The following is a 70977-nucleotide window of genomic DNA, read 5'->3' on the forward strand; positions in this document are numbered from 1 at the left end:
TGTCATGCCCAGAGCTCCTTTTCTTGGAAGGATGGTGCAGAATTGGCCTCTTTAACAGATGCTGCTGCTACCCAGAGGCTCATCAAGAACTTGCTCACATCAGCATCTCCTCAGGGTGTTTGGGAACCACAGCCTCTGAGGCTGATGACGGGGAAGAGGAAGCTTCAGAGCCGGCAACTTGCATTGGTTTTCTCTAGGCGCCGTGAAGAATGGTCGTGGACTTGGTGGATTAATACAGCTCTACACTTTTTTTTTTTGCTTTTTGGGTCACACCTGGCGATGCATAGGGGTCACTCCTGGCTCTGCACTCAGGAATTACCCCTGGCAGTGCTCAGGGGACCATATGGGATGCTGGGAATTGAACCCGGGTTGGCCGCGTGCAAGGCAAATGCCCTTCCCTCTGTGCTATTGCTCCAGCCCCCAGCTGACACTTTTGTTAAGGTTTGGAGCTCAGAAGTCTGAAATAATTCTCACTGAGCTGACATAAGGGTGAGGCTGAGCAGGCTGAGCACCCCGGAACGTCCAGGGGCAAGTCCTTGCCCCACCTCTGCTGGCTTCTGGGGTCGCTGGAACTGTCTGGCTTCCCGGTGGCATCCTTTCAGCCTCTGCCTCTGGTGCACACATTCCGTGTCAAAGTTTTTTCTATCCCTCTTAGGAAAGTTGATACTGCACTTCCCATTTACTTGATGGGGTGTTCTTCCAGTGAATTCCCCCCATAAGTGACCCCCTTATGACCCGGCATGCTTAGTTCTCACCCAAGTTGGCCTTCTTCTGTGCACACACACCAAGATTATGAAGTACTTTCCCCATATACTGTTACATCTGTGCAATCATCTTCTGATTATTGTATTTTAAGAATTTGTTACCTGCCAGATACTCTAAAGTATCCTAACTTGAATTCTTCCAGTTGGGTATTTTTATGACATATTTTATTGATAAGGAAATAGGGTCAGGGAAGTGAAAAGGCTTGGCATTCCCCACCCACTGGTGGGCAGTGGAAGTTAGATCTCTCAGTGGGGGGAGGGAGCTTCTTGTAAACGCAGTTGTCACAGGCTTGAATTCTATCCTTCAGCCAGATGCTGGGGGAAATATTGAGTGGTAGTTTTGCCCCCCCTTCTCTGTGTCTCTCTCTGTTCTCCCTGTCTCTGTCTCTCTCTCTTTCTCTCTCTGTGTTTACAACATCCACTTCTCAGAGGCCCTTGAAACCTTAAAAGCATCCCATTTGGCCAATTCCAGAGTCGAATAGTCTTTCAAGTACACTTATTTTTCCTAGCAAGCCCAGTTCTTCATTCCTTATAAAGACGTGTGTATCAAACTGGAAAATCAATTCCCAGCGCTGTTAAGCTGCACTTCTGCTGACAGCCGCAGGTGCATCTAACTAAAGGGTGCACGGGGCCTACCCTCATATTAGCCAAGCACAAATGTGAATGAATGTGCTGAGTGCCTTTCTTCACTTCTCTTGACTTCATTTCTGCCATGTTACCCCTGAGGCCTTTGGATCATTACTGGAAAGGTATGTTTTAACATGAAGGCATGGTTATTATGTCTAATTTGCTGTCTCTCTCACCTCTAGGTCTTCCAATAAATGTTAGATTTTAGATACATCCCTATTGAACTTATAACATACAGTTATTTTTTTCTTTATTATTGGGGGCATGGGAGGCTATACATGACTATTGACTTTTTTTCTTGGTGTGTTTGTGTTTTTCATAATTAGGAGAAGGTTATATAAAATAGACTTTATTTCAGACCAAGATTTTGAAAAATCATAGAAATATATATGTCCTGGATTTTATCTGAATATTTTTGTTAACCAGAGATACAATAAAATATATTTTTTAGCAAAAGCAGGTATTTATAAAACATTTGTAACACTGGTTTCTAAAATACTGAAACTACTCCTTTCCCAAGAATTATTTCCTTGGGGCTGGAGAGAGAGTACAGCAGATAGGGCGTTTGCCTTGCATGCAGCCGACCTGGGTTCGATTTCCAGCATCCCATATGGTTTCCCTCAGCACCTCCAGGAGTAATTCCTGAGTGCAGGACCAGGAGTAATCCCTGTGTGTCGACGGGTGTGACCCAAAAAGCAAAAAAAAAAAAAAATTATTTTCTGACCCCGAGGGTTAGTGAAGGGGCATAGAAGTGCTGCCTTGCAAGTTTATGGTCATGAGTTTGAACCCCAGCGTGCCACTTGCTTCAGGATGTTCCTGGCAATGCACAGCCAGGTGTGTGTGTGTGTGTGTGTGTGTGTGTGTGTGTGTGTGTACCACAGAGAGAGTGACACAAGCTAGCAGCTAACAGGAAAGCATGTGGCCAGACGTGCAGCCTCTGACACGCATGCGTGAGCGCTCAGCAACCCCCCAGCAAACACCACAGCTGTCGCTAATGCATCCATTGGGTGCCTGGCCCCTACCAACAGCACAACCAGTTGTGAGTCAGCTAAGTGCGTGACCCCCAGCACTTGGTTGGAGAAACTGGAAACACTTTTTTAAAATGAATGCTTTCCTGAGGGTCTTCTGGAGGGGAGATTGAGAAGCTCCGAGTCTAAGGGAGGGGAGGGGCACTGAGGTCATAGGTGCTGCGGGGTCCAGTTGGATCCCAAATAGAAGCTGATGTACTCTCGCAAGCAAACACTGCATCAGATCTAATCATAATAAATTAAGATACTGAAAACTTTAAAACATAAACAGATTTGATTGTTTTAAAGAAGATTCCTAGTAGGATGGGAGATTCCTAGTCTCAGATGCTTTTTAAGTTTAAGGTTTTCTACCTGTCTTTGAAAAGGCAGGCAGGAGAGGAGAGATGTAGCTCAGTGGTAGAGCTACATGCTTTAAAAAGCAGTGAACTACCACTTTACCTAAAAATACGTTAGGACTCCATTACTGGCACATAACTTCTAAAACACTTGGAATGTCCTAAGTGAACTGTTACAGTTAAGGATCTTTAAATTATTCATAGCATAATATATGCAAGGGGCTGGAGCGATAGCACAGCGGGTAGAGGATTTGCCTTGCACGCGGCCGACGTGGCTGACCAGAGTTTGATTCCTCCGCCTTCGATTCCTCAGCCCCTCTCGGAGAGCCCGGCAAGCTATCAAGAGTATCTCGCCCGCATGGCAAAGCCTGGCAAGCTACCTGTAACCTATTCAATATGCTAAACACAGTAACAGCCAGTCTTACAATGTTACTGGGCTCGCTTGAGCAAATCCATGAACAATGGGAGAACAGTGACAGTGACAGTGACAATATATGCAAGGTCCATTATTTTATCTTTGGCAATGCAAAAAGGAATAAACAATAAAGATATTTTTAAAAAGCATGTAGAGTCCTAAAATGAAAAAAAATAAAGAGGAACCCTAGATTTTTAGTTAAAAAATTGTTTTAATTGAGGGACCATGATTTACCAAGTTATTCATGATTGAGTTTCTGGCACACACTGCTCCACTGCAGGCCCGTAACTGGCGTCCCCTCCCTGCTGCCGGCAGCCCTGGCTTCCCTCCCAGCCCTGCCTGCCCATGTTCTTTGGCACTGTGGTTTCCAACACTGTTACTGCTTTGGTTTCATGCATCAGACTTTATGCCCTTCCAGCATCCGTTTCCCCCCAGAGCGGCCACTTCTCTCCACTCTGCTACTGCTGCTCCTTGTCCTTTGCTCGTGTCACACCAGGCTCTGCTTCCAGGTGCTGAAGGCTGTTTCTCATCTTCTTTGTTTCTATACTCTTTGGGAGTTCGTGGTTCCCTTTCTGTGTTTGCTTATATCCTGCATCTGAGAGAGCTCCTTCTGTGTCTGTCCCTCTCCCTCTGACGTGTTTCACTCCGCGTGATACTCTCCAGCTCAATCCACCCAGCAGCAAACTGCATGATTCCATCTTTTCTTACAGCCAAGTAGTGTTTCTTTGTATTGATGTTCCATAGTTTCTTTATCCACTCATCCATTCTCCGGCACCCGGGCTGTTTCCAGAGTTTGGCTATTGTGAATAGTGCTGCAGTGAACACAGTCTTTCTGCATCGTGTTTGTGAGCTCTTGGGGTAAATTCCAAGAAGTCAAAATTGCTGGATCACATGAAGGATTAATCCTTAGTGTTTTTTTTTTTTTTGTGGAATGTCCATATTGTTTCCTAGAAAGCTGCATCAGTCAGCATTCCCACCACCAATGTTTTGAGGTGATTTGTCTTTAAGGAAGATCATTTTGTGCCAACTTGTGTTCACTTCTCCAGGAATTTTTCTTCTAGACAAGATCAGCTCATAAACCAAATGATGCTTCTCAAGGACCAAGTACCAGTTCTCCAACTACTACAAGAAGTTAATCACATTTCCCCAGGGGTCCAAGATATAGATCACCATTTTAGTGGATGTTTGTGGAATTTATACCTAACGTTTAAGCCATTTACATTTTTCTTAGCTCAAATTTTTGGGTTTTCTGGCCTCAACTCATCTTTTTTTCTATATCCAGAGTGCAGAATTGCATGAGGGCTTGTTCCCTTGACTTCTTGTCCTCAGTGGAATCCATGATTTGCTCAGAGTGAACAGAAAAATGAGAAAAGGGAAAAGGCCCATGGGACCCAGTCTGGGGCAGTCAGGAACAAGTGTCCATAGATCCTTACATGGTGGGGTGACTAGTGACACTTGAGTCTGCTGGCAGTAAGGTAGGACCACGTGTACGAACTGTTGCCAAACAGGGACGCTTATGAAGGATTTGGTGACTAGGATCTCTATTGGGTGCTGGTGAATTTCCTTTTTTCCCACCCCTGTTACATATGAACCCACATTCTAGATTTCCAGAAGGAAAGCCGAGGCTCGACATAAGTTGTCTTTCCACAGGCTCACAGGCTGGGCGCAGTAAGCCACCTTTCAGCCATTCAATGTGGAAACTCTTCTAAAATCCAAATTTCTCACCACCAACCACAGAGCAGAGCCTGAAGAGGGTGGTTTGTATCCAGTGCTTCATTTCCCCTGTGGTCTTTTAGACATGTTCTGAAAACTATTTCTAGGCTTAAGATTAAAGGAAGGTTCTCGGTCTTTCTTTGGTAGTTTTTAGAGTAACCGCTCTACAAATGCCCCTTCTTTTCTAAACCAGAAAGAATAGGAAGAATTATAGGGGGGAAATCCATGAAGGTTTTTTTTTAAAATCCTCCAAATGGGACCAAGTAAGTAGAGGGTCACCCATGGGAGCAGCCCAGTGCAGGTAAATAGCCATGAAAGAGATTCTCCACCGCAGCCAGCATCTGCCTTAAGTATGTGTTGGAACAGGAAAATATACACGTGCAGTGAGTAGTTAGCGGGCCTGCTGGCGTGCTGACAGGCTTAAGTGTCGGGTTTGGGCCTCTCCACAGTCATCACACTAAACGGTGTTTACTCGCCAGGCCGGTTGTGCCTCTGGTGCAACCTTGGCGCTCTTTCCGCTGCTCACCTCAGTGCCTTTCATGTGTCTCCCTGCCTGCTGGCCCTGGCAGCCAGTGCAGACTGAGCCCCCATATTCAGGTCACCTGTGCCCTTCCTTGTCACTTCCACACCCGGGAAGCTTCTAAGAGGTTCAGTGACCAGGATTCGCTGAATCTCCTTTGTGCCACCTGTGTCACATGTAAGACCATGTGTTTCCAGGTGTGAACCGTTTTTTCTTGTCTCCAGTCAGGACTGGTGATGGGAGATAAGAGGCTGATGGGGAGATCCAGGAAGAGCCAGCGGGGCTGGGCTCCATGAGGAAAGGGGGCCCTGCCCAGTGCTTGCACCCAGGCCCTGCCCTTGGCAGAAACAGACATGAGGGCGTTTTCCTTGTGTCCACACAACATTCCAGACAGACGTTTTCAATCCCTCAAATTAGCATATAATTGATGTCTACTTTTCCCTGGAATAAATCAACTTTAAGATTTCTTTATTAGTAAGTTTCTTTTCGGGGGGATACACACCTGACTGTATACCGAGGCTACTCCTGGCACAGTACTGGGGGTCTCTGCTGTAGCTCTGGGCCATTGAGCCCCAGGATCTGCATGAGGACGTGCGCTCCAGCCCGTTGACTCACCTCCCCAGCCCCTGTCCCTCTTTCGTTTTAACACAATAATGTTTAACGTGCCTGATTTTCACCAGCATTGACGGGAATAAGAAAGGCCATGTGGTAATGTTTTGATTGTATTTTGAGTATGGTGGATTATCTTTGTAAAAAAAAATCAATGCAGTCAAGGGTAAATGGCACATCCTAATGAGAAAGATTCTAGGGACCCCAGGGCCCTGTGGGTAGGAGAGGGGCCCAAGGCGAGAGATGTAGGCAGATCTTGGGAGCTCTGACGTGCCAGGAACCTTGTTTTCCCCATTCCACTCTGGAGAGTGGGCAGTGAGCTGAGGCCCCGCTGGGTCTGGGCACGGAAACCCACGGCTACAGGCAAGGTTGCTGGTGACTCTCAGTTGGGGTTGGATCACAGCTTCTTGATCCACTGGGCATTGGGTTGTTTTCCTATCCTGACCATTCAACCAAACATTACATAAACAGAGGTCTTTTAAAATTGCATCTGTCTTTTAAAATTAATGTCTTCATGTTTTGGGGGATAGGTGAAAAATTTTTTCATGCCCACCCCCCAAAAGAAACCAACAAAACAAACCCAAACAAACAAAACAGAAAACCAAGCCCAAAACCCCAAAACAAAACTCTGGCTAAAATTACTGCATGGGTGAAAAAAAATTGCTTAGAACACATCAGGTATTTGCCTAATATCCAAGACAGACAAAACATTCAAAAATCTCAGCAACCACAAAAATGTAATAGCCCCGTCAAAAAATTGGGGAATGGAGCTGAACAGACATGTCCATGAAGAAGACGTCCCAATAATAGGCACACGAAAAAGCATTAGGCATCTCTTTTGCAAACCACAGCACCCAAAAGGAGAAAGAGAACATAAGGAAGTGCCCTGCCACAGAGGTAGGGTGGGATAGGGGGCATGGGGGGTGGGAGGGACACTGGGGTCTGTGGTGGTGGAGAATGGGCACTGGTGGAGGGATGGGTACTTGATCATTGTATAATTAAAACCGAAGCACAAAAATTTGTAAGTCTACAACTGTACCTCATGGTGTTTCAGTAATAAAAATTGAAAAAAAAAAGCATTAGGCATCGCTTATTATCAGGGAAACGCAGATCAGAATGACAGATGCCGTCTCACGCCAGGGAGGAGAGAAGAACGGCAACAAACGATGTTGGTGGGATGTAGTTGGTGGGGATGGTGTCTGGCTTAGTCACAATGAAGAAACCCAAGGTTAGAACGTCTGTCTGACCTGGACTTTCCGCTTCTTGGAACTCACACTCTTTGAAGGGCCCCCGTGTGGGTGTGACTCTGCAGCCTGCAGAAGTCTGGGCATTTGGCGTCTTTGGACTCAAATGTTTCAGTGGACCATCGCCACCTAGCGGCAAAGTGAAAAAGAGGACCCGGTAGGCAGGGAGGAGAAGAGCTCCAACTCCATCCTTAAAAGAAACACGGCATCAATGTTGTGGAGGCTTTTGCAGACCCGTGGAATATAAAGTAACATAATGGGAGACTAACAGCAAAGGATAATAGAGATAAGGACCAGGAGGATCGCTCCATGGCTTGGAAGCCGGCCTCCATGCTGGGGGAAAAGGCAGCTGGGATAGAGAAGGGACCACCAAGTAAATGATGCTTGAAGGGCTCGCTCAGAATGGGAGATGCATGCTGAAAGCAGACTATAAACCAGACACGATGGCCACTTAGTGCCCATATTGAAGACCAGAACATCCAAAAGGAGAGAGAGAGTAAAAGGGAATGTGCCAGCCACAGAGGTGGGGGGGTGGGTAGGGGCGTGGTGGGAGGGATACTGGGAACATTGGTGGTGGAGAATGGGCACTGGTGGAGGGATGAGTACTCAATGTATTTCAGTACATTTTATGACTGAAATGTAATCACGAAAGTTTGTAAGTCTGTAACAGTTTCTCACAGTGATTCATTAAAATAATTAATTAAAATGGTTGGTGTGGGGCAGTCTTTGCAGTGTGAGGTCCTTTTCTTTGGTTAATACCGTAAATGCACATTGCTCAGTCCCTAATAATCCAATGAATTTGTGGTGAGAGTCATACTAAAATTGTGTAATAAAATTATTTTATTACTATATATAGTAATAATTACTATATATTAATAGTAGTTATATATAGTAATAATTACTATATATAGTGTTATATATATATATATAAACACGGTCTATTCTCCATGGAGCAAGCCATCAGCATACATCAAGTAACACAGGGGAATGAGGCTCACCCCCTGGGAATGGCCATTCTTACAGCTGAGAGAGGCTCAGCTCCCCCCCCCCCCCCCTCCCCGCTTCACCTGGAGCTCTCTGATTATTCCCCAGGAATAAAAACAACCAAAAATACTGGCTTGCAAGTTGTCTAACCATAACAACATAAACAACAGCAACAGTGAAGATCTCAGGTTTGCATTTTGCTATTCACATCCGTGTCTATGTATCTCAAGAGAATTCTGCAAGGCAAGAAAGAAAATCCCGGTGCTGATGGATCCATTTTCTGGAGGAGAAGCTAAGATGCAAAATGAGTACAGGTGGGGCGAGCCTTGTTCCTCTCTGGCGTTACTTGGGGTGTGTGGTTGGGCATGTTTCTTTTGCCTATTCACCACATACGTTGAGAAAACAAACCACAGCAATCATGAACTTGGGTGAAACTTATTGCAGAAGGACCAGGAAGCAGGGCGAAAAAGCTTTCTGGGTAGTGCTGACGATATAAAGGCTGAGCAAGATCAGGTCCTTACGGGGAGATAAATCAACACACGAGGGACTGAGTGTTTGGTGTGGCAATGAGTATAGGACTTGGAACAAAATGTGTAGTCATTGCAAAGAGAAAATAGGAACATATGAGATGGGAATTGGACCTTGGTGTCAGCCAAGTGACCTAGGCCAAGACGAGTGTCCTCTCACACTCATACCTTCATTTGTAAGAAGCCGCCAAGGAGATTGGGGTGTGTTGACTTCTTCCTCCTCTCCCTCAGTGACTGGGTAATTGAATGAACCCGCCAGGCCCAGGCTGGTGCAGAGGCCTATGGCACCTGCAGGGGGCAGCACCCTCCATGCTGCGGTGGAACAAAGGGTACGAACACTCTTCATGGGGGCAGCCAGCTCTGCTCTGGCAGTTTTTTTTTTTTGTTGTTGTTGTTGTTTAACTTTAATCATTCTTTCAAATTTTTACAAATCTTCATTTCCTGCCTTGACTGGAATATAGGATTTGCAGAGGCTGCTCTCCAATGTAGCCCCGGTTTTTAAAACAGCACCTGGCACATAGTAACTCTCTCTCTCTCTCTCTCTCTCTCTCTCTCTCTCTCTCTCTCTATATATATATATATATATATATATATATGTCAAATTTTCTATCACTTAGTTTTTTCTGAGGGGCCAGGGGTTTTGGGGCCACCTCCAGGGGGGAGGTGCTCAGGAGCTATTCCTGACTGCTCAGGAGTGCCACCAGGCCATGCTTAGGGGATTCTATGTGGTGCCAGAGGGTTGAAACTGGGGTTGAAGGACACAAGGCAAGTACCTTAACCGCCCTACCCCCTACCCCCGTGCTTCTCCAGCCCCTAGTGCCTGTGACACCCAGTGGGCATTGGGTAGCTGCCCAATGGATGAATGAGACCGATAAATGCCAAGGCCAACAGACACCCAATTTGGAAACCAATAGATGTATCTTAGAAGAAATCTGACATGAAGCTCTTCCAATGATGTGTCACTTTCATGGGAAGAATCTTATGTTTTATAATGCAGTTTTTATATACGGTTCTTTTGATTCCTGGTATCAGACTTCCTGAGGCTTCTCAAGATTAAAATCAGGTCTAGATTGGTTTGACAACCTATGCAATTTGACTATTTAGCAAGAAGTAGAAAAGAAATGACAGAGTTTTGGTAGAAAGTTTTTTGTTCTGAAAGCATTCTTCTATAAGAAGCTCTCCAAAATTTTGTTGTTTATTTGGTTTAAATTTTCTTTCTTTCTTAGAAATAAGATTCTAAGTGATTCCTAACAAGAATAACTGGATTTTTATTTCCTATGGAAACCTCAGATAGTAGCATCTCAGTTAGTGAGTGAATTTATAAATAAAATGTATGGTATTTGTGATCATTTATGCTGAAGATATTTAAACTACTTTATTTTGAAATTCTGTATATCTGTAAAAAGATAAGGGAATAAAATTCAGCTTTAAAACACATGTTTAATAACTAGAGAACTGATCCATACAACTGAATTGTTGTTGGTGGGGGGGTTGTAAGAGAGGGGTATTGAGGTCCCTGGGGAAGAGAGGTGGGGACATTGGGAAGGGGATTGGTTTTGCAATTATGTGTGCGGAAAACCATCATTAATAGTACTGTAAATCACAGAGTCTCAATTTAAAAAGTTTAGGAAGATGAAAAAGGACACTACAGAACAAAACAAAAAATGAGTTATTTTAAAGGGCCACACCCTGTGGTGAAAAAATTATACATTTTCTTCTAGGACAAATGATTCACATGAGTGTCTTAGAAGACTCCACCCAGATGAACAATAGGACGGTGCTGAAGCCTGTCCCTTTGTGTCCCCAGGCAAGAGGAAGCGGAAACGTGATTTCTGGGTGTGAGTTCCTTTCCTCGGCACCACTGCTGTTCAGTTCTCCAAATGGAATAAAGTAGTCTTGTTCATGCTTGTTTTGGAAGCTGTGTCTTTCCATCAAGACCTGTTCAGAAGCCCTTAAAAGACAAGAAGGGACAAAGAAGACTGGGACCCAGTTGGCTGCCTCACTTCATTTGGTCCCACTGAGTATTGCGTACAACCAGGGAAGCATCAGCCATATTTTATTCTGATTTCCAGAAACTTAGCTTCTCTTCTAGTTTTTTAAATTGTTTATTTTTTAAATAGATTTTTAAAAATTGAGTCGCTGTGAGATAGACCCTTACAAAGCTGTGCATAATTAGGTTTCAGTCATACAGTGTTCCAACACCCATCCTCCCACCAGTGTGCATTTCCTAGTACCAGTGTCCCCAGTTTCCCTCCCATCACCCCCTGCGCAGCCTGCCTCTATGGCGAGCACTTCTCTCTCTCTCTCTCTCTCTCTCTCTCTCTCTCTCTCTCTCAAAGGTTATTATGTATACCGCTTCCTACTTTCAATACTCAGTTCTTGTCCAGTGTGATCATTCCCAGCTATGATTGTCATACAGGTCCCTTCACTATCTTACCTACCCTTCGTCCCCCACATGCTCGTGGTAGATTCCAACCATTGTTGTTTGTGCTTTTGGACACAAATGCACAACTTGCTATTTGTAGTAGTGCCGACTCATACTCTCTGCGAGCTTACTCTCACCTGGCCTTTGAGCTAGGATATGGAAATCAAATGCCTTCTTTCTGAAGCTGGGTGCAATGGACTTCACTGTGGGACATCAAACACATTGGGCAACTCCTTCAAGAAAATGGGGGGCCCTGGTAGTCTGTCTAAAGCAGACAGTGAAACAAAGATACAGCTTTACTGTTGTATAATTGCATAGGAAAATAAGTATTTTAACAGGAATTTAATAGAGCTTTTCCATCACAGGATGAGAGGGAGCTCAACAGGCCACAGGCTTGCTCTGCATGCAGGCCAGGATTTAGCTCTTGGCACTGCACAGTTCCCCAAGCGTTGCTGGGATTGACCCCTGAGCACAGAGCTGGAAGTGGCCCCCGGGCACTGCTAGGTTTGGCCAAAAGCAAACAAGTGAGCAAGTAACAACAAAAGAATCTTCCCATCACACAGGTGTGTTTGTGGTCAGCCCCTCCCTCCTTTTCTGGTGCTTGATAACTGGTGACAGACTTTGCTATCCGCGTTTTTGCCTTTTGTCATTTTCCGTGAGATCTGCAGTCTCCTGTCTGGCTTCCTGCTGTGTGTCATGGTGCTCTGGCCCTTTCTAGCTTTCCTGGGTGTGTTGTGATTTGTCTTTCACCTCGGCAGTTCAGAGATATTTGTTTCACCCCACCCCCGTCTTAGCTTTCATAAGTAAAGTTATTGTTAATGTCCACGTGCCATTATTTTATGAGAATATTTTCATTTTTCTTGGATGAAATTTAAAGAGTAGGGTCACTGAATTACACGTAAGTGGATATAAAGCTTTATAAGAAACAGCTAAATTGATTTCTAATGTGTCGTATTTTTTATTCTCACCAGGTCCCTCCTAGACTTCCAGTTACTACACTTTTTTAAAAAAATTTTTTTATTAGTGAAACACCATGAGGTACAGTCAAATTTTTGTGCTTGGGTTTCAATTATACAATGATCATGTACCCACCCCGCCACCAGTGTCCATTTTCCACTACCACAGATCCCAGTATCCCTCCAGTTACTACACTTGTCAGCAGCAGCAGTATAGTCTTTCAATTTTAATCTTTTTTTGTATTTATGTGATGTCTCATTGTGGTTTTAATTGAATTTTCCTAATTATTAAGATAATAACATCTTTATGTGCTTTTAGGAAAACATTCAAACTGCAAAAGTTGGGCGACTAATAAAACTGTGTTCTTATGTTTTGATTACAAAAGTCTTTATATATTTAAGATGAACTCTTTTTTTTTGTGTGTGGGGACCATGTCTGGCTGTGCTCAGGGATCACTTCTGCCATTACTTGGGGGACTTTATGGAGTTCTGGGGGTTAGACCCGTATTGCCTTTGTACTATCACTCCAGCCCCTGCAACTCCGTTTTTAGGTATATAGCTTTAAGTATTTTCTTGGGGCACTTGTGTTGCTTACAGCGCACCCAGACCCTTTCCTATGGGGTATGACTCCCTCAAGCCCCGTCAGAAACCATTCCTGAGCATAGAGTCAGGAGTAAGCCCTAAGCACAGCTGGACATGACCCAAAAACAAAACAACAAACAAAATATTTTCTTCCAGCATGTGGCTGCAATACCTTAAATGAATGGATACTTATGCGCCTGTGTAGCTACACAAAGATTTTGGGGGTTGCTCCCATCAGTGCTAGGGCTGAAGCAAGGCAAATGCTCTGCCTTCCCATCCTGGCCTTTGCCCTAAAGATTGTTGTTTTGGAGAGTAAAAGTTTTGAGCTTTGTTGGTAAAGTTGAGTCCATTTCTCTTTTATGGTTTAATGCTTTGTCTTATCTAAAAAAAAATCTTTGCATAATCTAAGGTCAAAATTCAAAATATTTAATTTTCCAAGCTTTGCTATACCCATGCTTAATGAGTTTTTATGAATCCTGTGGGGGAAAGTGTCAAGTCCCCCCCCCCCCCCAGCCCTGTCTTTATGGAGTTCTGATTGCATCAGCATGCTTTTTTCCCCCAAAGATTGATCTGTTTGTTACATATTAGGTATTGAACTGTACTCCTTAATATTTGCTTTGTTTCAAACAGTCACTCTCCTGTATTTCTTTTAGGAGTTGGGGATACCAACTGAAAGGAAAATGTGTAGTGGGGAGCCATCTGCAGACATTCCTGAGGCTTTCTCTGCTGTTTCCTACTAGTTGCCATTGGTCCCCTCTGTCACCTCGCCTGGATCAAGTTTTCTTGGCTTCCTCCCTGACTTGGTCCAGAGATTATGAATATTTTCCCAAACTTTTAGTTTTGAAAGTGTAAAAGTAAAACCTAATGGTAAGAACTTAAATCTCACCAAATCCATGGAGTAGTAGAGGACACAGAGCCTCCCTCCCACCCTGACCTCAGGCTGTGTGTGTGTGTGTGTGTGTGTGTGTGGTGGTGAGGGGGGTGCGGAGGTGAGCATCTCAGGCCCAGGGAGGAAATTTCTAGTTTCTTGGCCCTGTCAGGGGTATCCAACCCGACTTAACCTTCTTATGGCTCTTTCATTTCTGGGGAATCACTTCCAGGGCATCGGGTGTGCACCTGAGACACCTCCTACTCTCTTTGGGGCTGGGGTTACTGATGGGAATGCCGAGTGTGGACAGAAGTCAGACAGGGACACTCTTGCTCAGTTCCTTTCTGTTGGGCCCTATGCAGTGCAGTGTTGGTGCATTTTAGCTCTCTCCAGGAACTGTAGTTGACCATCTCATTCTAGAGTTTGCTGACCTATAGAGACATTCTCCCAAATAAGCTTCCTGGGTAAAAAAAGGTGACATTTTGTTCTGGCAACTGTGTGCTAGTTTTCAGTGAGTATAGACCATTTCGGAAGGAAAGCGTAAGGAATGTACTATACTGGCTGTTCTGATCGCAGACGTACAGATAAAGCAGAATGCTAAGGATTGCTTTAATAATCATCTCAGGTTTCTCAGTTAAGACATGTGGCTTACTCCTTCAAACCACAAAGTAGAAAACAGATTTAGAGTACAACAGTGGGAGTTTTGGTTATGCATAAAGAATTCCTGTGAAATCAACCTCCGACAGCTCAGGAAAGACTACTGAATCTTTGTCCAGGAGATAATTGAACTTGATGTAATCACAGTACAAAGTACAGTTCTATGTTGAAGCATATTCAAATTACAAGACTTCTTGGGTTTCATCTTTGATATATAAATTTATTGATTACTGGAGACTTTTCTCAGCACACACCCAATACTGAAAATAAGCAAGTTTAAATTCTTATTACAAAACACCTGTATTCCTCCTGAATGTACTTTTTCCTTGATATAAAAATCAGATGCATTTAATGGGTTTTTACATTGAAACCATGTATTAGTTTTCATTACTCGGGTAACATTCTTTGCTTTGGGATCATATTCAAATTGCTTTGATTTGCAGAAGAAATAAAAGAATCCTAAAGAGAGAGGAAATCATAATTAGTCATCTTTCACTACTGTACAATGAGTTCATACTTTAAACATCTATGAAGAGAATAAAATAACTGAACCCTGTATAGAGAAAACAAAAATATATGGTGCAGGCTTATCTTCTTTATTCACGATCACGACCATCATGTTGTTCGTCGATTGCCTCGAGCAGGCCCCAGTAATGTCTCCTTTGTCCTAGCCCTGAGATTTTTAAAGAAGTGCCATATTCAAGGCTCTTTCAGGGTTAGGAGAATGAGACCCATCATTGTTACTGGTATTTGGCATATTGGGTACGCCACGGGGAGTTTGCCAGACTCTGCCACGTGGGGAGGTTACATTCGATAGTATGTACAGTTTGTCCAAAGTAGGAATGAGATAATAAGATGTTACGCGGCCACAAATGCAGCTGCGTGCTTCCAGGAGCTGGGTTTTATAGTCAAGATAAAAAAAAGTCTTGTTATTAATCCAAGAAAGAGGCTAGTTTATGAAACATGAATTTCAAGGGACTTACTACCTGTTGATCCAGGCTGTGTTTTAGGCCAGAGGTTCTCAAACTGGGTCTTCAGAAGCGTCCTCTGGGGCTGTGACCTGGACCTATGCCCTCAATTTCCCGTGACTGTTCTGCCTTACATTATCTTAGGGTCTGGGGTTCCGTGTTAGATTTCAGGGAATAAAAGATGCAGCACTTGAAACCATTTTTAGATTCCTGACAACTGCATGGTCTAAGCTGCAGTCTTTGAAGACAGAGAAGCTGACAGGACACTAAGTTGACAGAGGTTATTTAAAAATATATAGATTTTCAAATCATGCTGACAACCCTCCTAACTCAGAAATGCTGTAGAATTTTAGATTTCACACACCAAGTCCCAGCGATGTGATCGCAGCTTGGACATCCCTGCTCTGTTCACGTGCTGTAAACTGCGCAGGGGGGACTTTTGGATAGTATTTTGAATCAGTGATAAATAAGACCGATTTTATTGCCTTTACCATATATTTAGAATAACAGAAAGCATAATTTTGGACATTTATTCAGCTTGTGAGAATCCAAAAGGACCGAAGTTTATGATTATGTTACTCAGCAATAGTAAAATTACATCAACATAAAATTAGATACGATTTATTTTATTTCATAGCAAATAAAATCCTCCAAGTAACATATTGGTTTTGGCATTACCATTGTGGTGAAAAGCAGCGTGAACCCGGAGACCAATTCCTGGGAAGTGTTTGATCACCCTCTGTGGGTAACCTCTGTCCATGGTTTGGGTTGCTTCGTCGTACCTGGATACGGGGGTTGGAAAGATCCTGGGGGTCTCTGGGGAAACCCAATTCTTCTACTGCCCAACTCAAAGTTAGGCATGGTGCAGAGAAAAGTAGATCTGGCAGAGGAGACCTAATTGGATCAATGATTTGAAGTACAGCAGCTATTTTGCTGTAGTGTATGGAAAGCAAGAAACCATGAGAGAAACCAGCCATGTAATTTGTCAGATTCTAAGGAACTGTTTAAGTCGGGGCTAAGCCAGGCATTTTTTGTTTTGTTTTGTTTTGTTTTAGGGCCACACATGACATTGCTTATGGGGGCACACCTGACACACTTAGGAATCACTTTGGCGGGCTTGGACTACTGTATGGGATGCCAGGGATTGAACCCGGGACTGCCACATGCAAGGCAAGTGCCCTTCCTGCTGTACTGTCTAAAAAAGCACTGAAGCTTGGTGCTTTTATAGATTTTTTTGCTATCAACAATTTGGTTGGTATTTTATTATTTTATCTTTATCTTTTAAGTTGGAAATAGATTTTGTATTCATTGGAATGTTCTTTGATTTAGTGAATGTCATCTACTCATGATTCCCTCAACAAGATTTGCTTTAAGATAAGTTACTTTAAGTTTTGTCTGTTAAAGTGATGCTAGGTGTTGATTTTTCACCACTGTAAAATAAAGGGGCTAACCTTACCTCCAGCACCATATGCCCACGAAGAAGTAGGTTTTTTTAGTGGTGTGATCACAGAGAGCTGCATCAACTTTCTTCACATATTTTGGAAAGCCGAGTGTATGGATAGATTTGGGATAATCCGGCAAAACAGCATAGCCTCTAATCATCCAGAAGGCAGCATCTAAGATGTGAAAAGGTGGTTATCTTCTACTCGAGGTCTGAGAGGAGAAACAGGTATTTTGAGAAGTATGAAATAATGAGATGCTGTGTTCTCAGGTTCAGGGTTTGGAGAGTTGGTAATCTGACGTCTATTTATTCTCAACGTGCTCTTTGGATGCTTAAATCTTTAACATAACAAAATAACATACACCTGTAATAGCATACTTCTCTGTATCAGTGCTATGGCATTGGTAGCTTTTCTTTTTCTTTCTTTTTTTGCTCTTTTGGGTCACACCTGGCAATGCTTAGGGGTTCCTCCTGGCTCTGCACTCAGGAGTTATTCCTGAAAGTGCTCGGGGGACATATGGAATGCCTGGGATTGAACCCAGTCAGCCATGTGCAAGGCAAATGCTCTATCCATTGTACTATCTGGTCCCCACTGGTAGCTTTTCTAGTTTTGATTCAAGTTTATTTATGACACATAAAACACAAGGAAGTAGGTGGTTAGGGTGCTGTCTAGTATGCTCTCAACCCAGGTTCAATTCCTGTTACCACACGATCCCTAGAGAATCCCCAGGTGTAACCCTGGAGGCATCCCAGCATCATAGTGGAGCCAGAGGCCCCCAGCACCCCCGCCATGGCCCAGTGGTCACCGACTCCACGGGACCTGAGTAGTGTAGGTTCTTGGACTTTTCCTTGCACGACAGGCCCAGTTAGCCAAGAATCACCACTGGGGAGGGGTCCCCTGCAACCCCCTGAGCAGCAATCGGGAGGCCCCACCCCCCTATTGAAGCACACAGGTAGCTAGATTAAGTTGAGTACACCCATGAAACTTAAATTTCCCATAAACAATTAATTTTTCAATATGTATATATGGAATATCATAAGGGGCATGCAAACACTAAAAATTATTTGCTTACATGAAATTCAAAGCATCCTGCTTTTAAAGTTAAGTTTTCATGGAGGTATCACGTCACAGCTAAGGGTCTGCTGAGAGCATTGTTTTTCAGTTGCTGGCTTCTCCTCTAGCCCTGGATTCTGCCACCTTATCCCATGGTACCCCCACCTTTCCCCTGGCCAAAACATCCTGTTTTTATTTGTCAAACCTAGAAGCCTGGTCAAAGAGGTATATACCTGAGATACAACATAACTTTATTTGGCAAGTAAAAAAGACTGTTTTCTTTTATTGCATAGTTTGGAAAAAAAGATATTGTGTAATTTGGAAGGTGTTTATCATCCTAGCCAGAAAAAGTTCCAAGTAGTTATTCTTGGAATAACTGGAGCCTAAGGCAGGAGCCTAAGGAGGGGCAGAGATGCTGCGTGTTTGGCCGGTGTACCAGGCTCTGTTTGTTGTGTGAATATATCCCTGATCAGTAAGGGGATCCTGAGGAAGAAGAAAATCATGATGGGCCAAGTTACCTTTAAAAACCAGAATCTTGTCTTTGGGGTTCTCATATGCAGCTTGAATGTCATTTGGTAGAGATGGCCAGAATGAAGAGATTGATTCAAATTCAACATCAGTGATATCGCGATATATCCTCCATAGGTGCCTGAATAGCAAACAAAGAAATCCACTTGACACATACTGCCTGTATATATTTCAATGAAAATATTGCAGATTTAGGTTTGCCCTCTTTTCCCTAATTGGTTTGTATATTTCCTCAAATAACTTAGTATTGGCACTAGTTTCCACAGCAAGTTTAATTGTTATGAATTTAGTTCTAACCTTGCACTACCAGAAGGCCAGGCCTGCCTTGGTGACTGGTCTCTGGTATTAGAGTAACCAAACTGCCACTAAAAATCTTTTAGTTCTGAGTGTTGGGTGCCTTTATATTTTCCCAAATCAATAACACATAATATTCTAAGGCAACATCAAGTATTCAAAGAACTTTGGCGCTTGGTATATGCTAGATTGAAGAAATGCTCTTATTGGTATATTAAAATATTTCTTTAGACTTTTCTGTCTGGCTGTAAAGTTCTCCATCTCTGCATGAGACTTGAAAAGTTCTCATATACCTCTTCCTTTCCCAGGCTGCCAGCCTTCCTCTGTGTCTGACAAATGGTCTCAGCATCTGCTATTTGGAGCTTGATAGTGACAGCAAATCATTACAGCATCATCAAATTGTGAATGGAAGGAGTCTGATTTTTGCCCTTATACTGTCAGATCATGTATGTCCCCAAATTTTGTTTTGAAAAATGTGATCTTGAGTTACACCCACCAACTGCCGTGTAACTCCAACAACGGCCAGGATCCAGAGATCATCACACTCAGCTCCTGGGAGAGAACAAGACAGAGTCTCCTACCCTATGCCTGACTGTCTCCACCAGGGCCCAACAGCTGAAGACCATCGAGGCCCAGCCAAGGCCATGCTGGGAGCACTCTCCACACACTTGGATGAGCCTCACGCATAAAAGAACTGACAGAGGAACCCAGGTGTGTGGGACCCGGGGCTGAGATCTCCAAGCCTGCACAGTTTGGGACTGGACCTGCCAGAGTTACTGGCAGTTACACCCACCAACTGCCGTGTAACTCCAACAACGGCCAGGATCCAGAGATCATCACACTCAGCTCCCGGCCGCGCGACATCTTATCATCTCATTCCTAATTTGGTCAAACTGGCAGGCTACCAAATGTAACATGCCCACACGGCAGAGTCTGGCAAACTCCCCGTGGTATACCCAATATGCCAAATACCAGTAACAATGATGGGTCTCATTCTCCTAACCCTGAAAAAGCCTTGAATATGGCACTTTAAAAAAAAAATCTCAGGGCTAGGACGAAGAAGACGTTACTGGCACCTGCTCGAGGCAATCGACGAACAACAGGGTGGTCGTGATCGTGATCGTGATCTTGAGATGCATAACTGAGATTTCCAGCGGTAATTTAATTCCAGTAAGTTCTACATAGTGAGATTAGATATTTCCTACTATAATTAATACTTCATTGATGCATTGTTAAGGGATGATCTGCTATTTATGTGTTTGTCACTGACTCTCCAGGGAGAAAGAAGCTGTAACCTTCATCATCTTCTGCTTTCCAGAGCATAAATTCTTAGAACATTGCCAATTTCCAGAGGCAAAAGTGATATGAGCTATTATACAGAATTCCTGCAACTAACCATTGTCTCATGAAATGGTGTAGATCAGCTCCAAAAAAATCAGTAAGAGGATTGGTGTATTATTTTAGCTAAGAAAGTCACAGAGTGGAATTCATGCTTTTTCCCCCCTCCCCAAAAAGAAAAGAAAAGAAAATCATAGAAAATAGACTACTTCATTTTCTGACACAATAGAAAAATTTAAAACAGTTTTAAAATGTTGAAAATTAATTAGAAAATCAAACAAGCAAATATATATGCAAATATATATTCAAATAGTAAAACAGTAGGTAGTTAAAACAGGAGGTAGTTAAAATAGTTCAACAGTAGGTAGCTATAAAATGAAAGCAGAAGATGGGCATCTTTCTCTCTTCCCCCATGGCTCCTTCACTTTCCTTGAATCTCTAGCAAAGATGAATCTTCATAGGAAGCTGAACTGGTTAGGGAGTGTGTTTACCTTCCTTTAAAGAACATGACTTCTCTGCGAAAAGTAGTGATAGCATCAAAAGTCAAGTCAGGGTCACAGGCCTGGGGAACAGTATGTCTCCTTGGCTTCGCAGGTACCTCAGGCGGGCCTTTGATGAGAACAGAAACACCACAGTGAGTGGGAAGGACATGTTGAAATGCACCGGCAGGAACATCTTACCCAACTGAATATTTGCTTCATAATTATTTCCCAAAGTGACCTTCTCAACTTCCTGGAAATCTTTCGTTTATTTATATGTTTAAATTTATGCAGTTGCATGTCTGGAGAGATAGTACCGAGGGCAGGGTGCTTGCCTTGCACACAGCCAACCTAGGTTTGATTCCTGGCCCTCTTATGGTCCCCCGAGCACCTCCAGGAGTGATCCCTGAGCACAGAACCTGGAGTAAGTCCTGAGCACTGCCAGATGTGACCCCCAAATAAAAACAAAAACAAAACAAAAAGGATTATGAAGTTGCTCACCATAGATAGATTGAATTCCTTTGATATCATCTTGAGAAAGTGGATTTTTGCTGGGATCCAGGGAGACATAATTGGGGAACATCAAGGCTGTTTGGTCATTAGAGTGAGAGAGCCCCAGAGAATGGCCAAATTCATGGGCAGCCACAAGAAATAGGTTGAATCCTTAGCAAAAAACAGAGATACTGTGAGTACATGAGACAAAAGAAAAATGTTTGCATCTGAGATAAGGGGTTAAGGAAAAAAATAGGAAACTTGCAGATAATTTTTATGACACATGTGCCATCATTTTATCTGAGCAATATGTGAACACTAATACTTCATATTTTCCCCAGAATAAGCAGATGAGAAAAATAGGCGTCTCAGAGATGAATGTTAGTAGTTTTTAAAAAGTCACCCGAATTTGGTGTGGCCAGCCTGCCCTCTCTGTGATTCAATCATAGCAAATGAGCAACTCTGAAGGCATTCGGGGAAGTGATCTGAATTATACAGCATAGTAGTTTGAATAGATATTGAGTGCTTTCATTAAAGTCACCTTGGAAAACATAAAACACAGAATGTTGTAGGGAAAATTGGAAAGTAAAAGCAACTAGTTGCAAAGTTGCCATTTCAGGGTTTCTTCAGAATATTAAATTTGGTTCCTAAAGAAAACGGGACTGGGGCTGGAGCGATAACACAGCGGGTAGGGCGTTTACCTTGCACGCTACCAACCCGGGTTCAATTCCCAGCATCCCATATGGTCCCCTGAGCATTGCCAGGAGTAATTCCTGAGTGCAGAATCAGGAGGAACCCCTGAGCATCGCCAGGTGTGACCCAATAAGCAAAAAAAAAAAAAAATGGGGCTTACCTGTTGTATCCTTGGTCCAGTTTTCATCCTCATCGAAGTGAGTGTCTCCGCCCAGACCCAGACCAGGAGGAAAGGCGTGACCAAGGACTCCCAGGGGTCCGTCGAAGAAGCGAGGACACTGGCTGTGGACTGAAACACAAATCCCGGGGGTGGGGCTGGGCACAGGAGGTGGCTGAACTTCCTCTAGGGGAAACCTTACCTCGTGTCCTGAAGGCGACCATGATATCTGCAGTCCCCCGGGAGATCCTCTTAAACCTTAGCGGAGAGACTTTGCTCCACACTTCGAGGCCTTTCTGGATCGCCTCATCCACATCGGTGTGCGCCATGTCCGGAGTATAGTTTACGATTCTTAAAAGTGGACAAAAATATGTCAGGTACTGGTTGTACATGCCTGTTCAGAGAATACATCAGAAAAGGGAGCTCATTTCTGTCCGATCAGTCATATGGCATATTAACTTTTGGGCAGTTTTTATTCTGCACTTTGATAAGAAGGAAGCTTCTCAGACAGCAGGAGGGCTCGCAGGCCCCAGCTCAGGGGGTGTCGTCTGGCGTGCTTCTCCCCCTGCCCATGAGCCCAGCCTTTCCTTGGATGGAGAGGAGAAAACTCGGACCCTCGCGATCCCTCTACCCTCCATTTCCCTGATAGGACTGGGTGGGCTCTCTTCACTCTTTCCCTTTTCCCTTGCATTCACGCCAGCTTTGCGTCTGCACCTCTTCTGTGCAGAAGGCAAAGCCCAGAGAATGCCAGCCAGAGCCAGCATATTGAGGGAGCTGTGTTACCTTGTCAGTGGTGCACAAACATTTGTCTCCACTTTTCTCTGTTTACCATGGAAGAACAGTGGCTCCTTGTGTCACAAGTTCTCAGGAAGAAAGAATACATGAGACCCATAAAGTGCCAGTCTCATGAAAAGTGCTTGGTGAAGCAAACTGGGATCTGTTTGTTCCTTGGATGTGACATTTGTGCTTGGATCGGGGAAATAGATTGGCAGAAGCATTACCTGTATGTGAGGTTATATTTTCTCCAACCAGGGAGAGTGTAGCCGTACTGGCCCACGTCAGGCACCCCGCATCTGGGGGTCTTCATGATCTCAAGAGTGCTTGGGTCCAGTTTTCCGGTCACTGTCAGGCCAAAGAATGCTTGCATTTCCCGAATTTTGCTATCTGTGATTTTACTGTTCTTGCTCTGAACAAGATGAATCCCTTCTGGGTCAAGACGGTAGAACTGATTCAGATATGCCTAACAAAGGGGGGAGGGGTGGATAGATGGAGATAGTACAGAGGTTAAGTGGCTTGTATGTGGCTGACCCTGATTCCATCCCTAGCACCAAATTATGTCCTCTGAGCATCTCCTATGATCCCCTGAGAGCCCCTAATAGTGGACCCTGAGCGCTGCTGGGTGCTCCTGTGCAGCATCTGATGTGTTCCTGCCCCGAGTCAAAAGGTACAGATGGGGGCTGAAGAGATAGGACAGTGGGTAGGGCATTTGCCTTGCATGTGACTGACCCAGATCCTCTTCACATGAGCTCTGAGCTCAGTAAGTCCTGAGCACTGCTGGGTGTGGCCCAAATTTACAAAAAAAAAAAAAAGCTATAGACTAAAGGAAAGCAAATCTCCATACCAGGAGAAGACAAAATTGTCTTAATTCTTTGGGTAGGGGTTAAAAAAAAGGAAATAAGTAATGAATGGAGAGAAGGGCACAAGAAGGAAAGAAGAAAGGAGCTAAGCAGAGAAGAATCACTCACTATTTTCAGTTTTCACTCATTATTTTCACACAAGGAGCTATCTGTGCCCAGAACTGGCCAATCCACACCACCCATAAAGCTCCAAACTCCATAGGAAAGAATCAAACTGCTTCTATGTGTTAAATTATCCCACAGTTTCCATATTGTGGTTGTTTCATTTTGGGGTGCCAGAGATCTCTATTCTTGTAGGGTAATCCTCTACCTGTCCACACCCTCTCTTCGTATGACCATTGCTAAAGGTTGTCTATTTTTCTGCTTTTCCCTCATTCTTCATCCCTCACAGTTCCTCAGAAAGTTCCTCAGCATGTTCTGCACACAGTTCACACAGGAAATGGGAGGCAGCCCCTTCTCTCAAGGAAATCAAGAATTCAGATATTTTCTGTCTTTTTAGGCCTTGGAGCAATTAACACAATTAACCATTTACTGATAATTGTTAATAATATTTATTGAGACTATACCTGAGCAAACCGTGCATTTTCCTCATCTTCCACCTTCTGGTCTGTAGGAAATGCTGAAGAAAATGTTGCAAAGAGCAAATGTAGGAGCAGGAAGCTCTCCATCCCTCTCTGCGGCTGAAGGAAGCCCGGCTCTCTTTCCAAAAAATTTGGAAAAGTTTTGTGAAACGTGGCATGGTTTGGCGTGATTCTGCCTGTACTTGATTAATAACAGAGAAGTCCTTTTGCCAGAGCGTGTTGTGTGTTTGCTTTCTAAGTTGGCTTGAATTTGCAGCCATCATCTGCAATTGTTCAGTAAAAATAGTCATTGCTCATTGCAATCCGGTGCTGCTTCATGACATCTGCGCAAGGCACAGTGGTCCCCACTGACTCCCTCATATCGTAGCTGCTGACAGGCTGTAGCCCACCTTACTTTGACAAAGCCAAGCCTCCAACACACACCAGATGCTTTCCAGCACACTGAGATGCCACTGAACCACCTTTCACCTAACAAATGATGGACAGTCCAACTCCATAATTCCTGAAGTGTTGAACAATTGAAAGATGTTCCTTATGCTCCTCAAGAGTCTGGGAGAAACCAAGGAATATTCTGGAATACGGCCAGTTGCCCACACAGAATCCTTGATAACATATCCCCAGTTTGGCTTTTCCTTCTTGTCTGTCTCACTCTGCTCGCTGTCCTGCTATTGGTTCCTGGTACCATGTTCCAAATCAAATAATTGCACCAAAGTTTTAGGCTTTAGAAATAAACAGATCATAAACAGATCATAACTAAGATGAAAAAGTAATGATTTTTTAAAAATCTTAATTGACCATCCTATATCTCTCATACTCACATAAAACTTTGTTATAATAGCCATAAGTGTTTTAAGAAGAAACAATTAAAACTTCTTTATTGTTCATATTGTTGCTAACTTCCTTTGATTCTGTGTAATATTGCCAAAAAAAGTAGTACTGCACTGTGGTACTGTTTTCCCGTTGTTCATCGATTTGCTTGAGCGGGCCCAGTAACATTGTGAGACTTGTTGTTACTGTGTTTGGCATATCAAATACGTCACGGGAGCTTGCCAGGCTTTGCTGTGTGGGCGAGATACTCTTGGTAGCTTGCCGGTCTCTCCGAGAGAGGTGGAGGAATCAAATTCGGGTAGGCCGGGTTGGCCGCCCTGCAAGGCAAACGCCCTAGCCGCTGTGCTATTGCTCCAGCCCACCAAAAAAAGTATGAGCTGTTTTAATCTCAAAAAATAAATGAGGCCTTGGCAAACAATTGATTGTAACTATTTGAGACAATTAGTAGGTGTTCTGAGATGAATTTTTCATCTTTGTGTGTGTATAAAACCAACACCACAAGAAAGTTTAGAAAATATAACCAGAAATCACCTCATTGTTCTAAGCAAAAGATCCCATTCCATCCACCCCTTTGTAGTCGTTACATTGATACTACGAATTATATGTGCATCTCTTTCACCCTTTCCTCAGCACCTAGAATGTGTGTCATTCATTCTTTTGATATGTGAATTGGTAAAATGACATATGTTCTAGGTTTTTTGTTGGTGTGGTGAAATAAATTGGGGATAATGTATTTTTTCATGTGATATATTTGAGGAATTTTTTTGTCCACACCCAGTGGTGCTCAAGGCTGCTCCCCGCTTCCTGTTCGGGGGTGACTTCTAGGAGTGTCCAGATAATCAGGTGAGCTGGGAGCTGAACTTGGCCCTGTGCGCTGCAGCACCTGCTCCAGCCCACTGAGCTGTCTCCAGCCCTCAAGGGAGATTGTCAGCTTATAGACATCCAACATATGCAGTGTAAAGCAATATCTAAAAGGTGAATGTCTTTGCTGTAGTGGTTCTGACTGGGCTACAGGTGCAGTGAAACAGTGAAATCTGTTGTTCCTTTCTTTTTTTTTCTAATGAATCACTGTGAGATACAGTTACAGACTTACAAACTTTCATGATTACGTTTTAGTCATACAATGATAAGAGTACCCATCCCTCCCTCCACCAGTGTTCATTCTCCACCACCAATGTTCCCAGTGTTCCTCCCACCACCCCCACCCTCCCCACCCCCTGCTTCTTTGGCAGACACATTCCCTTTCACTCTCTCTCTCCTTTTGGGTGTTATGGTTTGCAATACGGGTACTAAGTGGCCATCATGTTCAGTCCATAGTCTATTTTCAGTACTCATCTCCCATCCTGAGTGAGCCCTCCAAGGTCTCAATCATTCACTTAGTGGTTCCTTCTCTTTCCCAGCTGCCTTTTCCAGCTTGAGGCCAGCTTCCAAGCTGTGGAGTGATTCCCCGGCCCCATAACTCTATTATCCTTGGGTGTTAGTCTCCCATTCTGTTACTTTATATTCCACAAATGAGTGCAGTATGTTCCTCTTTCTCTAACTCATTTCACTTAGTGTGATACTCTCCATGCCCATCCACTTATATGCAAATTTCATGATTTTATTTTTTTAACAGTAGCATAGTATTCTATTGTGTATATATACCAAAGTTTCTTTTTGCTTATTTTTATTAGTGGCTGAGATGAGCCCCAAAGAGTCCATGGTGGTGGGTTCCCTAGCAGCCTTCTGGGAGTCCTCCTGGTCCACCATGAGGGCCGAGGAAGCGCTGCTACTTGTGTTCTGAGGCACCAGGGGACCTCCAGGGCATGTCCAGCGATTTTTAAAAAATTTATATTTGCTTTTTTTTTTGGGTCACACCCGGTGATGCACAGGTGTCACTCCTGGCTCACGCACTCAGGAATTATTACTGGTGGGGCTCAGGGGACCATATGGGATGCTGGGAATTGAACCCAGGTCAGCTGCATGCAAGGCAAACGCCCTCCCCGATGTGCTATGGCTCCAGCCCCTAGCTGAACTGGTGTTGGCCACATGCAAGTCACATGCCTTAACCTCTGCGCTGTCACCCTGGGCCTGTGGTGGAAGTTTAAGAAATTATAAGCAAGTCACCTCAGTCATTAACAATAAAATCTTTTATCAAACTCATTTGATGGGTCATTCTACAATCATAAGATTCCAATTCATACTCATATGTGGGATTTAAAAGCTTTAACAAAAGAAAAAGAAAAAGAAAATAGATGATATTGGTGACAATTATTTTACAATATGCATGTTTTGTGTGTAATGAGCTACATTACATTCTAAGAGTTGAAGATATGCTATTATGCATTTGATGTTGGATTATTGCAATTCCACAAACCCCAAAGTTATTAGCAGAAAATTCTAGCAAAGTTTATCAGCAAATGTATGCATCTAGGTCCCGTTTGACTCAATTGGATGCTTTTGCTTAGTACCTTCGTATTTGTGCAGTAAGCCTGGTTATCTACAGAGTGCCCCCTCTTGGGTACTCTAGTGTGGGCCCCTCCTCACTACTGCCAGAGAAAATAGGTATTATTCAGCATAGCATCAGCACTACCATTTGGAAGAAGCAGCTATTCTGCACCTATAGCTTGTTTGGTGTAAAATTTGTACAGCCATGACCATGGCCATGAGGCATATCTCAGGATTGCAGAGTTAGCTAGAAACCCCGATGCACAGCAGATTGTGGAAAACTGCGGTTGGTCAGTCCTTGGAGAGAGATGAGACATGAACTCCCAGATGGTAACAACCAATAGGAGTTTGCACTTGCCCAGCACAAACCAGATGGAGGTGACCAATCAAGTAAGAGGTCACTAGCAAATTAGCTACATCACCAAGAATTGGGCAACTTGCAGACATCAGGGATAAAAAGGGTGTGAGAATAAAGGAGGGGGTTGCTCTCCTACTAGAGATCCCTGATGGCTTAGCATTCTCAGCCTTCTCAGCCCTCTCAGCCTTCTCAGCTTTCTCAACTTCTTGAACTCAACACTTGCTTGACTTGTGCCGAATAAAACTTTAAAAACAAAGCTCACTGTTTTGTGTGGTCTTTCAGATACAAGACCCAAACACTAGGAATAAAAGAAATAAGGAGCAAGAGAAAGAAACCGATTTGCTTGGACTCTAGTAATAGAGTGGGGGAGGAGGCAGGAGGGAAGTGGAACCCCTCCTTTACGCTGGCCCTTTTGAAGATGCTATTCCTATCCCAGCTTTATCATTCTCTGTTGATGAACGTCCTTATGTGACATGTAGATAAATAAGCTTCTTAGGGCCACTGGAGCAACATGCCACAGACCCAGTAGCTGCAAAGCACGAAAGACTATTCTGTACCAGTTTGGGTAGCTGGAGTCAGATCAAGAGTCCAGAAGGACGATGCTCTTGTCTCCATTCTCGATGCGGGTCCTTACTCACCCCTAGTGGTTGTCTTGAGAGTCTGTCTCTCTGGTCCTCGTGTTTATACAAGATCTGTACCACTATGTGGGCATCTCTCCTAAGGACTCTGGCTCCCAGGCCCACTTGGATTCAGTATAACTGCATCTACAGACTTTTGTTCCAATTAAGCTTCACTCATAGGCTTCAACATTTCATTTGTGCCTGTGCTTTGGGAGGGTTGCAGAGGGAAGGCTGGGGATGATGGGGGTGGGGGTGAGGGTGGGGAGGACAGTGGAGAGACACAAGAATCCGATTTTTTCCCCCAAGAGTGAAAATAGCAATGCTGTACTCTTGTAAAGGCAAAAGATAGCACATATGTTCAAAATCTTTTGAACTAAAACCTAGAGCCAAATTGCATGTAATAGATACCTATGAGACATATATAAAGAGTCTAAGGAATAAATAAGATAGAAGTTAGAGAAGCAAGTAACAAAGTAGCGACCACTGATGTGACAAAGAAGGTTTGCTTTCCTCTTCCCCAGCCCGAGGTGGAGGACTACAGGTCCTCGATGGTGTCTTTTCATCAGATGTCATTTAGCTGCATGGTTAATGGGGTTGATTCCTGCTGAGGATGAAGGATAAAACCCTTCTTGAGGACCTGCTTTAGTATGTGTCGTTTCTCTTAAATTCATGGTTTCCAAAAACCTGCTGATGGAAAATGTGCACTTGCTGCACATCAGAATTAAATCTGTAAAAGAATAAAATTTCAAATGTATTTCTGTTCAGGAAGGTCCACGGACAATAGGAATGGCAGATACTGAGGAAGGAGAAGCAGCTCCAAGTAAGGAAAGGCGAATTAGGCTCCTCTTCCATAGAACTCAGTGGGAGGAAAGGTAAATTAGGCTTCTCTTCCAAATTCTGAATGTGAGCATTTTGGTTTTCCTTCAGTTTTATCTACAATTAAGCCACCGGTTGCTTCTGTCGACTCTAGTAACTCGATGAGTAGACAGATCAAATGCATAGTATCTTGGTCCACTGAAGAAAAGGAAGAAGTCTGTAACAAAGAAGAGATGATTATTAGCTGATAGAAGATTATTGGGGTTGGTGGGTGTTGGGAGCACCTGGAGGTGCTCAGGGAATCACTCATGGTGGGACTCAAAGTGACAGAGATTGAACCCGGGTCAGCTGCATGCAGAACTAGCACCCTACTGGCTACACTGTCTCTCCATCCCCAGAAGACAGATGTTTCCTATAAAAAGTTTTATGTTCTAATGAAAATATTTTAGATTAAACATTCCCTGTTCTTGTCCCAGGATTATAGTAGTCAGATGCCAATGTGTTAGTTAAATTTAAAAAATGTATTTGTACCCTTTTTACTTACTGTTCTGTTGAAAAACAGCATCAACTTTACTTCCTATTCCTGGAAAGGTACTTGTTATGCTCTTGGGATAATCTGGATCCATACGTTGGTTTTGGTTATCGTAGCTAATGAAAAGAAAAAGTTTTAACACCAATAGAGGGTATAATTTTTTTTATAATTATAATTAATTTTCATTAAATCACATAGACTTTACAAAGAGCCTTCTTGTATATTTTTATTCAGAAAATAAATATTTTCCTTCCCTCCATTTCTCCTTCTGTCTGCTCTCTCTCTTTCCCCCTCCCTTCCCCTTCCCCCTCCCCTCTCCTCTCTTTTTTCTTTCTCTCTCTTTTCTTTCTTTGGCCACACCCAACAGTGCTCAGTAGCTATTCCTTGTTGGGCTCAAGGTTGACCCCTGGTGGTGCTTGGGGGGTGAAGATAGTTTAAATTTAATTCAAAAGTGAGATTTAAGTCTTTCTTTGCATCCCTCTGAATGCTTTATCAGAAGTTGCTCTGTTTCATGATATAGCATCTTCCATATCTTTGCGCAGACATTTTAATTCTTTAGAAATGAAATTTCAAAGGCCATAAAAATACTAATCATCTTGTGAAAAAAGAATGCCTGTCAAAGTCCAACTGGGCTCCAAAACCTTCAGGTGCCTTATCCTTAACAGTAATTTGTAGACAGGATGAAGAAACAAATTTAAAACTCTTATACAAAATACCTACCTCCAGAGTTGGTTATGTACAAAGAAGTATGTTTTCCTCCCGTAGGAAACAGCTGCATCAATAGCTCGGACACTGCTTGGGAAGCCGTAGTCTGAGATATACTTGGGAAAACCTTCCTGAATATCATAGCCACTCAGAGCCCAGTACTGGTTGCCTGTCAGCAGTCAAGGGTAGATGTTAGGGAAATTTCTTTCGTTCCTACAGGACCAACACTATTTCATGGCCTTGGAGTAAATTTATCAATGAAATAAAAGTGGAACAAATTGTTTTGAGAAGATAAAGATGTTGGGGCCTGGGTCATAGTACAGCTATGGCATTTGCCTTGCATGAAGACAATCCTGTTTGACTCCCAGAACACCATAGGGTCCCCTGAGCACCACCAGGAATGATTCCTGAACACAGAGCCAGGAGTAAGTCCTGAGCACTGCTGCATGTGATCCCCAAAACATGAACAAAAAAAGATAATAAAGTTCATTGAGCTATGATTGTTGTCCAGGAGCTATGAGAAAATTCAAATTGTTTAGACTATCATTCAGTTGGACATCTTGTTTTTGTGGCTTTTACAGATAGATTAAATTGCAGTTGTGAGGGATCTCAGACAGTTGTATTTGGATTAGTATTTGGATAGAAGAGCACTAATGAGGGTCCGCTGAGGTTTTCTCATGCTACATCGGAGGGAACAGACCTTTTGGAGCCTACCTTCTCCAGTTCATGCAGCAGGAAATCCAACCCCAGCTTTCTTTTCTTTCTTTTTTAAAAAAATTTTAATGAACCACCTGGAGATACCATTACAGACTTGTTTTCATGATTATGTTTCAATGTTTGAGTACTCATCCCTCTACCAGTGCCCATTTTCCACCATCAATTTTCTCAGTGTCCCTACCACCATCCCCACCTCTTTCCACTCCCTGACTCTGTGGCAGGCACATTCCCTCTTTCTCTCTTCTTTTGGGTGTTATGGTTTGCAATATAGGTACTAAGTAGCCATCATGTTTGGTCCATGGTCTACTTTCAACACATATCTATCATCCCGAGTGATCCCTCCAACCATCATTTACTTAGTAGTCTCTTCTCCATCCCACCTGCCTTTCCCCCAGCACATGAGATCGGCTTCCAAGCTGTGGAGCCACCCCACTGGCCCATATCTCTACTATTCTTAGGTGCTATTGTCCTATTATGTTACTTTATATTCCACAAATGAGTGCAGTCATTCTATGTCTGTCCCTCGCTTTCTGACCCATTTCACTTAGCATGATACTCTCCATGTTGATCCACTTGTATGCAAATTTTATAATCTCATCCTTTCTAACAGCTGCATAGTATTACATTGTGTAGATATACCAAACCAGTTGGTATATATTCTTTAGTCATCTGTTCTCAGGCACTAGGGTTTTAATCCAGATTCTGGCTATTGTAAATAGTGCTGCAATAAACATACAAGTGCAGATGTTATTTCTGTTGTACTTATTTGCATCTCTGGGACAACCCAGATTTCTTGACTGAAACCCAGCAACTGTAATATTCTCACTTGTATGGGAAGGACCAGGAAGAGGTGCTGCTCCCATTCAGGCAGAATCTAGTGAATGGAAAACCTTCGACAGTTGCCTTTACCTTTGAATAGGAACACAAGGTCGCGGTCAGGATCCTCGTAGGCTGCCTGGATGCCATGTGGTAGGGACGTCCAGAAGAGAGAAATGAAATTGAGCTCGACGTGACGTAGCTGAGGGTGCCGCCTCCAGAAGTACCTGTTCGAACATGGGGAGGAAACCCATGCAGCGCAGCTAAGCACCAGCTACTTAGTCTCGGGGTGCTGGTAGAAGGGAAGGGCAGAGTGATGAGTGATGGAGCCTCACACAGGAACTGCACCGAGGGGACTCATACAGAAACTGCCATGTTCAGAGCCAGTCTCGGGAAGGGCGAGTTACACCCTCCTTCCTCCTCCCACAGGCAGATTTATTTTTTGTGAGTCCTTTGTCATTATTTCTATAAAGTGATGGGAGACTATAAAATCCAGCTCCCGGAACCTTATCAAGACATCTTATCAAGACATCTTATCAAGACATCTTTTTATGACATCTTATTATCTCATTCCTACTTTGGACAAACTTGCAGGCTATCGAATGTAGCCTGCCCACAGGGCACAGTCTGGCAAACTCCCCGTGGCGTACCAAATATGCCAAATACCAGTAACAATGATGGGTCTCATTCTCCTAAAGAGCCTTGAATATAATCTCAGGGTTAGGATGAAAGAGACGTTACTGGGGCCTGCTCAAGGCAATCGGCGAATAACAGGATGATGAAATGATGAAATGATGGGAATATTCAGAATCTCTTAGTAAAAGTAACACAAGACAACTCATCTTGTGATGATGCAGTCACACAATGATCATTGGCAAAAAGGAGAGAAATCAGTTAGATGATTTTCCCTCCATTCACATAAGTTGATCACTTAAGTTTCAGTTTTCTTAACTGACTTGGGGTTAAATGGAATCATGTTTTGGTATTGGGCAAACCCAGCTATGGTGTTCCCGAGCAGCTCAAATCCTTGTAGCTGTTATTATATTTTCTTTTCCTGGGCATTTTGACTTCTCCCCAAAGCACTGTGGATTCCAGTGTGCTGCATGTGTGGAGAATTCAGTGGCACGGCAGCTAGGAACTCAATGAGGGCCCTGTCTTAGGATCCACCCACAGAAGAAGTCAAAGGAAGAAGAGTTCCATCTTATACTTGTCCTTAAAGAAAATGATTTCTCCACGAAGTGTGGCGATGGCATCGAAGGAGAGCCTGGGGTCACATGCCACCGGTGTGGTGGGCCCAGTGGGCTGCAGACCACCGTTTGAAGGGCCTGAAAGAGAGTTTACCAGCCTGAGTGCCCGTACCCATCCTCCTCGCAACCAGAATCTGCCCTGTTCCTCTTTCTGGTTTTGCCCTCAGTCCTTTCCCTTCCTCCCCAAAGCCCCCCTCAGTAGAGTGAGTTGGTTTCAGTCTGACAGCATGTGTCAAAGCCAATATCAACAGCCTCCGCTGTAAGGATGTGCATGTCAGCGGTGTAAACTGAGGGGCTCTACTTGCAGCCGAGGGAGTTAGGGCATGGCTGAACCTGAGCAGGGTTGTTCGGGATGGCGGCTCTCAGGGGAGTCTGGTCATCCCTGAAAGTTCTCTTGTCCTGAATGAATTCCCCGAGGGTCCAGGAGCTGCTGTCCCAGTGCCTGTCAGTCTGTTTCTTGTGTCTCCCTTTGTCCCTACCACCCTTGTCACCTCCTCTCTTGTCCCCTCTGCCCACTCTGTACAGGAACCTACTCCAGGGTTTCCCTTCTCAGGGCGAAGAAACTGAAATGCCCTCCACCCCCAGTCTCCACCTCAGTTGACTGCCAGTGGGGGAAGGGTCTTGGGTCCCCAAATTTCAGGTCTGGAGGGTGCCACCCACATTAGTTCAGGGGCATTCTATGCACATGACTGACCCCACATCATCCTCCTCCCCATGAAAGATTAATTTCTTCCTGTCTCTGTCCGAAAGACAATTTAAATATATCCCCCCCGTGTGTGTGTGTGTGTGTGTGTGTGTGTGTGCGCGCGCGCGCGTGCCTGCACGTGCTCGCACGCACATGCCTATGTAGGCAGCAGCCCTGTGTGGCCACCTTACCATAAATGGCCTGGATGCCATTGATGTCATCTTGGGGGAGCACGTAGGAGCTGGGCTCAGTGAAAGCGTAGTTGGGGTACATCAGGGCACCAGGGTCCGAGGAATGGGAGAGTCCCAGGGAATGGCCTAACTCATGGGCAGCGACGAGAAACAGGTTGTAGTCTGGAATGCAAGTGCTCAGGTAAATGGCTGATCTAGAGTAATCTAGATGGCATATGGAGTCAATGGTTGATCTAGGGCAATCTAGATGGCTGATGGAGTAAGTGGTTGATCCAGAGCAGCAGGATTGGTGACCAGTGAGCAGGTGACCAAGGCTGCAGCATCCCAGTGGGAGGACAGCCCTGTCTGCGTCATCTTTCCCATTCTCCCCTTGGGTAGAAAGAGTAGACACGGGTGGTGCACAGTCCAGGCAGCAGTCTGGATAATTGGTCCAGGTAAGTGCTAATGGCATCTGGAGGGATGGATAGATCTTCACAGTACCAGGGCTGCATGGTACCTCTGCTCATGGAAGCATGGGGAGTTCAGAAGAACAGACCCCCCAGCATAGATGAGAAAGGTGGGAGGAGCCAAAAGAAAAGGGCAATTTCCATTCAGAGTTCTGTGGTATGTCATTGCTCCGAGCCCCTGTGAAGTGCCCTGTGGTTTGGCTCTTCCTCTCCTTAGACCTTATTCTTGCCTTCAGGATACCTAGACCACTGGGAGTGCAGATGTTGTTGTGCTGTACCCAGTGGTGCTTATGGGTGACTCCTGGTTCTATCCACAGGGGGTGCTTCTGTTGGTACTTGGGGGGTGCCATGTGATGCCCAGAATGAAACCAGTCTTGGCTACAATAAAACAAGTGATGTGGGCCCTGTACTATCTCTCTGTATCCCAAACTTTATCCTAAGTCTTCTAAAAGGATTGGTTTCCTCCATAGAAATATGTCATTGAAGCAGTGCCAGGTGAAGAGGAAATGACTGGATGAGAAAGAAGATGACTGTTTTTTCCAAAATCAGATGACTTCCTAAACAAATCAATTTCTGAAATTTCAGAAGATATGTAACTTTATCAAACATAATTAAATTTATAATTTTAAAGAAATATACACCCTCCTGGTAGCTGTGTGGCCACCAGGAAAAATGAAGTCATGAAATTCACTTATAAATTGATGGACATGGAGAGTATCATACTGAGTTAAATGAGTCAGAAAGAGAAGGACAGACACAAAATAATGCACTCATTTGTGAGATATGAAAAAACATAGTATGATGTAGCTGTTAGAAAAGATGAAGTCATGAAATTTACATACAAGTGGTACATCATAAAAGTATCATGCTAAGCGAAATGAGTCAGAAAGAGAGGGATAGACTTAGAAAGATTGCATTCATCTGGGGGATATAAAGTAACAAAATATGAGATTAATACCCAAGAATAGCTGAGATCAGCACCAGGAGGATTACTCCATAGCTTAGAGGCCGCCAGCCGGGCATTCTAGGGGAAAGGGCAGCTCAGATAGAGAAGGGAGAACCAAATAAAGGGTGTTTGGAGGATCCTCCCAGGAGGGGAGATGCATGTTGAAAGTAGACTATGGACTGAACATGTTTGCCACTCAATGCCTCTTTTGCAGACCACAACACCCAAAAGGAGAGAGAGAGAACACAAGGCATTGCCCTGCCACAGAGGCAGGGTGGGATGGGGGGGATGGTGGTGGGAGGGATATTATCCATGGTGATGGGAAATGGGCACTGGTGGAGGAATGGGTATTTGATCATTGTATAATTGAAACCCAAGCACAAAAAATTGTAAATCTACAACTGTACCTCATGGTGTTTCAATAATAATAATAAAAAAAAGGAAGCTCAGATAGAGAAGAGAGCACCAAATAAAGGGTGTTGTGAGGACCCTCCCAGGGTGGGAGAAGCATGCTAAAAGTAGTCTATAGACCAAACATGATTGCCACTCAATGCCTCTCTTGCAAAACACAGTACCCAAAAGAAGAGAGAGAGAACAAGGGGGAATGCCCTGCCACAGAGGCAGGGTGGGGCATGGGGGATGGAGGGGTGGGAGGGATGCTGGGACCCGTGGTGGTGGAGGATGGGCACTGGTGGAGGGATGGGTACTTGATCATTGTATAACTGAAACCCAAGCACAAAAATTTATAAGTCTATAACTGTACCTCATGTTTCACTAATTAAAAAATACATAAATAAAAGAAAAAACATAGTATGAGACTAATACCCTAGGATGTAGAAACAAGGGCCAGGAAGATTTGTCCAGAGCTGGAAATCTGCCTCAATTTCTTGAGGAGAAGGCAGTTAGGATAGACAAGGAACCATTATGACAATGATAGTTGGAAATGATCATTCTTGATAAGAACTGTGTGATGAAATTAGGTAAAGTAAGAAAAATGATAACCTCTCAGTACATGTATTGCAAACTATAGTGCCCAAGGGGGGGAGGAGAGAGAAAGAGAGAGAGACAGAGACAGAGACAAAGACAGAGAGACAGAGACAGAAACAGAGAAAGACAGAGAGATAGAGACAAAGATACAGAGACACAGAGATACAGACAGAGACAGAGAGACAAAGACAGAGAAAGAGAGAAGAAGAAGAAAAATGCCTGCCATAAAGAACAGGCTGGGGTGAGAGGTGGGAGTAGCAGGAGGAAACCTGGGGACATTGGTGATGGGAAATGTACACTAGTGAGGGCCGGGTGTTGGAACATGACTGAGATCCAATCATGAGCAGCTTTGTAACGGTGTATATCAAGGTGCTTCAATAAAAAAAATTTTTTTAAAGGTAAAACTTGAACAAATTGGCATTAGGGTTTGAGTTCAAGTACAGAAGAAAAGGAAGGAGGAACCTAAAGAACCAAAAAAATGGGATTCAATGTAGCTTATTAATGAGCCACATTATTTTATAGATACATTGAATATTTTGATGTTCTGGGTAAAAGAATATGGACTATACATAAAACTGTTATCTTTAAATTGTTCTCTGACCAAAATATCGTACAGTTTATTCCGTAAAAATATAAACATAGAAAAACATAGCATAGAGCAGTGCTCAACAAAACCTTTTTTTGCAAATGGAACTGAGAGGAAATACTTTTGGTTTTGTGAGTCACATGGTCTCTGTCCCATGCTTTGGCTATGCCTTTGTAATGTGAACATCGTCACAGATGTTAGTAAGCCTGGCCCATTTCCTAAAACTGTTTTTATACCAACAGGGCCTGTTAGCCAGGTAGGGCTTAGCTATTGTCTGTCACTTTATGGTTCCTGCACTGAGAAATAAGGTTAATAAATTAGTTCCAATAGTTTTTTTCTCCCTTCTTTATCGCCCTAAACTTAAACTGACTTAATTTCTTGATCCTTCAAAATTTATTTTTCAGTTGTACTCTACTGATGGTGCTCGGGACATACTCCTGGCTCTCTGCTAAGAGATCAGATCTGGGGGTACTCAGGGGACCACAGGCAGTTCTGGGGATCAAACCAGGGTCAGCCAGGTGCAAGGCAAGTGCCTTAACTTCTGCACTCTCTCTCCAGATACCCTCCTGGCTCTTTTCAGTCAGTTGCATAAGTTTTAAATGTTACAATAATTTGAATATATGTGTGTGGAAGGCAGAAGAAATTCAAACGTGGAAAGTGTTGTTGGAAGCTGATTGTGGAGATAACTTTTGCTAACTTACTTTTGGACGTTGTGGTCCATATTTCTTCTGCATCAAAATGAACATCTCCACCAATGCCTTGGCCAGGTTGGAATGCATGAGCAAGGAGTCCATTGGGTCCATCAAATGGAGAGTTGTCACCATGATCTACATAAAGTCATTTATGTTAGATCTTGTCAGACTGCAGTTAAGCCTTGGGAAGCAAAATTGAGCATAACTTCTTTGAGACTATCTTTTTTTTTTTTGGTGTATCTTTAAAAGAATTTTTAGCCATACTGATTTAATTTTACAATACTGTCAATGGCAGAGATGCATGCATTCATGCATACAATATCCTGGCACCAGACCCACCTCAGGGCCATGCCATGTCCCTTCACCCTGGTCTCAGGATTTCCAGGTCACAGTCTCCCCCACCCCCCATGCTTCTCCACCTCCACCCCCACCCCACCATCTCAGAGCCCACCTCTTGGGACAAAGGCAATCTTGATGTCTGGTTCTCCTTGAGGGAGCCTTGTGAAGGTTAGGGATGTTACCCTGCTCCAGACTTGTAAGGCTTTCTCAATCGCTGTTTCCACGTCCCTCTCTGACAGTTGTGGGGTGTAGTTAATAATCCTTTAAAATGAAAATGTGTGAAGGGCACTTTATTATTCAGAACCGCAGCCCTCCCGCAGCTTGCCCTCTGCCTAAGCGATGGAGCACCACTGGAGAGAGGCATAGAGGCGAGGCCCACCGTGGCGCCAGGGGGCTTGTCAGGGAAAGTCAGTTGGGCCCCTCCGGGGGTTACTGAGGGTGAAACACATGCAGTTCATTGCTTAGCGAATGTTGAGTCATTATTATTGTTATCATTATCATGCATGGAAGGACAGCCTAGATTTTCCTCAGCAAGTGATTACATCTTTGGAGTCCTAAGGTGAGTTTTTGAGAGACAGCCTAGCATAGGCCTTTTTAGATTGTTAGAGACAAAATAAATGGCAAAAAAAAGCATGAAAAGCACTAGTGGGACCTTGACCACCTGGGTGAACTCTTATGCCTCTTCCCCAGGAGCTAAATTTCCAAGGGAAGTGACATTTGACTTCTCTGAAGTCCTAGAATAGAACCTGGTGTATCCTCAGAGTCCTGTAAACACTGACTGACTGACTGACTGGGCAAGTTTGGAAAGTCAGAAATCTCACCTGTAGGTCAGGTTGCTGTGCTCCCACTTGGGGTTCCCTGGCGTCAGCATGAAGCCATCACCGTCGGGCACGCCACAGCGAGGCTTTGCCATCATCTGCAGCGTTTCCTTGTTGGGCTTCCCTGTCACGTTCAGCCTGAAGAATTGCTGCATTTCCTTCAGCTTCTCAACAAGGATACTACTGCCTTTATTCCTTTCGGATCGGTAGTCGTTTCTTGGTAGGTGGTAGAAGTTCTGCAGGTATTTCTGGACAGAGACAAACAGACCGGCTATTCTCGGAATATCTTGCATTCCCATCTACAGTACTGTAGAAATCAAAGCAGGGCAAAAAGTACCATAGCACGGGGACTAGAGCCAAATGGGTTTCTTTCAGAGAACAGAAATTACGGGAAAGAAGAAACACCTCCTCAGTATTTTAATTAACGTTATGTATAAAAATAGGTGTTTAATAAGGACCAAAGTCTTATGCAAATTGCTAGATGACAGTTAAGTGTCTTCCCTCTTGTTTTAAGTAAATAAACTACCACCAGAATTTAATAGTTTCTAGAGATGCTAGTTGCATCAAGGCAGATTCTAAATCCCCTTTTCCCTACTGTCAGGAAGGGTTAATCTCCCTGAGGAGTGGAGGCGGCTGAGAAAGGATTTACCCATGATGCCTGATCAGGTCCCAAGTCACCCTGTTGCTTCTCAAAGAGAACTGACATTTTTGAAAGAACTCCAAACATGATTTGGCGTGACAGCAATGTCATAGAGAATAGCACTTTATTCACCATGGTAACTCTTTACAAGGAGACAGTTAGGAAATGAAGTTTCTTAAGGGTTTGAGAAGCCAACCTTAAGTCTTCCTCTTCCGAAGCAGTCTGTGAATGTCTGGCACTTTGCAAGTGTTACAAGACAGAAATATTCTGTGTTGGCACTGACTTTGGGGTCAAAAAGGCTTGGTTTTAGATTTTTAGCTGTGCTATGCATTAACTGAGTTCACAGCATATCTCTCTCTCTCTCCTCTCTAACGTGGAAATAACAGTAAGCACCCTCCCCCTCCACAAGGCTGTTTTGTCAAGGACAGGGATGGCATCTGTTGAATGCCACAGGGTTCCCCAAGCACTGCCAGTGGCGTGTCTTGCACAGAGTAAGAACTAGTGAGCCCCACAATCCACCCAGGGTTACTAGTACATTGTAAGAGGCACAAAAAAGAGAAAAGGCAACAAGAATATGCTTTTCTAAAATTGTAATGCCAAGAACATTGTTTGTGATGAATTTGAGATGGCATTCCCTGTAAATATTAAAATTTGGGGCTGATTTTTGTACTGTAGAACACCAGAAGAAAAAGTTCTGCCTTTCTAGTGCTTCCAAGAGTTCACAAATAGTCCCAGAATCTGTAGTTAGAAAATCAGATTACCTGTGCAAGGCAAATGATTTACCCACTGGACTATTTCTATTGCCCCTGATTACCTTGTGGACTGATGACTAGTTTTTTATAACTTCCCACTAAAAAAAAAATAGGGGCCACACCCAGTGATGCTGGGCAGGGTGGGTTGCATGCAGCCAGGTGAACCCAGCGCCTCACACATGCAGAACTCATGCTTTCTCACTCAGTCACATCCTGGTCCCAATTTCTCACCTGATACTCAGTCACTCATATTCTCTTGGGATTTGGGTTGTAAAGATGAGTTCATCTTTGTCATCACCAGATCTATAGTAATTGGGTTGCATAGAAACTGGCAGGGCTCATGTTAAAAAATGTTTAACTTATAGTAAAAATCATTTCTTCTAAGAGGGGTTCCCAGCTGAAAATCTTAGTGATACAGTTTTGGGCTTTGAAAAGCCCTGACTTTTGTTTTTTTTCTTCCGATTTTTCAGATTTTTTTTAATTAAATCACCGTGCGATAGACCCTTACAAAGCTGGCTGTTCATGAATAGGTTTCAGTCATACAGTGTTTCAGCATCCATCCCTCCAACAGTGCCTGTTTCCCAGCACAAGTGTGCCTAGTTTTCCTCTCATCACCGCCTACCCAAACCTCCCCAACATGCCTCTATGGCAGGCACTTTCCTTCTTTCTCTCTCTCTCCTCTCTCTCTCTCTCTCTCTCTCTCTCCCCCCCCCCCCTTTTGGGCATTGTGGGTTTGCAATACAGATACTGAAAGGTATTAGGCAAATCCCTTCACTTACTTTTAATACTCAGTTCTTGTCCAGCGTGATCATTCCCAGCTATTATAGTCATACTGGCCCCTTCTCTACCTACCTTTTACCCCCACACACTTGTGGTTGATTCCAACTGTTGATCAGTCCTCCTCACTTCTGTTTTCCCTGGATGTGTATATTAGTTTTCAACTATATATATTTTTATATCCCACAGCTGAATGCAATCATTCTATATTTGTTCCTCTTCTTCTGACCCATTCCCCTCAGCACAATACTTTCCCTGTGAAGAATTTTGCTTTTTGAGGACCCAGCTGTTTTTTTCCAGTTTAGAAACCTCTGAGTCACTAAAACTAGATGTTTGACCTCAAACTGAGCAGAGATTACTTTCAGGCTGCCTGAACTAAAAAGAGAAACCATCTACAAATTTCTTGTCCCCCCCCAACCCCTCCACCCCGACACCAAATCAGGGTCCACTTACCTCAATAATGTCTCTATTTTTCTCTTCTAGGGAATTAGAAAGGACCGGGAAGGCCTGGGAGAGCTGCGTGTGGAGCAGGAGCAGGAGTGAAAGCGTCTTCATGCCGTATGGGCAGTGCCTTGCCCTCTGCCTCACGACTTTCCTATCCATCTCCCAGGTTGCCCTTGAAACCAGTGAGTGCCCAGCTGTTCCCAGGGTCTGGGGTCTGCACAGGGCTCTGCCAGTTGCTTATACAGCTGTGTCTTGAACAGTTGCTGCATCAGGAATGTGAAGCAATGCAGGTTAATTGCACGCTGACAACTTTGCAATGTTAATGTGGTTTAGTAACCCCAAATGGAGGACTCTTTCAACAGATTTAAAAAAAAGTGCAATTTGCTCCTCATTGCCTTTGGGGTTTTCAGTTAGATATTTACTTTTGAAAAAATTTTCACTCAATGCCTCTAGTGCAAACTACAACACCCAAAGGAAAGAGAGAACAAAAAGGAATGACCTGCCACAGAGACAGGGTGGGGTGGTGGGAGGGATATTGGGATCAGTGGTGCTGGAGAATGGGCACTGGTAGAGGGGTGGGAACTCGATCATTGTATGACTGAAATGCAAGCATGAAAGTTTGTAAGTCTGTATCTGTACCCCATGATGATTCACTAATAATTTTTTTTTCTTTTTGGGTCACACCCAGCAATGTACAGGGATTACTCCTGGCTCTGCACTCAGGAGTTACTCCTGGCGGTGCTAAGGGAACCATTTGGGATGCTGGGAATCGAACCCGTGTCAGCTGCGTGCAAGGCAAACGCCCTACCCACTGTCCTATCTCTCCAGCCCCACTAATAAAAAAATTTAAAAAAAATTCTGCTCAAGGAAAAGGAGCTCTGAGCTAGATTTTCTTCAGGAATCATGAAAAAGCAGCACTAATGATGGAAATGAGCATGGGCTGAATATAGACTGCATTCCAGACACGGGCATTGTACTGCTCTGTTCCTGCTCAGCTGGCCTGGCAGATGATGCATTTCACAGATAAATCAACCCCAGAGACATTAGCTGATGTGTGTAGTAGCTCTGAGGCTGGCCAGTGTTGAGCCTCAGGATGTGTGTTTACAGACTGGGAGACCCCCATGACCTTAAACTGCTTTAAAGTTTCCCACTGTGGAAGGCAGTTGGGATGGAGAAGGGACCACCATGACAAAGATAGTTTGGAATTATCACTCTGAATAATAACTATGTGCTGACAACAGGTGAAGGAACAAACATGATAACTCTCAGTACAAGGGGCAGGGGAGGAGAGAGAGACAGACAGACAGAGAGAGATAGAGAAAGAGAGAGAGACACAGAGACATAGAGAGAGGAGGAGAGGGGAGAGAGGGAGAGATACAGAGACAGAGAGACACAGAGAGAGAGGGTGGACAGAGAGAGGGAGAGAGAGAGAGCAAGAACAAGGATATGGGGGGCTGTGCAGTTTACTGTCTTCTCTACTGAGAATGTGATCAAGTCACGGCTCTGCTCACTATGTCTGTTCTGTGAACGGAATTGATGATGCTGTAGAGATTCTCTTTTCCCTAAGGAGAAGTGCTTCAGAGTGAAGCTGTGCGTGAGGAAATCACTTCTGCTCTCTTCTTTCAGTACTCAGTGCTTTGTGCAAATTTGAGTGCATGTGTCTGAAGAGAGAGTCCGTGGTTAAAATGACACAACTCATCCTGGGCAGGGTGCTCTGCTTAGTGGGCAGTCCTTACTAACCAAGTAAGAGAAATGTGTATGAAGTGTCTGTATTCTATAGAACTGGCTTAAATGTTCGATATGTATTCTCTTTCAGTCTTTCAAACAACTCAGATAAGTTGGATTCTCTCTCCTTCCCTCTGTTGCAAGGAAGGAGAGAGAGTTTTAGAGGAAGAAACAATCACATCCTACTCGGGGGGTGGGGGTTGATGAGAAGAACCTTTGGGGAGGAAAGATCCTTCAAGGATATTTCAAAGGATGGACTGAAGTTTTACATTAAGATTATGATGTGTGAAGAAGGGATTCTAAGAAATAAAGAGAACACAGTGAAGAATACACAAGGCTCTAGGTGGGAATGAACATGCTTCTGGGGATTAGCACAGCATTTACAGAGAAACAGAAATGGAAGATTTGATCCAAATGATGGAGGGACAGAAAGTCAACATTAAAAGGCCAATGACACCCATTGTATTGGTTTATTGTTTTCTGAATCCAGTGGCCTTTCGAGCTGGGTGACTAAAGCTGCCCTGGTGTTCATGCCTAGGTCTGCCAGGCCAGGGCACCTGTGGACTTCGTTGCATTCAGTGTTTCAGGCCCAAAGAAGTTCTCCATTTGCTTCAGCTTTTTATCACTAGGCCAGAAAAGACAGTAGAATTAATCTAGCCTGTCCTCCCCCTCCCCCACTCAATTTAAATACTGTGGTTTACAAAGTTGTTTTTGATGACTTGTTACAGGCATTCAATTTTCCAACCTCAATCCCACCGCCACTGTCACCTTCTCTTCACTGTTATCTCCCTTTTCCCCAACCACCCCTCAAGCCTTTGTAGCAGGCTCACAATATTTTATATTGCTTTGTTACCCCTAAATGGCTAGTGGAATGATCAAAAAATACTTCAGTAAAAGAAAATTTGTAAAAATTGTTATGAGATTACCATGGGGACATTAAGTCCCTGTATGAGGGTTTACTGAGTTTCTGTTGATAGTTGGGCCTTCGTTAGTCAAACTAACAAATGTTTTTGTTAGTCAAGATTAGTTGGCTTCTATGTTTCGTTCCCATTCAACTTGGTGTGGTTCTCCTGGGATGTCAGTGTTGTAGAGTTTGAAGATGTGGCTCCATGCTCCAGAAAATCCAGAATATATAACTGGGAAGTCTCTTGGAGGCACAGCAGCAGCCATTGGGGTGTGAATGTGGCTTCTGGGACTTTGGTGGGGTGGGAACTTGGCCTGTCCCCCCTCCCATGGCCACCCGGAGGTCTCAGGGTATTGGAAAAATTTTGCAGTTAATTGGTCTCTTTCAAGATTTATTGATGTGTTTATGGAACAGTGTTGGTAGATAAGCTTACATAGTAGCAGCAGTGGGATGTCGTTTTATTTTTTTAGCTTCATTAACCTCATTAATGTAAACTCTCATTCCCAACCTTGTTCCTTCTCCTGATGTTAATTGAATATGCATATCCCCTTTAATAATCTTCACCTTTTACCAAATGCAATCCATCTAGAAATATAACCTTATTATCAGCAATAAAATGCATGGAAACAGGGTTTGTATTTTGATCCAGCACTCAGGATCTGTCCCGGTGACAGAGAACCATCTTTGTCACCAGTTAGTTTCTTTCCATCCTTTGGAATAGCTGCCCCACCTGATATTTCCTTCCTCCTCAACAAACCACCTTCTCTCAGAGAACATCTGTGATGAATTCCTCAGTTCCCTCATTTTTAGCAAGTGTCTGTCCCTTTTCCTTGCAAGCCCATTTGATTGCACAGACTTCCACAGGGCCCACCCATCTCTGCTCTCTGGCAGGTGAGAAAGACATCTCCTGGTGCACAGTAGGACTTGTGAGCATGCACTCTGTGGTGGGTAATTCATTTGCTTCCTGTCAAGGTAGTGTCTGACTACAACTTCCCCATCTAAATGGATTCATGAAGGCAAGTCAGGAAGGGAACACAATCATACACAGTCCTCCCGTTGTTTATCGATTTGCTAGAGCGGGCCCAGTAACGTCTCCATTTTGAGACTTATTATATCGAAATCGTCACAGGTAGCTTGCCAGGCTTTGCCATGTGGGCGAGATACTCTCAGTAGCTTGCCGGGCTTTCCTTGAGGGGTGGAGGAATCGAACCTGGCTTGGCTGGGCTGGCTGCGCGCAAGACAAATGCCCTACCGCTGTGCTATCTCTCCAGTCCCCAGGAAGTGAGTGAATTTTTCAGAAAACGAATCTCTTCTTTCACACAAGACTCTTTTTTCCCCCCTTAAATATTTATTTATTTTTTTAACGGATCCCCATGAGGTACAGTTACAGACATAAATTTTTGTGGTTACGTTTCTGTTATACAATGATCAAGTACCCATCCCTCCACCATTCTCCACCAATGATCCCAGTATACCTCCTCCCACCCCCACCCCATTCCCCCCACCCCGCCCCGCTTCTGTTAGCAGGGCATTCTCTTTTATGCTCTCTCTCTCTCTCTCTCTCTCTCTCTCTCTCTCTCTCTCTCTCTCCTTTTGGGTGTTGTGGTTTGCAATAGAGGTATTAAGTGGCCATTATGTTCGGTCTCTAGTCTATTTTCAGCACGCATTTCCCATCCCAAGTGGGCCTTCCAAGCACCCTTTACTTGGTAGTCCCTTCTCTATCTGAGCTGCCTTTTCCCCCAATGTGTGCATCTGACTTCCAAGCCATGGAACAATCCTCCTGGTGCTTATCTCTACTATTCTCTCACACAAGACTCTTGATATTTGAAGAAGCAAGAGGCCCGAGTTAAAATTTTCTAGGCCAGGTGGAGTACAAGCCATGAGCCTCCCCCCCAAGTCTACTTGGGAGATGTTGTCATCTTAGAGCTGCTGGTTCTTCCAGTCAGGAATGGCCAAGGTCCCTCAGCATTCACAGTGACCCCAAAATCTTAGGAAATCCCAATTGTATACCACACGACTTCATCCCCATAAGGACACACACACTAACTAAGGAAGGGTTAGTTAGTACAACTCAGAAACAATCATGTCTTTAGAGGTCTCACCTCTAATTGATAGTCTCAAAGGGAGTGAGAACTGGTGTCATTGTCTGCACATTCCCACGAAACTAGAGAAGCAGCTTTGCCATGGCAGGAAGGTCTGGTGCCTTCAGTACCACAGCAATCCTTCCTGTGTCTTGGCTTCAGATGCAATCATTTTAGATTTTGCCACGAAACCTATAGCTGGAAAGTGATTTTTCCAGAAATTAAATCATACTTGGTATGTGATGACATGGGACAGTTGGCAGGAGGGCAAAATAAAACTTTTTATTTGATAACCAGAATTTATGATTATATGAATTTTTGCTCGAGTTGTGTGCTCACACTTAACCATCTCTGTGGCTCAGGGGGTCATTGTTCCCTGGGCTGATGCATATCACAGAGGTTGGGAGGTGGAAGGCATGTGCTAGTGGTGACACTTCTCCTGGCCATTTCTTCTGTAATGAGTAGCATTCCAGCCTTCACTGGATTATGAAAGTACATAAGTATAGTTTGAATCTTTTCTCCTAGCCTGGTGTTCCTAACCCCATTCTACTGGGCTTTATGAAACTCAGGCCTCTCTATGATCTTAGATGTTTGTCTACTTCATGGGTACAAAGTCCATACTCTGCCTTAGAATTCCTGCTTGAATTGGGCCAAAATATTGCCATAACATTAGTTACAGTTAGTGGAATACTTTGCAAGCATTTCATAAAAATTTCTAAGGCATTTTTCCCAGAAGGGAGGAATTATATTCCCATTTTGAGCTTTCTTTCCCTAGAGGGATGTGTTTGCAGTGATCATTAAGACACGTTTGCCTGCTTCCCATTTCAACATTAAATATTGGTCTGTCAATGAGACGTTATAATTGGGGAACAATGATATACTAGAATAAATTTCATAAAAAAGGTAAAAGGTAAAAGGCCCTCCCGTTGTTCATCGATTTGCTCGAGCGGGCCCAGTAACATCTCCATTGGAGACTTTGTTGTTACTGTGTCTGACATATCGAATACGTCACGGGGAGCTTGCCAGGCTCTGCCGTGCGGGCGAGATACTCTCGGTAGCTTGCCGGGCTCTCCGAGAGGGGCAGAGGAATCGAACTCGGGTCGGCCATGTTGGCTGCGTGCAAGGCAAACGCCCTACCGCTGTGCTATCGCTCCAGCCCATAGAAAGTCTTAAAACAGAAGAGAACATGATTTAATTCTGAATATGAAACACTTTATTTAGTTTTGTGAAGGCGCTTTGCCCTGCTTGTTAAGATGCCATTTGTTTCTGAATTGCTTTCTTCTGCGGAGACTCATATTCTCATCTCTCTTTCTCTCTTGACAACTGTTCATTGACAAGGGTTAACAACTGAAAGAAGCTTCTGTGCTTGTGGCTCCATAGCTGTGAATTTTTCCTAGGCCTCAACTTGTGAAACTTAACTATAACGTTGTATTCTGATTTGTTATATATAAACACACATATAAATATATATAAAATAAGGTATTTTATTTACTTAAGGTATATTATATATTTTATTTAAATATATAGCTCTTCTGGAAATCTCCTTCATTGGGTCTCTTGAAATATTTTTTTATGTTCATTTTTTTCAGCAGTTGAACCAGCTATTTGATTTCTGGAGACTCAAAATTCTCTTGGTTTTAGGATCAAATTTGTACTGCCTTGTTCCATGAAAGAAATAGAAGAAACCTAGGAATGAAACCAGAAAGATTGATTATATTATACAAATAATTTCTAGATTTAACTTGGATTCCTGAAAACCCATGTTACTTTTGAGAGCAAATATTCTGGCATTTACTATTTCAAACAACATGACTGATGCTATTGTAACAATAAAAACAAAGGAAATACTATCTGTTTACTTACCTTTTCTGTTGAAAACTGCATCAACTTTGCCACCAATCCCAGGAAAGTCATCTTGTATCATTTTGGGATAGCCTCTATCCATAGATTGCTTATATTCATCATACCTGGTGAAAACAGAAGTGCCGGAACCAGCTGTTAAACATTTGAGAATCTATAGAGTCTCAAGATCTCAAAATGGGACTCACCAGCTTGAATGCACTGAGAACTGTTAATTCTATAGATCATATATAGAATAAACCAGGGTGAAGGGGGTGGAGTATTGCCTGGTCTAGAAGATTTAGAAGGTCCTTCCAAACCAACCCCCAATTCTAGTTCTCCAGACAGGGACCATCAAGGTGAGTGTGAAGAGAGGGCACTTCCAGTGGGCTCGTATGGCTCTGCCCCTTTTGGGTTCCCAGTATGATTGATTAGTCAATAGATTTGGATACTGAACTAGATGCAACCAGTCACAAAAAGTGCAGCTGAGCCTCATTTTTAAATACCTCAATCTGGAATGTTTTCTCTATGGGAAATGAAGCAGTTCCCCCAATGTTTTCTGCCCTCAGCCCTTACCTCCAGTACTTGTCAGCAACAAAAAAGTACGTTTTCCCAGTTTCTTCATCAGAAACAGCAGCATCAATATTCTTCACGGTTATTGGGAAGCCAAAGGCTCTGTAGATGTCCTTGGGGTATCCATATAGCATTTCTTGTCCCTGGGCAGCCCAGTACTTGTTACCTGTCAATCAAGAACCATGGATGAAAACGCTTGCCCGGGGCACCTGTAGACAGGAAGCAGCTTCTTGCTCACTTCTGATTCTCCTAGTCTAGAGAGGCAGCAGAATCACCTGGGTGGGTGTGGGGGCAGTCATTTGTTTTATTGCATTGGTTTTGGGCCACACCCATGGTGCTCTGGGCTTATTCCCTGCTTGGTGCTTGGGGAATTGATACTGGTGCCACTCAGAGGACCAAGTGGTACAGGGAATTGGACCTAGGTCCTCTCACACGCAAAACAAATGCTCGACCACAGAGCCACAGTCCTGCTCCTTAGGGAGATTGTTTTTAAATGACGATGTGGTTTCTCTCTTTAGTCCTGTCTTGGGGGTTCAGCACTTCTTTCTATAGGCAGGTGTGCAGTGCCCTGGTCACTCTCCCCATTGCCCACGTACTGTGAGCTCATGCCCATGCTGATCTGGCTCCGAGGATTGTGGCAACTCACCATTTGTAATGCCTTGTACCCCTGGTCCGAACTAAAATCTTTGCATCTGATTCAAATACAGATCAAATATTTAATTCTGTGCCCAGATCTTTTGTTTGTTTGTTTTCTTCTTTTCCCATCTGAACATCATTTCTTTACTTGAGTGTAATACAGTGCCAAGTGTCTGAATGTTCTGTCCCACACTCACAGTGGTAGAAATGATAGTGTTGACGGTATCTTCCAAGCCAAGACATCGTGGTCTTGGTTTGTGTTTTATTCTGATAGAAACAAGTTTGTTTTATTCAGTTTATGGTTATTCAGGATTTCTCATAGTTCCTTGTCTGTAAGAGTTGCTGGAAATCTTGTTATAATTCAAGGAGGTCTGGAGCAGGACCTTATAACCAGGACAGGCCATGAGGACATTATGCTAAGTGAGATTCTATAAATTCCTGGTTCTTTTTTTCCTCTCTTTTCCTCAGTTTCTGGGCCACAGCCAGTGGTGCTGGCTCTGTGCTCTGGGTTCACTCCTGATAGGACTTGGGGGAACAAAACTGGGTCAGCCGCATGCAAGGCAAGTATCTTGCTGCTGTGCCATTGCTCCATCCGAAGACTCTGCATGTCTAATTACCTCCCCATAGCCATGGGGAGGTAATTAGGGGGTGACATCAGAGCTGCAGCCCCCATCCCTGACTGCCCCTCTCAGCAGTGTCATTTGATTTAAAATGACACTCAGGAGGAAATGACTCAAATATTTCCTTTTCATACCTTCTGTGGTATTGGCCCAAGTCTCTCAGTTTTATTCCAGAGTGCTTCTGGGATGGAGGGATGTTTTCCCAGATATAAACAGTTTATACAGAAAGTACTTTCCTAAGTCCAAATTAATAAACAGGGCAGAAATCTTTTTTTTTTAAATATCCAGTCCTTTTCTGCAGAAATCCACTATGCAATTATTAATTGTGATGAATTTAAAAGTGATGGACTCCCACTGATTTGGGACCTGAGACAATTATATTTTTAAAAACTTATGGAGAGAAACTAACTAGTACTCTCATCTCTCAGCCCCAAACATCATCATTTAAAAAAAACACTTAAAAATAACTAGAAGCCTTACCTTTGAAAAATCGGATTTCATCCCTGTGTGCAACTTCATAAGCAGCTTGAAGTCCACTGGGAAGACTGGGCCAGAAAGTTGAAATGAAATTGAGCTCTACTTCTGGATAGTAATCACTTTTGCGCATGTAGAACCTGAATTGAAAAAGAAAAGGGAAAAGTATGTTTTGGGGAGCAGTTCTCTGCTGGCACTGGCAATTGCTGGTAAATATTTAACATCCGGCTCACCACCATGGGGTGGGAGAGAATCTTGGTTTGTAGGGTTTGCCTATGCCTGTGGTTGGAAGTACTCCCACGAGGGCAGATGTAGCTCACCATCTCTTGCACGCTAGTTCCACAGTGCAAATGCACCAGAAACAAACAATCTCAAGAACATAGAATAAAGTGTAGCAAACGAATTACAACGGGTGGAGTTTGATTTTTTTTTCAAAAAAATTACCTTTGTTTTTAATGTAATTGTAATTTTATATAATTAAACTTTTAATAATGGCTGCGTCTTGGCAAAACTCTTCAAAATTAGTATTTGGTTCTGGTGAGCTTTTTGGAGCTGGCTGCAGCTCCAGCTGGATTATGCATTCATACCATTTCAAAGGGGGCGGGAGCGATAGCACAGCGGGTAGGGCGTTTTCCTTGCACGCAGCCAGCCCAGCCGAGCTGGGTTCGATTCCTCCACCCCTCTCAGAGAGCCCGGCAAGCTACCAAGAGTATCTCGCCCACATGGCAAAGCCTGGCAAGCTACCCGTGACGTATTCAATATGCCAAACACAGTAACAACAAGTCTCAAAATGGAGACGTTACTGGGCCCGCTTCAGCAAATTGATTAACAATGGGAGAACAGTGACAGTGACCATTTCAGAGTACCCGGCCAATACTCCTGTTACTGCTGTAATTCTGGACCTCACAAAACCCTACAGGTTTGTACAGGATCCTCATCTCACGGATGTAAGATGAGGGGCTGTAAGCATATGTGGGGCTGATACTTGAGCAGCTCAAGAATATCCTGCCAGGGGCTGAGAGGAGCAAGTGTTCTGACTATTACAAATGCAAAACACAAAGACGCAATGCAAAAAAAAAAAAAAAACAAAAACAAAAAACCCTTACCGGTCTTTGAAGAACATGATTTCTCCCCGAATCGTAGTGATGGCATCAAAGGTGAGCTTACTGTCACACGGTTTTGGGGTTTGTGGGCCTGTTGGCTGGTTGGGATTTTTAGAAGGTCCTAATAAAGAAGAGATCTGAAATTAGTTCTGCTTGGTATTGGAAAGTGACATAAATGATGAAAACAGCTTCTGACAGAAGACAGTTAATGAGTGAAGGATGCAGGCCATATTTCCCTTTCTACTGACCATATAGGGCCTGGATGCCATTGATGTCATCTTGGGAGAGCTGCACATTGCCGCTGAAGATGTAAGTGGGATACATCAAAGCCCCGATATCAGTAGAATGAGAAAGTCCAAGGGAATGACCCAGCTCATGAGCAGCAACACGATACAAGTTGTAATCTGAAAGAGCCAATAGGTTCATCTGAAGGTTAGAAGCACCCAGGGTTGAGATGCCCCCTTTAGAGGTAACCTGTAACTCTACACAAACCAATGCTCACAGGTTCTCAACTAGGGTTGGCCGCATGCAAGCAGGTGCCTTAACCCTGTCCTGTCTCTGCAGTCTGGGGAGGCAGGGGTGTGTTTATTAACAGTGACGAGCTAGACTATTGCCTGAATTCTCTGTGCACACGGCTACAGTTGGAAGAAAAACTCAGCGGACTGAACCTAGCACATAGCTCGATGGCGCGCATCAGTATCACTCCATGGAGAGACAGCAAGGTCCATTGATGTAATCTTTCAATTTATTATAAAATTGATCTGGGGCTGGAGAAATAGCACAGTGGGTAGGGCATTTGTCTTGCATGTGGCCAACCGGGGTTCAGTTCCCAGCAACCCATATGGCCCCCTGAGCACCACCAGGAGTAATTCCTGAGTGCATAAGCCAGGAGGAATAACCCCTGTGCATCGCCGGGTGTAACCCAAGAAGAAAAAAAAAAGAAGATCTGTGCACAATGCTGGGATTTTTGAGAACACCCCTTCCTTAATTTCCACAGTCTTGCTATCAGTGTTATTACCATGTGGTCCATCCCTTTATTAACAGGGTCTGTGTGTAGATGCCCACAAGTAACATATTAAGATTTTCAACACTTCCTTAATGCAAGGGGCCTATTTACAGCCAATAATGTTACTGCTAACAGATTGCTCGCCTGCTTTCCTATTCCCTGTCCCCCTTTTTTTTTTAAATTCCAATTGTGTTTCTGCAGTGACTTAGGGCCACACTTATCCAGCTATGCTGCTCACATGTTTTTATCTGGTGAGCTCACTGGGGTCACAGTTCAGGATCTGGCATTCCCAAGTACTCACAGAGGTTTCATTCCTTTCCTGGTAGGGTTTGCATGCATGTTTGCCATAGTGAGTGCCCTGAGTTGAGGCACATAAGTTATGGATGTAGAGCTCACTGTGGGTCGCTGTGATTCTTACACATGAGCTTACCAGAGGCCACACTTTTGTGCCCAGACCTCTTTTCAGTTGCAGAGCTTTCTGGAGGTAGTACCCCCTTTTGTGGGACTTGCACAGACCTAGTTGCAGTGCAACTGAAGACTACTTGTGATGTTCAGGATATGGCAGGATACTGCCAGGAGCATACTCAGTGCATGTGGGACACTGGAGATTTGAACTCGTGACCACACACCTAAAGGCAGGCTCTCTAAACCCCTGGATTTTTCTCTGGACCTTCTTAGATTTTTCTAAATGCAGCATTAAATTGAATATTTTTTCTATACATGCATTCTTTCAGTTAGGCCAGTCAGTAATACAATCATAAAGAGGTGGGGGATGAAGTCGGGTAAATTTAGTTAGCTTACTTTTAAAATTGTTGGTCCACGTTTCCTCTTCATCAAAATGAACATCCCCTCCCAGTCCTGGTCCTGGTCCGAAAGCATGGGCAAGATCTCCATCAGGCCCATAAAAGGGAGAGTTGTCTCTGTGATCTGCAAGAAACAGAATTCAACAAATCTCTCTTGCACTTAGGTGAACTTGCCAGGGGAAGAAGCCAGCAAACTTCCAGCACACGTGAGGCCATGAAACCAACACTCCTCAACAAAGTATTCCAGGTGCCAGGCAGGGAGGTTTGGAGGCAGGGTGAATGTCAGGAGCAAATGCAGTGACTCACCTCCCCAGACAAAGGAAAGGATTATGTCCGCTGGGTCCTGAAAGACCTTGGTGAAGGTCAGGGGAGAGACTTTACTCCAGAGTTCAAAGGCTTTCTCAATGGCATGGTCAACATCTGCGCGGGGCATGTCAGGTGTGTAATTTTCAATCCTTAAATGACACACAGAAGAGACACATTGAACGTCTTTCCTTAAGGCTCTGGTGGAGAACAGATTGTCCTGCAGGTGCACTGCCTGCTTACCTGTATGTCAGGTGTGTGTGCTTCCAGCCCGAGGTCCCGGGAGTGAGCTGATAGGAGGCTACATCGGGCACCCCACATCTCGGCTGCTTCATTATCCTGAGGGTCTCGGCGTCCCATTTCCCAGTCACTTTCAGCCCAAAAAATTTCTGCATTTCTTTCAGTTTTTCAGTCACTGGACCTCTGTTTCTCTGCCTTTCAATTTGTTCCCCATCATTCTTAAGGATGTAATAGTTTTCCAGATATTTCTGAGAAGAAGATAAAATTATTGAAGCCCTGCCTGGGGTAAACTTTCTCTTCTAAAACTTGGCGATCTAAAGTTTTAGCTGAAACTGATTTTTTTTTCTCTTTGGGTCATGCCCAGTGATGCTCAGGTGTTACTTCTGCCTCTGCACTCAGGAATAACTCCTGGTGGTGCTTAGGGGACCATATGGGATGCTTCATGCAAGGCAAACGCCCTCCCCGCTGTCCTATAGCTCTGGCCCTGCTTTTTAAGTTTGTGTTTGGATGCTGTGGTCCTCATTGCCTTAATTAATTCAAACATTTTGATGAATTCAGAAACAATGTCAGAGGGGAAATTTCCCTCCTGTTAGTTACTGTGAGGTCAGATCTACACTTGACAGAGTCACATTTTCTTACTATTTCTTGAATTCTCGCTCACCCTCAACTGGAAAAGAAGTCTCTGCCTGGCCGGATATGTTCTGTCTCTTCTGACCCAGATTTCTTTTGGCATTAAATCCACTCCCAAATAAACTCTTATTCACACAACCACTGCCCACAAAGGCCCATGCATGCTGTCAGGGGAGGGAGGCATGTACCTGGACAATCTCCATGTCTTCCTCTTCCGTGTCTGCCAGTGTCACAGGGAAGGCCCAGGCACCCGTGGTGTAGAGCAGCAACAGTAGGACCAGGCTGTGCATGCTGAACTCTCACTTCCTGGGTAGCTGAACAAACCTCGAGACTGCACTGAGCCCGATACTCTGATAACTCAGCTGGCGAAGCCCTTTATATAGCGATTGGAACTTCCAGGGAGCTGGAGGCTTCTGACTCACATTTCATAACATCCTCTTGATTAGCAATGAGTGGCCTGAGCAATAGGAGGAAGGTGGCTCTGAGCAGCTCTCTGAACTTGCTTGGGGTTAGAATCTCATGATTAATGTCTAGCGTCCTTCAAGTGTGTGAGGGAGGCACACTATATGGGCCGCGGAGGGGTTTCTTCCTCCTCACTCTCTGTGGGGAAAACCAGTCACCAGGCACAGCTCAGAGTTCTCCTTGATTGTTCTGAAGAGTTGGTTCTACTGGTCCTAAAGCTCTCCAGGTCCTGCACAACCTGAGGCCAGGCAGAGGCATATGGGCAGCTAAGCATCCTGCTGACCCTACGTCAGCTCCGCAGCATTCACTTTGGGGTGTCCCCTGCCTGCAAGGCGTTCCTTCTGCTTTTGCTGGCTGCCTGGAATACTGTTTCCATAGCACCCTGCTTCCCTTTGGCTTCCTTCAGACTCAGGATTTGGAAGCTGCAGTGGGAAGACCTGGGCTGAGAGCCCTCCCTCCTTGCGTGAACCTGCCCATCAGCCTCTCATGTCCTGTTCCATAGGGGACACAGGGGGTCTTTGTCAGACCGTGTATCAGGTGGGGAGGGGATGTCAAGATACCAAGTGAGTTGAGTGTCTTGTCTTGAATCTTTTCCTTAGTCCTTGTTGTCAGCATACATTTGATCCTTGGAGCTAGGCAGGGTTTACTTTTTCTTTGGATGGTTTTGTTTGTTTGTTTTTTGTTTTGACTTTCTGGGTCATACCCAGCAATGCTCAGGTGTTACGAATGGCTCTGCACTCAGGAGTTACTACTGGTGGTGCTCAGGGGACCATTTGGGATGCTGGGGTTTGAACCTGGGTTGGCTGCATGGTAGGCAAATGCCCTACCTGCTGTACTATTGCCCCAGCCCTGTTCTTTGATGCTTTATATTAATTTAGACATGTATTCACTTACTTATTCAAAAAGATCTTACTTATAGCTGTGTGTGGTTCCTCTGGAAGAGGGGTAATCAATAAACAGATCTGATGGGGGCCTGAGATAGTCAGAACAGAAGTTTATATAAAGTTGCACAGATTCATTTTATCAGGATGACCTGGGATTGGACATTTTATCAGACCCTGGAACTGAACTGGCCTTTATTAGTTCTACAATGATTTTTGCAAAACCTTAGTATTACTTTTATTATGATTTTTATATTTGACTTTTAATTTACTTAAAATTTTTCTTTATCATAAGAAATAATGTAAATAAATCCATAGTTTTGTTGGTCATTATTTGTACATGCACAAGAAAATAAATATGGGAGACTGGAGAGATAGTGCAGGGGTTAAGGCATTTCCCTTGGCGGCCAACCAAGGTTCAAACCCTGGCACCAGTTATAGTTGCTGGTGCACCACCAGGAGTGATCCCTAAGCACAGAACCAGAGTACTGAGCATTGCCAGGTGTGGTGCTCCCCCTCCATAAATATAAAAATAAATACCAGGTGAGTGATAGCACAGTGGTAGGGCATTTGCCTTGCACACAGCCAATATGGCCGACCTGAGTTCGATTTGTCCGCCCCTCTCAGAGAGCCTGGAAAGCTACCGAGAGTATCTCGCCCGCATGGCAAAGCCTGGCAAGCTCCCCGTGACGTATTCGATATGCCAAACACAGTAACAAGTGTCACAATGGAGACGTTACTGGGCCTGCTCAAGCAAATCAATGAACAATGGGAGGACCGTGACCGTGATGTAATGAAAAATGTCATTCACATGTCCTTGCTCCTTTTCAGAGGGCTTGTCTGCCACCAGTGGCATGCATCCTTCTGTGCTGGGAGGGAGTAGTGCCTAAGTCTATGGGTTTTCTCCCCATCCTACCCTCCTTATTTGCAAGCAGTGAAATGAGACTGAAATGAGAAACGCTTGCTTGCATTCTCCATGCCGCTCTTATGACACGCAGGCTCGTGGTCTCCAGGCTCTTCTCACCTTATTTCGTCCTGTGCTAAGATAATCATCTGCATGCTACAGTGTTGCTCTAATCTATACTTTCTTGATTTCAGAGAAGTGATTTCCTCACTGAACATTTACCTGCCACTTCCTCATCTCAGTGGAGCAGTAGGTGTGGGGAGAGCAGGGCTGGCACGCTCCTCTCCTCCTGGGGACACCAGCTGGACTGTGGATTGGGACAGTGACTGGGAGTAACGGAAATGATCCCAGCACAGGTCGGGAAAAGGTGACACCGCTCCTACATGCCAGAGTCATGGAACTGGCCTGTAAACCCCTGCCAGGGATGAGGGAGTCCCTGTTAGTGTGAAGAGATTCCCCCCAACCCCAGCTCCACAGGGTCAGAGAGAAAAATTTTACGAGTATTTAATTCCATGAGCTAGAGTCTGGAGATCCTATAGCCCAGAAAGTCCTAGATGTTCCTAAGTCACTGGGGCCTTTATTTACACGGACCCCCCTTTGGAAAGCTGCATGGAAGGAGAAGTGGAGGTGGCAGACGGGTTGCAAGAGCCTCACTTCTGGTACTGCAGATCATGTCTGGCCCCTCTTCAAGCCCCCAGTTCCTACGAAACAGCAAGGTTCTGGTGGAGCTCAGAATCCTGGTCTGAGACCTTGCCTGCCCAGAGAAAATGAGAGATCAGAGAAGTTGCTCAGTCAGGGTGACACCTCCGTGGATGGAGGCTGGAGAGGAGAGAAATGCTGTCAGCAGGGTGATGCCCCTGTGGATGAAGTGAGGAGAAATGCTGTCAATCATGGGGGAGAGACTGTCAGTCACGGGGAGAGATGCTGTCAATCACGGTGATAACCTTGTAAATGGAGTGGGGAGAGATGCTGTCAGTCATGGGAAGAGATGCTGTCAGTCACGGGAGAGATGCTGTCAGTTGTGGTAATGCCTCTGTGGATGGAGGCTGGATTGAGAAGAGAACAGACTGAATCTATCTTACCCTGCTAGACAGTGGAGGGCACCTTTTTGTGTCATTGCCAGCAGTGCTCAGGATCCCTCAGGACACAGATGTGAAAGTCCTTGTCCAGGCAGCTGTCCACAGCCATGAGCCCTCAGCGCTCCAAGTGTTTCATCACAGCTTCAGGGATGTTCACCTGCGTTGGAAACCTATTAGTCACAGCAGCTTTGGATTGAGTTTCTTCTAGAAACAGCAAAGACTTTAAAATTAGTTTTTGGTGAATAGCAAGCCTCAAAGATTCCCGTGGTCCTGTTTGATGAAATTTCCAGTTACGGTTGTTCATAGCAGAATGCTGACTCTTCTGGGTGAAGATGTGAGTGTTTGCCTTGTTTGTGAGTGGAAAAGAAAACATAAATATCCGGAACACTGTAATAGGAATGAAGGCCTAGCAATGTCTGGATGTGGCACAGTTTCTAAGAAACTCAAGACATGTTAAAACATGATTACCCAATGAGTAATCCCCATTTGGGTTTAATTTAATGGAAGTTTTTTCCTGTGCCCTTTAAACCCTGGGGAATCAGAAGATTTAAGAAGGTTCTCATGAGTGTGTTCGCATCAGCTGATCATGACTGTTTCCAATGTCCCTCAAACAGATATGTTTGTATTTTTCCATAGTAAATTCAATTTTGGAGTGTTTTATATGCTTTTTAAGAAAATTAGCCTTAGAAATTCATAAGAGTTTTGAAATGGTTTTTGGCTAGAAGTAAATGTGCATGTAGTGAGTACTTAGTTCAAAATCAAGTTTAATTTAAATATTAAAATCTCTGAGTAATGTCAGGGAGAGGTTTCCTGCTGCTGTCTCCTCCTGCTTGTGGCCACCTGGTGGCTTCACAGCTACCCTATGTGCTGGACCCTTCTCAGACATTTGTACCTATTGGTACTTGAGTGCTCATGGCTGCCCTTGGGGTAGAGTGACCATCAGCATCAGACTCTACTGGGCATGGGTCGGATCATCTCATCCATCTCTGAGCAGTCCTGTGCTCCTGTCACCAGACTTGACACTCGTGCTGGGCACAGGAATGTTGCCCCCTACCAGAGAAGAAATGCTGTAGGACACTAGGCCAGTTCCATTCATTCCATCATGTCTACAGTCATGTCACCATGTCAAAGCCCTGCCCCTTCACACTCTCACCTCCTCTCCCTTACTTCCTTTCCTTAAATTCCATAACATTTGAGTTTATAGTTGCTACCTCAACCTTGTAGGAATGTACAAATGATTGCTGAATTAGTGAATGAGTAAATACGTAGATACTGAATAACAAATTAAAGGACCATTTCTCTTTAGGATCAGATTTATGCCAGAAGTGCTATACCCAGGGTTTGATTTTTATGTCTTCTACATCCCTAAGACTAAAATTACTAGCAGCATCATAAAAACAGCTTGGATATATCCCTGGAGTAGAGCTTTTGGATGCAGTTCTATACATTTGTGTTTAGCGAGTTGTATATCATATTATCCCCATTTACTTTCTGATTATTTTGAGAAATTTGTTTGGCAATAATATTTCTTCAGCTGCTTAATTTATTAGCTACTAAGGAAAATGCTGATCAGGAGCAGCACAGCTTAGAGACCAATCCTTAGGCTTTTGCACCATGCCTCTTTAGGGAAGTTCTAGCCAGAGAACAGGCTTGTATCACGGCTTAGCCTTACGAGCGATAATTCTTCTATCCTGGCATTTGCATCTTACACACGGATTTGAGACAAGAGGAAGCCTGGACATCTTTGTGAGATTCAGATAGAAACTTAAAATAATATCTTTGGCTATAAAACTAGATGACTCCACTCTTAATACAAAAGACCAAGCCATGCAGATATTTTCATGTACTGACTTGAGCCTGGGATGCATTTTTCAGTCCTAGTAAAGTATTAGTAGAAACAGTCAGTGAGACCAGAGTCCCCTTTTTTCTTAAGCAAATGACTTACCTTTTGATTTCACCTCCCCACGTCCCCCACACACTCTAAGTTCTCCTTTTGGTACAAATCTTCCCTTTACCCTGTGAATAATAACAATATCTGGCTTGTGAAATTGACTGATGACCACAGTGATAACCATCATTTCTAGCTCCCCAGTTCTCTTGAATCTCTAGTCTATTTACAAAATATCCTTCTACTTAACCTTAACTTTGGCTTTGACCCCTTACACCATATTCTCAACGGTCAATACTAACCACTGCCAGCAAGTCAAATGTTTTTCCATAGTTTGTGTTCTCACCAATCCTCTAAGACAGTGTTTCTCAAGTGTATGTGTGTGTAATATGGTCACTTTCTGGAACCCCAGGAAATTCCAAGGAGAGGTCACAGTAAATCATGTAAATGGAGGTGCACAGCATGAAACTAAGGGGCCAACTAGTAGAATAGGGGTTCCCAAGAAGGAAAGGAGGTTGAAGGGGGCTGTGGTTGGATAGGGTTGAGAAACTTTGCTTTAAGACATTTGATGTTCAGCCTTCAACATCCTCCTTTTATTGTTTTGAAAGTTTCTACACCTTGCTTTTCTTCCTTACTATGTCCCTCCATTACTGGCTCCCCACCTTTCCCATTTTTCCACATCTGTCCATTCACTGAGGTCCACTCTGAGTCCTAACCTTTAATCATGGGATTTTAATATTCTATAGCACACTTGTCTATTACCATTATTTTTATTAGCATCTATACAAACTAGAATTTTCTCCCAAAATTCTAGTCCTCATTTTCTCTCTAAATTTATATCTCAGTTTCAGATGACCAGTAAGTCATCTCCACCAGGATATATAGGTGTTATTTCCTTTTACATGGGACTTGATCCTGTTTTTATTCCTTCCCTAACACAATTTCCTAAATCACAGACCTGCTTTCACACATCACCTCTGGAGCTACTAACTAAAAACCAGTTACTTCATCTTTTAAATGCCCTGATTTTCATATTTAAAAAGTAGAAATAGATAATAGCACCCTTTGAGGGATTACTAAAACTGAAATAAGATTATTTATGCACAGGGCCAGAGAGATGGTACAGGAAGTACCAGTATCAGCTTGCTTGCTGAGCCAGGTTCACTCCCCTATACTCCAAATGATCCCCTGAACCCACCAGGAGTGATTCCTGAATGTGGAGCCAGAAGTAACCCCTGTGCGCCACCGGTGTGCCCCCAAAACCAAAAAAAAGAGAAGATAATTTATGCACAATATATCACTGTCTAAAACAATATACACACCAAATAATTATTTAGATGATTAAAATCCATTCAATAGTTTCCATGATCAAGCATATCTAGATAAGCTAATTATAACATTCAATCCATTCTATGTTCAGGTGTAAAAATGACTTCTCAGTCTTACTTTACACTCCTCCAAGTGGAATGATCTTGTTTTCCAAATGTACCTTTACCTTGTTCCCTTACCTTGTCATACTTTTTATTCCTATTTCTGGTTTTATTCCTATTTATAGTTAGTATATCATTTTTCTATTCTTTGGTGTCAATTTGCATGTTATTTCATCTCAAAGCTTTCTTTTCTCCATATGAGGTGATTTTACTTTGAATTTTCATAGAAATTAGACTTTTTTTCCCCTTTATTTTATTTTATTTTATTTTTACAGTTGTAGATTTACAATTTTTTGTGCTTTGGTTTCAATTATATAATGATCAGATACCCATCCCTCCACCAGTGCCCATTTTCCACCGCCATGGATAATATCCCCCCCACCCACATCCCCCCATCCCCCCCTGCCTCTGTGGCAGGGCAATCCCCTGTGTTCTCTCTCTCCGTTTGGGTGTTGTGGTCTGCAAAAGAGGCATTGAGTGGCAAACATGTTCAGTCCATAGTCTACTTTCGACAGCATCTCCCCTCCTGGGAGGATCCTCCAAACATCCTTTATTTGGTGCTCCCTTCTCTATCTGAACTGCCCTTTCCTCTAGGATACCCGGCTGGCCTCTAAGTTATGGAGTAATCCTCCTGGTGCTGATCTCAGCTATTCTTGGGTATTAATCACATACTTTGTTACTTTATATCCCCCAGATGAATGCAATCTTTCTATGTCTATCCCTCTCTTTCTGACTCATTTCGCTTAGCATGATACTTTCCATATTGTACCACTTGTATGTAAATTTCATGACTTCATCTTTTCTAACAGCTACATAGTACTCCATTGTGTAGATGTACCAAAGTTTCTTTAACCAGTCATCTGTTCTTGGGCATTCAGGTTTCTTCCAGTTTCTGGCTATTGTAAAGAGTGCTGCAATGAACAAACAAGTGCAGATGTCACTTTGACTATACATTTTTGCCTCTCTGGGATATATTCCCAGGAGTGGTATTGCTGGGTCAAATGGGAGCTCAATTTCTAATTTTTTGAGAATCGTCCATACTGTTTTCCAGAAGGGCTGAACCAGTGGACATTCCCACCAACAGTGAAGGAGTGTCCCTTTCTCGCCACATCCACGCCAGCATCGGTTGCTTTTGTTCTTTTGAATGTGGGCCAGTCTCTGAGGTGTGAGATGGTATCTCATTGTGGTTTTGATCTGCATCTCTCTGATGATTAATGATGTAGAGCATTTTCTCATGTGCTTTTTTGCCATTCGGATTTCTTCTTTGAGAAAGTTTCTGTTCATTTCATTGCCCCATTTTTGGATGGGGTTGGATGTTTTCTTCTTGTGGAGTTTAACCAGTATTTTGTATATCCTGGATATCAACCACTTGTCAGATGTGTATTCGGAGAATATCCTTTCCCATTCTGTAGACTGTCTTTGTATTTTGGTCACTGTTTCTTTGGAGGTGCAGAAGCTTCTTAGTTTAAGATAGTCCCATTTATCTATCTCTGTTTTCACTTGCTCGGCCAGTGGCGTGGCATCTTTGAAGATACCATTAGCTTCAATGTCATGGAGGGTTTTGCCAACTTTATCTTCAATGTACCTTATGGTTTCTGGTCTGATGTTGAGGTCTTTAATCCATTTTGATCTTACTTTTGTACATGGTGTTAGGCAGAGTTCTGAGCCTATTTTTTTGCATGTAGCCATCCAGTGATGCCAACACAATTTATTAAAGAAGCTTTCCTTACTCCACTTCACATTACTTGCACCTTTATCAAAGATTAGATGAGCATATGATTGAGGGGAGATGTCAGTGTATTCAACCCTGTTCCATTGGTCTGCAGTTCTGCCTTTGTTCCAGTACCATGCTGTTTTAATTATTACTGCTTTGTAGTACAGTTTGAAGTTCGGGAGGTTGATTCCTCCCATTTTCTTTTTCCCAAGAATTGCTTTAGCTATTCGTGGGGGCTTATTGTTCCATATAAATTTCAGGAGTGTTTGCTCCATTTCTTTGAAGAATGTCATGGGTATCCTTATAGGGATTGCATTGAATTTATACAATGCTTTCGGTAGTATTGCCATTTTGACAATGTTAAGTCTCCCGACCCATGAGCAGGGGATATCTTTCCATTTCCTCATGTCCTCTTTTATTTCCTGAAGTAGCGTTTTGTAGTTTTCTTTGTACAGGTCCTTTACTTCCTTAGTTAAGCTGATTTCTAGGTACTTGATTTTCTGGGGCACAATTGTGAACGGGATTGTTTTTTTCATGTTGCTTTCTTCTCTCTCACTGTTTGCGTATAGGAAAGCCATGGACTTTTGGGTATTGATTTTATAACCTGCAACTTTACTATACGAGTCTATTGTTTCTAGGAGTTTTTTGGTGGAGGTTATTGGGTTCTCTAAGTAGAGTATCATATAATCTGCGAATAGTGAGAGCTTGATTTCTTCCTTTCCTACCTGAATGCCCTTAATATCTTTTTCCTGCCTAATCGCTATTGCAAGTACTTCCAGTACTATATTGAACAGCAGTGGAGAGAGTGGGCATCCCTGTCTCGTCCCTGATCTTAGAGGGAAGGCTCTCAGTTTTTCCCCATTGAGGATGATGCTTGCTGTAGGCTTGTGGTAGATGGCTTTAAGAAATTAGACTTTTTAAAAGCACTTTTTTTTTCTTTTTGGGTCACACCCAGAGATGCACAAGGGTTATTCCTGGCTCATACTCTCAGGAGTTACTCCTGGCGGTGCTCAGGGGGACCATCTGGGATGCTTGGAATTGAACCCGGGTTGGCCGCGTGCAAGGCAAACGCCCTACCCACAGCCCCTAAAAACACTTTCAAAAAACCATTTTCTTTCCTGATTTCACTCTGCTACTGGAAAGTAATCTGTAGAAAGGAGGGCAGGTAGTTTATATATTTGTGTCCTTATATTCCTACCCGTTTTCTAGGACTTATCTGCAATAAAGCAGATAAATAAATATAAATATAAATCTGTATAAACAGATTTGCTTGGCAGGGAAACTGTTAGGTCAAATTTTGTTGAAGTGGAAAGTGGCATAATATTTTGAAAGTAAGTGTCTCTTGATTCAGGATTCAAATTGACAAGAGAAATTATAGTCACAATGAAGTATAAAGTCTTCACAATTGTTAAGAATTGTTCTTTCTGCCTTGCCACAGGGAGTTTAGGCTTATTGAGTTGCTCCTATCACAGTGCTCCCATTCCTCTGTGTTTATTTGTAACCTCTTTCTTTGTGCTCTGTTAACTTGTAGATATTGTTTTTCTCTTAAGTCCTTTGCATAGTTAATTCAGAGCAACGTCCTTTTTGTATAGGCACAGGAAGACAGTAATGTTATGCTTTTGTAACTTGGGAGTTGATTAACTCCAGATAATATTACCTCTTGGACATCTGTTCTCTCAACTTAAGCCTCGGTTGCCCTTACTTCCTAGCACCCCAAAATCAGGGTCCTGATAAGGGACTGGATGGGCCCAGGGCAAGCAGTGAGCTACGCTGGCATCGAAATGGGCCTGGCCAACATGCCATAATATTTAACTGTAAGTTAAGAGCATGGTCATGAACAAATTCTGTCATGTTCCAAAAAATAATAACTAGATTCGGACCCTGCTAGGGTTAGGAATGATTAATCTGGCCTTAGCACTGTAGACTGAGTCTGTGGCGAGATGTCCCCAGGAGAGTTACCCTACATGCTCAATGTATCTCTTACTGTGTCCATACAAAGTAATTAATATTAATAAGTAGAATTAAGATGTCAATTAGACGTTAATTAAGTTATTGGACTAAGGAAAGGAGAAAAACACCTTATGTGGTATTTTGCCCATGAGCAAAGGAAGGTTTTTCTTATGTTTATTTTGCTACCTGATGGTTTGTGGTGGCTGCCTCCAACATGGGGAGTTGGAGAGAGATGGAGAGACAAGAGCAGCGAGTTGAAGTGTGGAGAGACTAGCAAGGGGGTCACAGAGAGAAGAATTTAGAGGAAGAATGCAGGAGCAGGCACATGAAGAGACGAAAGACGCAGCTGCAAGAGGGAGCGCAGAGAGATGAGCAGGAGAGACGGGAGGAGACAGGAATGGGGGGCAGTGTGAGACTAGAAAGGGAAGCTTAGTGAGACTGAACAGGCACGTGGGGAGAATGGAATAAACGGCAACTGATCGTCAACCAGTTTGGCCCTCATTTCCTCCTTCATCTGCCCATGGCATGGCCGCCCCGGGTGGGAGAGTGGCCCAAGTCCACTGAACCCAGGCTGCAAGGGAGAGAGCTGCTGGGGTCTTTCCCTAGCTGCCCGGAGATTACACAAACGACAACAGAAAAAAATAAAATTTCGAATATAAATATATATTTTCCAGCCCACCTATCCAGAAATGCATTAATGGCCGAAACAAATTTGATAAAATCTCTTTGATCCAAAAATGCATTCTGTTTTCCTGTTCACCTCGAGTAGCATGCTTAGTTTGGGTGTTCTCAGCACAGAAAGCAGCTCTGTCACTCTCTACACTGAGGACATTGGTCAGGCATCCGTAGGAAAGTGGGGAGCGACTCAAACGAGCTGTGTGGTCAGGTAGCTGTTGGAGCAGTCCCTCCTGGGGAGAAGCTCTTCTGGTGGGTGTTATTTTCCATCAGTCCCTAGTTGGTTTCTCACCAGTCACCTCTCCCACCATGGAGCACCCAGAGCATGCAGCTGTTTCAGCCCAGCCAGGCATGTGGACACATCCTCCCACTGATTCTCAGTCAGAGGGAGCATGGAGAGCTGGTCAGAACATCTGCCGGCAGACTGATTCACTGTGCCCAGTAACTGTGGGTAGGGAAATCTGGGCTGTAACAACGTCCCTTTCCTTGGACTTTAGACAAGGAGCAGCCAACAACTTCACACACCTTCCCTTTCTATCCAGACCCTGAACATGTTGTCCTTGGCTAGCTCTCAGGTTGCACTGTGTTCACTGACAGGTGAACACAGATGACAGGTGACATGGTGCTTGCATCCTTTCCTTGCCAACTGCTGGGTTCACCTCGCCCAGGCATCTTGCTTTGCCCTAATGGAACTCCACAGTCAGTGCCAGGTTCTCAGGGGTCCTTGCCTTGCCCACCTTCACAGAGTGACTGGCTAAGCCATGAAGGATTCTGTTGGACGGTTAATTACAATGGATTTCTAAGGAGTTTGGGAAATGTCTTGAGATGTCATCTCAGAGCAGCCTTCCAGAGAGGTGGAAAGCTGACAGGATCCCTGTCTCCAGAGCCGGGCTGCTAGCCTCGCCCTGCATGCTGCTGTTTCTGATCATCTTCAGTTCAACTTTGCTTCACGGTGGCTGCTCCCCCACAGCAAGTGGGCAGAATTAAGACCTGCCACCACCCCAATTCTGCTTCCTGCTCTACAGTCCCTAGATGGTGTGTTCTGGGTTTGTTGCTTCTGGGCTTGAGAGCGAGTGGGCACTTAAGCAGGTTTTATTGTATTCTGTGTCCCTCCCTAATCCAGTCAGCCATGGCATCTGTGCGGACTCCTGAGGCAGACACAGTGGCTGAGCCTGCCATGCTCACTGGGGCCTCGGCGGGGGTGTGTCTTGAGAAGGGAAAATCAACGATTTGGACTTGGAACAGTGTGCCAGGAAGGGTATATGGTGAGCATGTCAGGCTGGAGGATGAGAGATCGGCATAGATAAGCAGTGTTTCTTTGCCAGAGTGCAACACTTAGGTTGGATATCATGAGGTGATGTAAAGAAACAAATAAGACTAGCATCATGAAGGGCCTGGAGGTCATGCCCAGACTTGAAAGATATAAGAAGCCAAATTCTCTTGCCTTCACTTGTGTACAGGTGGGACTCTCACACCCGACGGGGACACCCTTCTGCTCTTATCAAGTATGTTTCTTGCCCAATCACTTGGATGTTCTCTGAATCTCTGCATTGGTGCCCTGGCCAGACTGGGAAGTGTCTTGTGTCTCTCCAGCTCTGCACCCTGCTGAATTCCTGTCCCACCCTGTCTTCTTAGCATGTTTGCTTTTCTTTCTCTCATTGGAATGAAACCTCCAACCCTGTCTAAATGGATCTTTATACCTAGCACAGTATCTGCTAATATTAGATATTATGTAGAAGTTTGTTTATAGAATCATCAAACCAGTCAACAAATGAGAAGATGTCAGCCCCAACACCTCTCTTTGCTTGCTGGAAGCCTGGTTTGGCCGCTTGGGTAGATCAGATGGTTCTCTTGGCCTTACCTCCATGAGGTAAAAGTATTCCTGCTCTTGAAATGAATCTTCTCCAGATATTTCTCTCTTCCTTGTTCTCTACTCACTTCCTATATGACTATATTTTATTCTCCAGAAGTGATTCTCTATTTTGTCATCTTAATCCATTCCCTTCCTCACTTGCTTTTCCTGATCTCCTTCCGTGGCCTGCTGAGGCATCTCTCCAATCATCACTCAGCTCTGCTCATCATTGGGTCATCAATCAGGGTTCATACATTTGTGCCCCAAACTGTCCACATCGCATGTACATTCTTGCCTCCCTATATTGACACGTCACTCAGAATGCAATAATTCCTGTCCTTACTTTCAAATAGCAAGAGATTTATTATAATACACATATTACTCAGACTTCACTAATCATTGTGATGCTTCAAATCAGTCATATATAAACAATGGTCAAAATTCTGTTTCTTGTGTGGGTTCATGTGTCTCAACATTGGTGTGTCCTGGCTCAGATCCCTGAACAAATCACTTTTTCCCTATTGTCCCACTCTGTTAAAGGCATCTAGTTTGAGGATATTTGTTTTAGGGGTCAAGTCTGGTTGTGCTCAGGACTAACTCCTGTCTCTGTCTTCAGGGGTGTTCAGGGTCCCTTATTGGGTTTCCAGGTAGACTGCAAGAGCTTTACCCACTGTTGTTTCTCCAGCCCCATAGTTTGAAAACTTACAATCATATTCAATTCAGATATTCAACCTGATCCATCACGGTCCTCCCGTTGTTCATCGATTTGCTCGAGCGGGCCCAGTAATGTCTCCATCATGAGACTTGTTGTTACTGTGTTTGGCATATTGAATACGTCACGGGTAGCTTGCCAGGCTCTGCTGTGCGGGCGAGATACTCTCGGTAGCTTGCCGGGCTCTCGGAGAGGGGCGGAGGAATCGAACTCCGGTTGGCCATGTTGGCCGCTTGTAAGGCAAACGCCCTATCGCTGTGCTATCGCTCCAGCCCTACAATCATATATACATATGTAAATATATCTGTACTTAAAATTATATATTCTTATAATCCTATATATATACATATATATATATGATTGTAAGTACAAAACCAACATCTCTAATCCCGATTTTCCCCTTAAACTTCAGGTTTATATATTCAGTGTCTCTACTTGTCTGTGAGATGACACCTAAAGTATACAAAACATCCCCAAACAGCTGCCAAACTTCTCACTAGCGCATGCTCCACCCACTGCCTCACATCCCAGTGGAGGGGGCCTTGGTGGCTCAGCTGTCAGGCACTCTGTACCAACGACTCCAAGCCACCATAAACACTTCTTTTCCTTAATGCTCACTGTCTGTCATTAAATCCTGTGGGTTCTGCTTTCTGATGTCTCTGGTCTCACTGTCTCCACTCCCTGCAGGAGCCTCCAGCCTCTACTGCCCCTGGCAGATAGCAGTAGCCAGCATACAGTCCTCTGCTCCCCTCCTGCCCCACTGCAGTGTATTCTGACAGGGCCCTTCCTGGTGGACCCACTCCCTCCAACCACACCTCAGCTTCACTCAGCAGTGTGACCACATGCTGTGCTCCCCAGCTCATGAGGCTTTCTCCAGTTTTATCTCTGGTTCTCCTACCACCGTCTACTGCCTCTCGCAGTTCATAGAGAACAAACACCATGCACACAGCATTCAGGGTCCTTCACCCCACTTTCTTCGCTGTGCGCTGGTGCATTCCTATACATTAATCTCTGTGTTTCTAAAAATGTCTTTCCTCAAAGAAACACCAAGACAAGACAGCACTGATTGGAACCATTTTATGTCATATGAACCTTTGACTGTCCCTCGATTCTGCCTGCTACAAAAAGCCGACCCCTTCCCCGTCTCTGATCATAAACTTACCCTCGCGCCTGAGTGCTGTATTTTGCTCTTTTCTGTTGCTGCTGACCTGGGTTTCAGAGTAATATGTGTGAACAATGGAGCAGGAGGCAGCAGAGTGGGTCACACATGAACCTCTTCCCAGACAAAGATGACCAACCAGACCTTGGCTTTGTACATGATTAGCCCTATGGCCTCTCTCTAAGTGGCCGCAGCACCATATTTGAAAATGCTTTACTAATGTTCATGTCACAAGTGAGAATTAAATTTGCTAATCTGTTGTAGGTATGTATTTCCCATCTGCAATAAAATAGGACAGGTCATGCATGGCAGTCATTCAAGTGCACTTGTTCATGTCTGAGGGAGCTATTCTCCCCCTCAAATTTTATTTTATTAAAGCACCATGAGTTACAAAGTAATTCCTAGTTGGGTACTTGGCATATGATGTTCTATTACCAATGCCGTCAACAGCATCAGCTTCCCTCCACCAGTGTCCCAGGGTCCCTCTCACGCCCTCCCAATCTGCCCCCACCCCAGCCTGCCCTCTTGACAGGCACCTTTCACTTTTGGTTATTACAGTTTGGGTCTCACAATTTCAGTGTGGTTAACTGCTGTGGTTTAGATATTCAGCTCTAGTGTTTCTTAACACCCCAGCATACCCCTGACCCCTGACCCCCTGACTCCTTCGTCTATCTCTTCTCCCTGAACTTTATGAATAAAGTTCGCATACATAAGTAATATTTTCACCAATAACTCAAATTATAATTGATTTTAATATACTTAATTTGGACACTACTTCCACTACCCAGCCGCCGCCACACTCCAGGACGCTTTCCGGAACCGCGCGGCAGCTCCGGCCGAGACCCACGCACAACTGAAGACCCACAGAACAAGGTAAGCGGAACTCTCTGAGACCTTGGACTCCAGGCTCGGCGGACCCAGGGACAGAGCTTCTCTGCTTGCTCCCACCACCACAGGTGACAAAGGGATTCTAATTAGGAGCCCCACCCTACCCTGCCCTGTCTGCTTCCATCAACCACCCAGGGATCGAATTGTGCACAGGAGACCCACCCTACCCAGATAAATATCCCACTGGCAGACTTCCACTCTCGACACTACTTCCACTACCCAGCCGCCACCACACTCCAGGACGCTTTCCGGAACCGCGCGGCAGCTCCGGCCGAGACCCACGCACAACTGAAGACCCACAGAACAAGGTAAGCGGAACTCTCTGAGACCTTGGACTCCAGGCTCGGCGGACCCAGGGACAGAGCTTCTCTGCTTGCTCCCACCACCACAGGTGACAAAGGGATTCTAATTAGGAGCCCCACCCTACCCTGCCCTGTCTGCTTCCATCAACCACCCAGGGATCGAATTGTGCACAGGAGACCCACCCTACCCAGATAAATATCCCACTGGCAGACTTCCACTCTCGACACTACTTCCACTACCCAGCTGTCGCCACACTCCAGGATGCTTTCCGGACCCGCGCGGCCGCTTGCGGCCGCGCGACACATCATAAGACACTAAATACCCGTCTTCTGGAATTGTCGTACCATATTTGATAGGGTTCAAATATGGTAACACCTACAAGGGTGATTAGAGGTCACCCCAAAAGCCTCTATACCTCTCGGAAAGACTGGCAAGCTACCGAGAGTATTCCGCCCGCATGGAAGAGCCTGGCAAGCTATCCGCTGTGTATTCGATATGCCAAAACCAGTAACTACAACTGGTCTCATTCACCTGACCCTGAAGGCTTCACCGACATGGCAGCACTGAGAAGGATGAGAAAGGAGAGGCCGACAAAATCTCAAGGCCGACCTAGGCTGCCACAACGAAGGAAGACAAAAATGATCGTCTGTACTTTCAATGCACGTACGCTAGCATCAGATGCATCCATCGAAGACCTGATGGTACAAGCGCGAATGATCAAGTACGACATCATTGGTCTGACCGAGACAAGAAGACACGAATCTCACCATGCCATTTTCGACACTGGAGAAGAATTGTTCCTCGGAACATGCGATAAAAGAGGTGTTGGAGGCGTCGGTGTCCTTGTCAACACAAACT

At 44.1% G+C, this 70977-nt stretch overlaps 3 protein-coding genes and 1 non-coding gene across 4 annotated transcripts; all 4 read right to left on the reverse strand.

Annotated features, from left to right (window-relative positions):
- Positions 1-6279: 6279 nt before the first annotated feature.
- LOC130024525 (small nucleolar RNA ACA64) lies at positions 6280-6402 on the reverse strand. The gene has a single exon (XR_008792601.1). It is a non-coding gene; the product is annotated as a small nucleolar RNA ACA64 (small nucleolar RNA).
- Positions 6403-14474: 8072 nt separating this feature from the next.
- Positions 14475-24003, reverse strand: MMP27 (matrix metallopeptidase 27). The gene is made up of 10 exons (XM_056115172.1): positions 23902-24003; positions 22700-22938; positions 21901-22049; positions 21702-21830; positions 20858-21019; positions 20369-20486; positions 18236-18366; positions 16679-16838; positions 15901-16004; positions 14475-14713 (listed from the first exon to the last, which is right to left on the reverse strand). Exons 1-10 carry the CDS (start codon positions 24001-24003, stop codon positions 14475-14477), a joined length of 1533 nt encoding a protein of 510 aa, XP_055971147.1.
- A 5075-nt stretch (positions 24004-29078) lies between these two features.
- Positions 29079-41396, reverse strand: MMP8 (matrix metallopeptidase 8). Its single transcript, XM_056115042.1, has 10 exons — positions 41295-41396; positions 38676-38920; positions 37967-38115; positions 37525-37650; positions 33859-34020; positions 32943-33060; positions 31829-31962; positions 30218-30371; positions 29510-29613; positions 29079-29182 (listed from the first exon to the last, which is right to left on the reverse strand). Exons 1-10 carry the CDS (start codon positions 41394-41396, stop codon positions 29079-29081), a joined length of 1398 nt encoding a protein of 465 aa, XP_055971017.1.
- Positions 41397-47580: 6184 nt separating this feature from the next.
- On the reverse strand, positions 47581-54512 carry MMP1 (matrix metallopeptidase 1). Its single transcript, XM_056115039.1, has 10 exons — positions 54411-54512; positions 53596-53840; positions 53356-53504; positions 53048-53173; positions 51489-51644; positions 51244-51361; positions 50144-50277; positions 48411-48573; positions 47859-47962; positions 47581-47681 (listed from the first exon to the last, which is right to left on the reverse strand). Exons 1-10 carry the CDS (start codon positions 54510-54512, stop codon positions 47581-47583), a joined length of 1398 nt encoding a protein of 465 aa, XP_055971014.1.
- Between the last annotated feature and the right edge of the window lie 16465 nt (positions 54513-70977).

The sequence above is a fragment of the Sorex fumeus genome, unplaced genomic scaffold (genome assembly GCF_029834395.1).
Source record: "Sorex fumeus unplaced genomic scaffold, SorFum_2.1 ptg000028l, whole genome shotgun sequence".
Classification (NCBI taxonomy): Eukaryota; Metazoa; Chordata; class Mammalia; order Eulipotyphla; family Soricidae; genus Sorex; species Sorex fumeus.

Bases quoted from the DNA above. Each gene is read 5' to 3' on its own strand.
- MMP27 (XM_056115172.1), bottom strand. From the start codon at position 24,003: ATGGAGAGCTTCCTGCTCCTACATTTGCTCTTTGCAACATTTTCTTCA. The intron at 20,487-20,857 runs GTGAGCAACTTC...TTCTCATCAAAG, and splicing joins AGGAATTCAATCTATCTATG to GCCCGCCTGAGGTACCTGCG. The intron at 18,367-20,368 runs GTAAACACACTC...TTTGCTATTCAG, and splicing joins GTCATGTTCTTTAAAGGAAG to GCACCTATGGAGGATATATC.
- MMP8 (XM_056115042.1), bottom strand. From the start codon at position 41,396: ATGAAGACGCTTTCACTCCTGCTCCTGCTCCACACGCAGCTCTCCCAG. The intron at 30,372-31,828 runs GTAAAGGCAACT...GACTGCTGACAG, and splicing joins CCTTGTGTTCCTATTCAAAG to GCAACCAGTACTGGGCTCTG. The intron at 29,614-30,217 runs GTAGGTATTTTG...TCTTTTCATTAG, and splicing joins GTACATAACCAACTCTGGAG to CTACGATAACCAAAACCAAC.
- MMP1 (XM_056115039.1), bottom strand. From the start codon at position 54,512: ATGCACAGCCTGGTCCTACTGTTGCTGCTCTACACCACGGGTGCCTGG. The intron at 53,841-54,410 runs GTACATGCCTCC...TCTTCTTCTCAG, and splicing joins AAGACATGGAGATTGTCCAG to AAATATCTGGAAAACTATTA. The intron at 48,574-50,143 runs GTAAGGCTTCTA...CTTGATTGACAG, and splicing joins TGAAATCCGATTTTTCAAAG to GTAACAAGTACTGGGCTGCC.